General features: G+C 34.8%; 6 protein-coding genes, 1 long non-coding RNA gene and 1 pseudogene across 8 annotated transcripts; 6 read left to right on the top strand and 2 right to left on the bottom strand.

Moving 5' to 3' along the window:
• Positions 1-2067: 2067 nt before the first annotated feature.
• On the top strand, positions 2068-5571 carry LOC133853937 (putative receptor-like protein kinase At3g47110). Its single transcript, XM_062289959.1, has 3 exons — positions 2068-2484; positions 2551-4729; positions 5150-5571. Exons 1-3 carry the CDS (start codon positions 2068-2070, stop codon positions 5569-5571), a joined length of 3018 nt encoding a protein of 1005 aa, XP_062145943.1.
• A 16021-nt stretch (positions 5572-21592) lies between these two features.
• LOC133853936 (F-box protein At3g07870-like) lies at positions 21593-22987 on the top strand. Its single transcript, XM_062289958.1, has one exon. The coding sequence runs from the start codon at positions 21593-21595 to the stop codon at positions 22985-22987; it is 1395 nt and encodes a 464-aa protein (XP_062145942.1).
• A 5810-nt stretch (positions 22988-28797) lies between these two features.
• Positions 28798-29646, top strand: LOC133853935 (uncharacterized). The gene has a single exon (XM_062289957.1). The coding sequence runs from the start codon at positions 28798-28800 to the stop codon at positions 29644-29646; it is 849 nt and encodes a 282-aa protein (XP_062145941.1).
• Positions 29647-33514: 3868 nt separating this feature from the next.
• LOC133856438 (small nucleolar RNA Z247) lies at positions 33515-33613 on the top strand (annotated as a pseudogene).
• A 2235-nt stretch (positions 33614-35848) lies between these two features.
• Positions 35849-37128, top strand: LOC133853721 (F-box protein At3g07870-like). The gene is made up of 2 exons (XM_062289742.1): positions 35849-36410; positions 36800-37128. The coding sequence occupies exons 1-2, from the start codon at positions 35860-35862 to the stop codon at positions 36891-36893; spliced, it is 645 nt and encodes a 214-aa protein (XP_062145726.1). The 5' UTR covers positions 35849-35859; the 3' UTR covers positions 36894-37128.
• Positions 37129-38471: 1343 nt separating this feature from the next.
• Positions 38472-43301, bottom strand: LOC133854737 (uncharacterized). The gene is made up of 2 exons (XM_062291002.1): positions 43096-43301; positions 38472-39237 (listed from the first exon to the last, which is right to left on the bottom strand). The coding sequence occupies exons 1-2, from the start codon at positions 43230-43232 to the stop codon at positions 38619-38621; spliced, it is 756 nt and encodes a 251-aa protein (XP_062146986.1). The 5' UTR covers positions 43233-43301; the 3' UTR covers positions 38472-38618.
• Positions 43302-52719: 9418 nt separating this feature from the next.
• On the bottom strand, positions 52720-57140 carry LOC133855072 (uncharacterized). 2 transcript variants are annotated; one of them, XM_062291374.1, is made up of 5 exons: positions 56718-57140; positions 54432-54527; positions 54298-54346; positions 53443-53573; positions 52720-52904 (listed from the first exon to the last, which is right to left on the bottom strand). In XM_062291374.1, the coding sequence occupies exons 1-4, from the start codon at positions 57042-57044 to the stop codon at positions 53485-53487; spliced, it is 561 nt and encodes a 186-aa protein (XP_062147358.1). In that variant the 5' UTR covers positions 57045-57140; the 3' UTR covers positions 52720-52904; positions 53443-53484. The 2 variants fall into 2 exon arrangements, with proteins under 2 accessions (XP_062147358.1, XP_062147357.1); XM_062291373.1 differs by having other exon boundaries at positions 52720-52892.
• A 9668-nt stretch (positions 57141-66808) lies between these two features.
• On the top strand, positions 66809-70243 carry LOC133854442 (uncharacterized). The gene is made up of 3 exons (XR_009896814.1): positions 66809-67222; positions 68928-69029; positions 69960-70243. It is a non-coding gene; the product is annotated as an uncharacterized LOC133854442 (long non-coding RNA).
• The last annotated feature ends 1846 nt before the right edge of the window (positions 70244-72089 follow it).

Below are 72089 nucleotides of genomic sequence, written 5' to 3'. Positions count from 1 at the left end.
TCATTAACATCTAACAACTTTATAGATGCCCCTTTAATAGCCCCAGGAATATAACAAACCAATACTTAAATGGGGTAAACAGCATTTTCCAAAGTGCAAGCAGATGAGCTCCCAAGAAAGTGAGGGGGGTCACACCGGACACACTTAAATCCCAAGACTTTCCTTGCCAGAACTTTCCCTGACATTGCATTCTTAGATATTACTGTAAACACACCAGTATATATGGTATTGTTAATTATTCTTAGGTCTAGGCATCAATCAATTTATATTTAAACAATATAAATTCAACAATTAAAAATATATTCCTCAATTCATGTATTAAATAAACAATAATTTTAATACACAGTACTGTAAATAATAAAGGGAATAAAACCTTAATGTGAAAGCATAAAACCAGGCTTAGCTCAATGGTTTGAAGCTTGTCACTTTATGGACATGAAGGTCCCAAGTTCGAACCCCATATAAGCCAAATCTTTTATTTTATTTAAATGCTACTGTAATGGGCTACTATATTGGGTTGGGTTTCTGGGTCACAAGACTCCAAATGGGCTACTGTATTTGGGCAATTGGGTCAACCCACTTAATCGGGTCGGGCCTCTGGGTCTATGTATAGTGCTGGCCCAAACTAGGTCAGCCCACTTAAATGGCCCAAAACTGCATGGGTTTTAAAAAACCCTACCCGAAAAATATATCCAACCCAAAAACTTTAATGGGTCGAAACCCTACCCAGTCACCAACCAACCCGACCCTTAATGTTCCAGATGGGTTGAAAACCCTCAAAATGGAACCCTAGCCGCCACCCCTTTATGAAAATACCCATATCAAGATTACAACAACTCAAAATTAGGCAATATATCACAATACACCGAATAGTGATAAAACAAAAAATAGTTATATCAAATTTATGGGTTTTCATAAACAGTACGTGAACAACAAATATTCACAAAATAATCGCTAATGCGTTTCTATCATGTCACAAAAGACGAAATATTGCTCAAACAATATTGACAAACAGAAGTGAACAATACCAAATAGAATATACTTGATTCAATATTGATAACCAATAAAAAATACTTGATTCAATATTGATAACGCATAGTAAAATTATACGCTAAGCAAAATAGCACAGAGGATGGCTCTGATACCACATGTTAGAAATAATTAAATAACAATTATTTCTTTAACCTAACATGCGCAGAGGAAAATTAAATAGAACAGTTTTAGGCATACCTCCGGCTATTGTTGCTCAAGCACTCCTCCAGAACTTCTAAGAACAAAATTATGAGGTGTCTTCTAACCTATGCCTATTGCTTTATGGCTATACTGATGGTGTACACAGGCACTCTATTTATAGGCTAGATTAGGGACCCTCAAATGGTAAACACCGTATTGTTTCCTTCCATCAAGGAAACAATATTGTTAATTGATTTTTAAAATCAATTAACCGATTCCATATTTACGGTAATCTAAATTAATAGAAATAACCATAATACCGATTCCATATTTACGGTAATCTAAATTAATAGAAATAATCATAATACCGTATATGTTTATTAAAAAAATAATAAACATAACAAATACCGTAAAATATGATATAAAGGCCACATAAGAGAATAATATGTTACAGGGCTAGCCATAATTTCAACGATCTGGCGTAGAATTTTTATACTTCTTCTTAAGAAAGCTTCTGAATTATTAGCTATTGAAATTATTAGCTATTGAAACTCGAGCTAGCATAATTTCATTACGTCATAATAGCTATTGAAATTATGGCTAGCTATAATAGGTAGCCGCCAACTACTTTAAGAATGAAATTGAAAAGCTGGAACAGAATGACACGCCACGTCGCCATCTATATTTTATATCCCAATCAGTCGACCCACAACATTTTTTTTTGATTTTATAACTCCCATTGGAATTTTATAATATTCTCATATGAAGCAGACTCCGGTATCAGACTTGGTCCCTATTTGAAAATAATCATATATTTCCAACCAGATGAAGCACTCTTGTCTGCAATCCGAGTGGATTTTGTTAATATTCTTTCATGGAATTCTTCTTTTGTTTATGAGCCCAAGTTTGAAATCTGCAAGAATTCCCGCTTTTGAAGATGAGACGACGTCGTCTGATCGTTTGGCGTTACTTGACTTCAAGAGTCGGATTAGTGAAGACCCACTTCAAATCATGAGCTCATGGAATGACTCCACCCATTTCTGCAACTGGTTTGGTGTTACATGCAGCCTTTTCAGTGCCAGTAAAAGAGTCATGGTTTTGAACCTGGAAGCTCAAAGATTGGCTGGCTCTATAACACCTTCTATTGGAAATCTTACTTACCTTTCTGGAATCAACCTGAGAAACAACAGCATCGATGGTGTAATTCCTCAACAAGTGGGAAGACTAAAGCGCCTGCAGCATCTCAACTTGAGTCGGAATTACTTTGGTGGGAACCTTCCAACTAATTTAAGTCACTGTGCACAACTTAGAGTGCTTGATGTTAGTGCCAACAAACTCGTTGGGCAGATTCCAGAGCAGTTCAGTTCATTGTCAAAGTTGGTTCACCTGAAACTTGGCAACAACAACCTTACAGGAACTATCCCATCATGGATAGGAAACTTTTCTTCTCTGTCTATTCTTAACCTTCACCTGAACAATCTACAAGGTAGCATACCTAGTGAGCTTGGCCGTCTATCAGGCTTGGGATATTTTCAACTTTATGGGAATAATCTGTCTGGTACTATCCCTTCTCTCATTTACAATATATCTTCCATATACTATTTCTCTGTTACTCAAAACCAACTGCATGGAAGCCTGCCACCCGATGTTGGCCTTACTCTTCCTAACCTTGAAATATTTGCCGGCGGTGTTAATAGTTTCACAGGACCTATTCCCGTGTCATTGTCAAATGCTTCTGGACTTCAGTTGCTTGACTTCGCTGAAAATGGTCTCACTGGGATGGTGCCTCAAAATCTAGCAAGTTTGCGTGGCTTGGTTAGAATTAATTTCGATAACAATAATCTTGGAAATGGGAAAGTTGATGGCCTGAATTTTCTCAGTTTTTTGGCTAACTGTACTAGTTTGGAGGTCTTGGGTCTTGCTTATAATCGATTTGGTGGAGTATTGCCCAGCTCCATAGCCAATCTTTCCTCCCAGCTGAATATTCTTACTTTGGGTTCTAATATGATACATGGAGGCATCCCCACTGGGATTGGCAACCTTGTTAACTTGACCCGTCTGGGATTAGAACATAACTTTTTGGGTGGTCGTCTCCCTGATGCTCTTGGGAAGCTGAAGCAGTTACAGGGATTATATTTGGACCATAACAAATTTTCAGGGCCGATCCCTTCCTCCTTAGGAAACTTAACTACATTGACAGTGCTCTCTATGGAGGAGAACAAATTGGAGGGAAGTATACCCCCAAGCCTAGGAAACTGCCAAAATTTACTTCAACTAAACCTTTCTAGTAACAATCTCAATGGTACCATACCAAAAGAGGTTATTGGTCTTTCTTCATTATCGATTTCTTTGGTCATGTCTCATAATTCTTTGACAGGCAAACTGCCATTTGAAGTGGGTAACTTAAAAAATCTTGGGAAATTAGATCTTTCGGAGAATAAATTATCAGGTGAAATTCCTACTTTCCTTGGTAGTTGTACTAGTTTGGAACGTTTGCATTTGGAGGGTAATTCATTTGAAGGAGCAATCCCTCCATCTCTAGAGACACTAAGAGGTTTAGAAGAAATGGATCTTTCATGCAATAACTTGTCTGGGCAAATTCCTGAATTTCTCAGCAAATTTTTGTCACTTAAGCATCTCAATCTTTCTGATAATGATCTCGAAGGGAAAGTGCCAAGTGACGGGATTTTTTCAAATGTAAGCGCAATCTCAATCTTTGGAAATGACAAGCTATGTGGTGGTGTCCCAAAATTAGTTTTACCAAAATGCTACAAGAAGAGTCCACGTTTATCCGTGAAACGCCTTGCACTCAAAGTAGTAATTATTGTCGCTAGCATAGTTATATTTGTACTTGTTCTATTGTGTTTTTTCCTCAAATGTTCTATGGTTAAAAACTGGAGAAAGAGACCTTTGGCCACATCTTCCTTAAAGGATGGCCAATTACCCTGTATAACTTATGCAGAACTCCAAGCATCAACTAATGGTTTCTCTGTAGACAATTTGATCGGTTGTGGAAGTTTTGGTTTTGTATACAAAGGAGTTCTCTCTAGCAATGGAGTAATTGTTGCAGTTAAAGTGTTAAACCTTCAACAGCAAGGAGCTTCCAAGAGTTTCATTGATGAATGCAATGCTTTGAGAAGTTTACGCCATCGTAATCTCCTTAAGATTATTACTGTTTGCTCAAGCATTGATCATCAAGGGAACAACTTTAAGAGTCTAGTTTTTGAGTTCATGTCTAATGGAAGCCTAGACAAGTGGCTACATCCTATAGAGGATGAGCAACATCGATGCAGGAGTTTGAGCTTTATTCAGAGACTGAACATAGCCATGGATGTTGCCTATGCATTGGCATATCTACATCTCCAATGCCAAATGCCAATTGTTCACTGTGATGTAAAGCCAAGCAATATCCTCCTCAATGAAGATATGGTAGCCCATGTCGGTGACTTTGGATTAGCAAAGTTTGTAATTGAAGCATCACATAATCCTTCTAAAAATCAAAGTATGTCAGACTTGTCAGTTGCACTGAAGGGTTCCGTCGGATACATTCCTCCAGGTATGTTTTCAACGAGAGCTCAAGCCTAATTTTGATAAGTCCAAGTCTAATTTTTAGGTCCAATAAGTACAAGTCTAATTTTTGGGTCCATTGTGTGTGTGTACATTCCTCTAGGTATGTTTTCAACGAGAGCTCAAGCCTAATTTTGATAAGTCCATGTCTAATTTTTAGCTCTAGGTATGTTTTCAACGAGAGCTCAAGCCTAATTTTGATAAGTCCATGTCTAATTTTTAGCTCTATTGTGTGTGTGTGTGTGTGTGTGTGTGTGTGTGTGTGTGTGTGTGTGTGTGTGTGTGTGTGTGTGTGTGTGTGTGTGTGTGTGTGTGTGTGTGTGTGTGTGTGTGTGTGTGTGTGTGTGTGTGTGTGTGTGTGTGTGTGTGAAGAAGACTATCTTAATGATCATGTATTAATAAATTACAGAGTATGGGATGGGTGGCCAAGTTTCCGTGCTTGGAGATATTTACAGCTATGGGGTACTTTTGTTGGAGATGTTCACTGGGAAAAGACCTACTGATGACTTGTTCAAAGATGGCCTGAGCATTCACAAGTTCACTGCAATGGCTTTGCCGGAATGTGTCATGGATATAGTGGACTCATCAATGCCGTTTGAAGAAGATGTTGATGATGAGACAAATAACGATGACAATGAAGAAGTAAATCCTCATTTCAATGCCAGAAGCAGAGTGGAGGATTGTTTGGTCTCAGTATTGCAGATTGGACTATTGTGCTCTGCAACATCACCTCATGAGCGGATGCCCACAAATGAAGTCGTCAACAAACTAAGTGCAATTAGAGATGCATTTCTTAAATTTAAGAAGGGGAACAAAAGAATAATGAGCTAGCTAGGTACGCTAACTTATTTATTTGATCAGTTGCCATTCATATCATAATAAAAATAAAAATAAAAAAGCCACAAAAAAAGGAGCATCAAGACTATATGTTGCTTACATTACGTTTCTAGAATAAAATGGTATATAACCACTCTGGAGACTCCGTTTGGCCCTGCAATTTTGTTGATCAGTTAGTTTGTAATGTTTGAGATAGATTTTTTTTTTTTAAAAAAAAAAAAAGAAAAAAAAAAAAAGGTTTTTCTTCATATTCAAAGGGGAGATACAATTTTTATCATATTCAAAATAGTAATCTCACTTTTTTACACGGTAATTATATCTTAATTCTTGCCTCTTTTTTTTTTTTTTTTTTTTGACAATATAATTCTTGTCTTTTAATAATATTCATTATATGCCAAACTTGAATTGCCAATATAAACAGATATTATTATTTTTTTTTTTAGATTTTTTGTTATTTGTGATATTTTGTTGTTGGTTCAAAGTTATGAGAATCCTACCAAGAATATAACTGCAAACTGTTGGTAAATAGTTCACTGGTTCAGAGTAATAGGCTTAGATGTGTGGGCCATTGATATTGGACCTAGGTAGTTGATTATGAATGAGAAATGATTTTTGCATATTTCTTGTACATATTTTGTACATTACTTTTCTAAATCAATTATTAAATTTATAGGATAGGATGTGTTATTTCTATATCACATTACCCTACATCAACTTTACATCAAGACACATTGGGTGTGGGATCCATCTATATGAGACTCATATGTATGGGTCACACACCCTATGTGTCTTGGTGTAAAGTTGATGTAGGGTAATGTGATGTAGAAAATTTATTTCCGTTATAGGACCCACAAAGATCCACATGTTATGTGAAATTAACCTTTGACACTTGGTGAGAACCATTGGTTCTTGGAGTAAGTTGCTTTATTGAATCGATAGCCCACTTTTTTCAAGCTTGACTGCCCATTCATTTGGCCATTGCAATTTTTTCCCCATTCCCCCCTTTTTCTCACTTCCTATCAACCCTTCTCAAGCCTTCGCCAAACACCCAAGCTTCCAGGAACCCATGAACACCTACTACACTTCACTATCCCATAAAATACCACACTATTTGGCAAGGGAGAAGCTCATCGATTTCTCTTCTTGATCAAAAATCACACTATTGCAAGTAACCCATTTTTCTCTCTTTCAATGTTATCATTTTTTGTTTATGCTTCAACCTAATTATGATAGTTTTTGCTTAAATATTGAAAAACCAATTTTGTAACACCCCAAGTATTAATTAGGGTTAAGAGTGCCTTAATAAAACTTAAGAATGTTAGAGTCGATTCCAAGTGGAAGAAGTAAAATTTTGGACTTTTTATAATTTTCTGTGTGGGTCGAACGTTTGAAGTAGGAGAGAGAATGTTTGAGATTGGATCCTAAACGATCGCTGGTGAAAGTTTGAAGACAACTTGGGAGCAATTAATTTCACCACCTTAGCTTATTTTGTTTGTGCTTGGGCTATTTTAAATACACCTTGTATGCCCTTAGCTTCCATTTTTGTCATCTTTCAGTTGAAAGAACCCTAGTGAGAGTGAAAGGGTGGGTTTTGAAGGGAGAATGTGCTTTCTTGTGGTTTTGTCTTCAAAGAGAAGTAATCCTATTGGCCTAACCTCAATTCTATTACTACTGTTAGCTTGGAATATCATTTTTTAGCTACTGTTGAGCTTTATTTTCATAGGTTTAGCCTCTTAGTTGTAGGTTTGAGTACCTAGGATTAATGTGCTAGTTTAGGTGATGGATATTGAGTGGGAGATTTTATGCTTTAGATCATGATATCTTGTTGGTTTTGCATGGACAACTTTCTGTTTAAGAGCTTTAAAGTAAACCCATGAGCTATGATAAGGATTGATCCTAGTCTCCTAGATCTAGTTATGTATTGGTTGTTTAAAGTCAATAGTGAGCTATGATATGCTTGAAGACGTTACTCGTGTGTAGAACAATGTCTAGAATGTTAGTAGGACCTTAGACGTGTTGGTTTGAGGATTAGTTAGGACCTTAGGTTTTAAAATTAGGGTTTCTTCTGAGCACCGAACGTTTGATACTTCCTACCGAATGATCGAGGCCAAGCAGTAAGTCCATTTTGAAATAGTTTAGGGTTTAGAATCTATATATTTAGCATAAGACCAGAGATTGATTGTGAATCCTTTCACAGATTTAGAGGTTTGAGACTTTTAAGGAAGATACCTAGAGCAAGATTATGAGCCAAATGAGTGAAACTCACAAATATTTGTTATTATGGTTTTTTCATGACATGATTTTTTTATGCATCAAACATGCATAAGCACAACTCGCATGAAATAGCTTTTGAATAATATGAACTATTCTTTTGTGAAAATGAGTGATGAATAATGGAATGATAAAATATATGAGTTTTGTAAATGCATGTATGTAAAAAACAATGGTTAATTACATCGTATGACATAGTACTTCATGCATGGATGATGAACATGTGCTACTATTATACAAGTTAATCCTATGGTCGAGAGGTTTATGTTTATGTTTGTCCTTGGATCCAATAGTTTTATAAGTGACTAGCGCACAGTGTATAGATAGGGTCACAATGACAATATTTTTAGTAATGTGGATCACCCGAGGCTTAAATCCGATTGGGCCGCTAACAATGACGGTATGTGTGCTTCACCGGGGCACCATTATTGTATTATAGGTCCCTCAGGAATACACTAAATCTACCAAGAAGGGACTAAGAGCTTTGATAGACCATATGAAATTGAATTATGACATGTTCACTTTAAATATCATATACTATATATGTAGTGCATTATTATGATATAACTGTTATTTAACAGAGATCTTTACATTATGCCATTATATTGGTTGTGATTTATAAACCTTTTGTTATAACGATTGAATTCACCATATAATAACATGTTACCTCGTGTAATATTACTCATTAAGTTGTGGGCTTACACTTATATTTTCACCTGTAAATATGGGTTGTTTTATATTTAGTGGCGAGTTCGAGGATGACTCGGTATGGGAACCGACACAAGTGACTTTCTATTGACGACTTAGCTAGAATCTTCTTCGTGGATAACCCTGAGATGGTAGAGTACATGTGGACTCACAAGCTTCTTCATGGATAACCCTGAGATGGTAGAGTACATGCGGACTCACAAGCTAGAGGAACTGTTCACTTTCATCGGGTTTGTGTACGTGTGGTATTGTACCTTCTATTGAGTTGTCTATGAGGCTTATTATGGATTTAGTTATCTTGTACTTGTTTTGATGACTTGAGATGATGATCTTAGACTTGGTTTGTAATATTTTCCTATCCTTGATGATGATCCGTCTTAGACCAACACATTTGATGATTATGTTTAAGTTATGTTAAATTATGTTATAATGTCTTAGAATTGTTTTGGTATTTATTTATTGTGTGTATAGTTTATGGCTATCTTATTATGAAAAGTGACTCTTAAAATATAAAGTTATGCAAGCACAAATAAAAGCCTGGGTACTAAACTTATGACAGAATGCTAAAGTATTTGGAGGGTTTTTTTTTTTTAAATATGAAACGAATTGTAGGAAAAATTATAAAACTCCAAAAAGGGTCGATAATGAAATTCTTGATAAGAAATGAAATGAGCATACACTACAAGCACAACTTAGTCAACCCGACCACTTTTCTCCCGACCACTTTTAATTTCTTTGTCTTTTAATTTACATAAATGCGCGCACACACAAAAGGACTAAATTTATGTATTTATTTATTTGCGTAAGTTCGGCCTCCCAAGCAAAAAATTTTGATTTTGCCCTAATATGAAAATAATAAGTTAATTGAATAGCTCGTAAACAACCTCGAGTACGTTTGAAAAATAAATAAAATGAGTTTGAACAAATTATTTAAATAGATGATAAGTTAAAATTCGATTCATGTTTGAAAAAAATTAAGGGTTAAACACATTTTTGTTACATGTGATTTAAAATTTTTATTTTTTGCCCCTTATGCTTTAATTCGTATCACAAATAGTACCTGAGATACGGGAAAAGACAGAGATAGTATCACCGTCCATTTCTCCATCAAAAAACTAACAATTTGCCACGTCAGCACCAGTTATCACCCTTATAAGCGCGACACATGTCCTAGAGCTACGTCATAAGACACATAAGTGACATGTCACTGCCAAACTATAATTTTACCAAACACTTAATTGCGTTTTTAAAAATTATTTTTTTAAATTGTATATTTTAAAAACACTATTTTTAAATTTCATTTGTTTTAAAAAAAAAAAAAAAAAAAAAAAATCTTACCCTGTCGTTTTCCATCTCTCTCTTTCATGGTGACTTCTGAGACAGGTTTTCACAATTTCAAACCTCAAGTAGATTTTTTCTTTCTTTCTTTCTTTTTTCCAATCATGCATGGTTGAATGAGAGAGGCAATGAAAATGTCTGACGTTATTGTTTTAAATGTGCTTGAAATTAGTTTCCTCTTTGGCAGAACAAAAAGGAAAAAGGAAAAAGAGGGGAAAGTACGTAAATATGTCATTTTTTCGTTGTTTTCTAGAAGGGAAACTTCACTTTGACTTATTGAACCATTTTTTCAAAGTTTAAAAAATTGCAATTTAATGTAATTAACTTTAAAAAATTTATAATCTCATCCCTCCGTTAGGGTTACGGAAAATCATAACGGAAGGGTAAGAAAAATTCAAAATGCTCCCATTTTTTTTTTTTTTAAAAAAAAAAAAAGAACAAGAAAAATTAATTGTAATTTAATGATAATTTTATAAAATTTACAGTGGTATAAATGTTATTTTACCATTTGACTAAATTACAAAAAATTCAATATTAGATACAATAAATTGAAAATTTTAAAATTTTGGTGAAGAACAAGGTTGCACAAAAATCTTTTCCCATTCTGCCATATACCTTTAGCACTTGAAAGGGAACAAAATACGTTGTAAAGATATTGTCGTTACGATTGGGCTTTATAGTCTAAATTTCAGATATATTTTTTGCCTTCGTAAGTTTTTCTATATTCTTTATTTATTTTCAACATGAGATGAGGATCATATCGATGAGACCAGTCTTTTGATACTGCGTTTGAATCCTCTCTAGTTGACTAGAGAGGATCCAGTTAGAGTTATTTGAATGATAAATTTGTCTATAAAAATGTGAAAAGATAATTTTACCTTCTCAAATAAAACTAAATAGATCCTCTACAATTTATTTGAACTAGAGAGGATCATGGTCCTTTGATACTAGGATAAATATACACTATAAATTCTTAAGTTTAAAAGAAGACTATCTTAATGATCATGTATTAATAAATTACAGAGTATGGGATGGGTGGCCAAGTTTCTGTGCTTGGAGATATTTACAGCTATGGGGTACTTTTGTTGGAGATGTTCACTGGGAAAAGACCTATTGATGACTTGTTCAAAGATGGCCTGAGCATTCACAAGTTCACTGCAATGGCTTTGCCGGAATGTGTCATGGATATAGTGGACTCGTCAATGCCCTTTGAAGAAGATGTTGATGATGAGACAAGTAACGATGGCAATGAAGAAGTAAATCCTCATTTCAATGCCAGAAGCAGAGTGGAGGATTGTTTGGTCTCAGTGTTGCAGATTGGACTATTGTGCTCTGCAACATCACCTCATGAGCGGATGCCCACAAATGACGTCGTCAACAAACTAAGTGCAATTAGAGACGCATTTCTTAAATTTAAGAAGGGGAACAGAAGAATAATGAGCTAGCTAGGTACGCTAACTTATTTATTTGATCAGTTGCCATTCATATCATAATAAAAATAAAAATAAAAAAGCCAAAAAAAAAAAAGGAACATCAAGACTATATGTTGCTTACATTACGTTTCTAGAATAAAATGGTATATAACCACTCTGGAGACTCCGTTTGGCCCTACAATTTTGTTGATCAGTTAGTTTGTCATGTTTGAGATAGCTTTTTTTTTTTTTTTTAAAAAAAAAAAAAGTTTTTCTTCATATTCAAAGGGGAGATACAATTTTTATCATACTCAAAATAGTAATCTCACTTTATTACACGGTAATTATATCTTAATTCTTGCCACTTTTTTTTTTTTTTTGACAATATAATTCTTGTCTTTTAATAAGATTCATTATGTGCCAAACTTGAATTGCCATTATAAAGAATTTTATTTTTATTTTTTTTTAGATTTTTTGTGATTTGTGATATTTTGTTGTTGGTTCATAGTTATGAGAATCCTACCAACCGTTGGAAAATAGTTCACTGGTTCGGAGTAATGGGCTTAGATGTGTGGGCCATTGATATTGGGCCTAGGTAGTTTATTATGAATGAGAAATGATTTTTGCATATCTCTTGTACATCTTTTGTACATCACTTTTCTAAATCAATTATTAAATTTATAGGACGAGATGTGTTATTTCTACATCACATTACCCTATATCAACTTTACATCAAGACACATTAGGTGTAGAATCCATCTATATGGGACCCACATGTATGGGTCACACACCCTATGTGTCTTGGTGTAAAGTTGATGTAGGGTAATGTAATGTGGAAAATTTATTTCCCTTATAGGACCCACAATGATCCACATGTTATGTGAAATTAACCTTTGACACTTGGTGAGAACCATTGGTTCTTGGAGTAAGTCGCTTTATTGAATCGATAGCCCTCTTTTTTCAAGCTTGGCTGCCCATTCATTTGGCCATTGCAATTTTTCCCCCATTCCCCCCCTTTTCTCATTTCCTATCAACCCTTCTCAAGCCTTCGCCAAACACCTAAGCTTCCTGGAACCCATGAACACCTACTACACTTCACTATCCCATAAAATACCACACTATTTGGCAAGGGAGAAGCTCATCGATTTCTCTTCTTGATCGAAAATCAAACTATTGTAAGTAACCCATTTTTCTCTCTTTCAAAGTTATCATTTTATGTTTATGCTTCAACCTGATTGTGATAGTTTTTGCTTAAACATTGAAAAACCAATTTTGTAACACTCCACGTATTAATTAGGGTTAAGAGTGCCTAAATAAAAATCAAGAATGTTAGAGTCGATTCCAAGTGGAAGAAGTAAAATTTTGGACTTTTTATAATTTTTTGTGTGGGTCGAACGTTCGAAGTAGGAGAGAGAATGTTTGAGATTGGATCCTAAACGATCACTGGTGAAAGTTTGAAGACAGCTTGGGAGTAATTAATTTCACCACCTCAGCTTATCTTGTTTGTGCCTGGGCTATTTTAAATACACCTTGTATGCCCTTAGCTTCCATTTTCGTCACCTTTCAGTTGAAGGAACCCTAGTGAGAATGAAAGGTTGGGTTTTGAAGGGAGAATGTGCTTTCTTGTGGTTTTGTCTTCAAAGAGAAGTAATCCTATTGGCCTAACCTCAATTCTATTACTACTGTTAGCTTGGTATATCATTTTTTTAGCTACTGTTTAGCTTTATTTTCGTAGGTTTAGCCTCTTAGTTGTAGGTTTGAGTACCTAGGATTAATGTGCTAGTTTAGGTGATGGATATTGAGTGGGAGATTTTATGCTTTAGATCATGATATCTTGTTGGTTTTGCATGGACAACTTTCTGTTTAAGAACTTTAAAGTAAACCCATGAGTTATGATAAGGATTGATCCTAGATCTAGTTATGTGTTGGTTGTTTAAAGTCAATAGTGAGCTATGATATGCTTGAAGACGTTACTCGTGTGTAGAACAATGTCTAGAATGTTAGTAGGACCTTAGATGTGTCAGTTTGAGGATTAGTTAGGACCTTAGGTTTTAAAATTAGGGTTTCTTCTGAGCACCAAACGTTTGATACTTCCTACCGAATGATCGAGGCCAAGCAGTAAGTCTATTTTGAAATAGTTTAGGGTTTAGAATCTATATATTTAGCATAAGACCAAAGACTAATTGTGAATCCTTTCACAGATTTAGAGGTTTGAGACTTTTAAGGAAGATACCTAGAGCAAGATTATGAGCCAAATGAGTGAAACTCACAAATACTTGTTATTATGGTTTTTTCATGACATGATTATTTTATGCATCAAACATGCATAATCACAACTCGCATGAAATAGCTTTTGAATAATATGAACTCTACTTTTGTGAAAATGAGTGATGAATAATGGAATGATAAAATATATGAGTTTTGTAAATGCATGCATGTGAAAAACAATGGTTAATTACATCGTATGACATAGTGCTTCATGCATGGATGATGACCATGTGCTACTATTATACAAGTTAATCCTATGGTCGAGAGATTTATGTTTATGTGTGTCCTTGAATCCAATAGTTTTATAAGTGACTGACGCACAGTGTATAGATAGGGTCACAATGACAATATTTTTAGTAATGTGGATCACCCCGAGGCTTAAACCCGATTGGGCTGCTAACAATGACAATATGTGTGCTTCATCGGGGCACCATTATTGTATTATAGGTCCCTTAGGACTACACTAAATCTACTAAGAAGGGGCTAAGAGCTTTGATAGACCATATGAAATTAAATTATGACATGTTCACTTTAAATATCATATACTATATATGTAGTGCATTATCGTGATATAACTGTCATTTAACAGAGAACTTTGCATTATGCCATTATATTGGTTGTGATTTATAAACCTTTTGTTATAACAATTGAGTTCACCATATGATAACATGTTACTTCGTGTATTATTACTCACTAAGTTGTGGACTTACACTTATATTTTCACTTGTAAATATGGGTTGTTTTATATTTAGTGGCGAGTTCGAGGATGATTTGGTATGGGAACCGACACAAGAGACTTTCTATTGACGACTTAGCTAGAATCTTCTTCGTGGATAACCCTGAGATGGTAGAGTACATGCGGACTCACAAGCTAGAGGAACTATTCACTTTCATCGGGTTTGTGTACATGTGGTATTGTACCTTCTATTGAGTTGGCTATGAGGCTTAATATGGATTTAGTTATCTTGTACTTGTTTTGATGATCTTAGACTTGGTTTGTAATATTTTCCTATTCTTGATGATGATCCGTCTTAGACCAACACATTTGATGATTATGTTTAAGCTATGTTAAATTATGGTATAATGTCTTAGAATTATTATGGTATTTATTTATTGTGTGTATAGTTAATGGCTATCTTATTATGAAAATTGACTAGTCTTGAAATATAAAGTTATGCAAGCACAAATAAAAGCCTGAATACTAAACTTATGAAAGAATGCTAAAGTATTTGGAGGGTTTTTTTTTTTTTTTTTTAAATATGAAATGAATTGTAGGAAAAATTATAAAACTCCAAAAAGGGTCGATGATAAAATTCTTGAGAAGCAAATGAAATGAGCATACACTACAAGCACAACTTAGTCAACCCGGCCACTTTTCTCCCTTCAACAACATGACCACTTTTAATTTCTTTGTCTTTTATTTTACATAAATGTGCGCACACAAAAGGAATAAATCTATGTATTTATTTATTTGCGTAAGTTCGGCCTCTCAAGCAAAAAATGTTGGTTTTGCCCTAATATGAAAATAATAAGTTAATTGAATAGCTCGTGAACAACCTTGAGTACGTTTGAAAAATAAATAAAATGAGTTTGAACAAATTATTTAAAAGGATGATAAGTTAAAATTTGATTCGTGTTTGAAAAAAATTAAGGGTTAAACACATTTTTGGTACATGTGGTTTAAAGTTTTTATTTTTTTGCCCCTTATGCTTTAATCCGTATCACAGATAGTACCTGAGATACGGGAAAAGATGGAGATAGTATCACCGTCCATTTCTCCGTAAAAAAACTAACGGTTTGCCACATCAGCGCCACTTATCACCCTTATAAGCGCGAGACATATCCTAGAGCCACGTCCTACTTCGGTAGATGAGTTTCATAAAAAATCACATTTGTTGTGCAAATTACTAACAATCTAATAAGACACATAAGTGCCATGTGACTATGTCACTGCCGAACTGCAATTTTACCAAATACTTAATTGTGTTTTTAAAAGCGATTTGTTTAAATCGTATATTTTTAAATCACTATTTTTAAATTATATATATATATTTTTTTTTTTAAATCGTCCACCTGTACTCAATTTAGTTAAGCTGGGTTTAAGATAGGTGATGTGTCTCATAGCCCAATATGAAATGATTATTTAATTGCCTATTGGCGCTAAGTTTCTCGCGCCCAACTTTGGTGCTTATCTCTGGCCATCGCTACCCCAATAGTAACCCCGTCGTTTTCCATCTCTCTCTTTCATGGTGACTTCTGAGACAGGTATTCACAATTTCAAACCTCAAGTTTTTTCTTTCTTTCTTTTTTCTTTTTTTCAATCATGCATGGTTGAATGAGAGAGGCAATGAAAATGTCTAACGTTATTGTTTTCTAAATGTCCTTGAAATTAATTTCCTCTTCGTCAGAACAAACAGGAAAAAGAGTGGAAAGTACGTAAATATGTCATTTTTTTTTCGTTGTTTTCTAAAAGGAAAACTTCACTTTAACTTATTGAACCATTTTTTCAAAGTTAAAAAAATTATCAATTTAATGTAACGAACTTCAAAAAATTTACAATCTCATTCCTCCGTTAGGATTACTGAAAATCCTAACGGAAGGGTAAAAAGATTTCAAAATACTCTTTTTTTTAAAAAAAAAAAAAAAAAGAAAATGAAAAAGAAAAATTAATTGTAATTTAATGATAATTTTATAAAATTTACAGTGCTATAAATGTTATTTTACCATATGACTAAATTGCAAAAAATTGAATATTAGATACAATAAATTGAAAATTTTAAAATTTTGGAAGGAGACTGCAAAAATGATAGAAGTTAAGGGGTTAAGTGAAATTCTAGTTTTTTTTTTTTTTTTTTAAAAAAAAAAAAAAAAAAATTCTTCTATGTTCTGTTTGGTTTATGAGAAAATGTATCAGTGAAAAAGAGAACTTGGAACTTGGTTACTGGGGTTCTGAGTTTCTCTTTTCTTTATCTTTTTTTATTGTATTTTTTAATTTGTTTTTTGACAACCAAACTGATTATTATGTGGGCTTTAAGATATATTGAATTGTTTAAAGTCGATTTTGGTTTCTGCTGCTCTCTGTTCGAGTTTCTCGCCGTTACTTCATGATTCAAGAGATGGGAAATCCATGCAAAGTACAAATCAAGTTTTTTTGATTCGTTGGATTGATTTACTAGTGGACCTAGTTCAGTTATTAATTCAGTGTATATGAGTTTGAGCTGAATTTTTGCCGAGTTGATCTCAGGATTGATTTGATTTTTTTATTTTTTTTCTCGTTTGTTTTAACTTCAAATATTTTATGAAAAATATTTCACTAATATTGAGTGTCTGCCTACCGTAAAATATTGGTCAACCGAATATGTTTTTGGTTGATTAAGAAAAATAACCTTCGTTATGCATAAAATGTTCTACGCTTCTACGTAAATTATTTTCCGCCACTCTCTCACACCTCCAGACGGGCTATTGTAAGAGTACCTCTTATGGGACCTAATTGTCTGCGCAGGTGAACTTCACAATTGTCTGCCCAAATTATATGCAATATGGGCAGACAACTACACTAGATTTTAATCTCACCCCTCTCTTCCTCTGCAGCTCATGTTCGTCATCTCTCTTTGTCTCGCAGACATAAAAAATTTTATGTCGAAACAAATGAGGTTGAGGAAATTTAGTTTCTTAGTTAAGGTCGTTGATTAACGCATTAGTCTATATTTGGGTGGATAATCGATTAAAGTTGTCAATATAAAAAACTCTTGTAATGTAAAAAATTTAAAGCTAGTTAAGAGATCGATCACCTTGCTATATGTGTAAAGTAATCAAAAATTGTGTCTTGGAGTGACAAAATACCATATTTCGAACAAACTATTTAAATGGGCGACAAGTTAAAATTTGATTCGTGCTCGAAAAAAAATTAAACAAACTAAACTTGAACATTGGATTACAACTCTGAACACAATTGCACTACTTGTAGATGCACCGATCACAAGGTCACTTGTAAAAAAAAAAAAAAAAAATACAAGTTAAATTATCATATGATCTGGCAATGGAGGGGACTTGTTGACAGTGTGTTATATCCAACTCCCCTCGAAGAGAGAGAATATGTGTTGATATGTGTGTATTTTTTTTTTTTTTTTTTAAGCAGTAGCAGTAACAATAATTTCCTTAAAACTCATCTCATTCTATGTAAAGAAAAATCCTAAAAAAAAACTTTTGAAACAAATTCTTTTATTATTTCTTAAATTAAAGAAACACAAAAGGAAAGTAAAAGTTATACCTTAAATTTAGACAAATAAAAGTGGTTCCTTAATATTATTTTAATATAAAAAAAAAAAAAAAAAAAAAAAAAAAAAAGCTTTCTCTTTCTTCTATCATTTATTTGAAATTGTATTTAAATGATTTTTCTTCATCTCTCTTTCCCCTAACATTTAATTTTAAAAAATTTTAAATTCTATAGGGAAAGGATAAGAGAAAATATTATAGAGTTTATTTGAATAGGGAAGTAAAAAGTAATTTGGTTCTTAAAATTTAGGGATAAATACCCCATTGGTACCTGAGTTTTACGTGTTTTTAAATTTATTACCTCAGTTTTGTTTGGTATTATAGGTGGTACCTGAATTAAGGGTAAAAACCCATTTGGTACATCTGTTAGATTTTCCGTCCAAATTTTAACGGCTCGCCACGTGTCAACCGCTGAGGTTGACACGTGGCACTACATAAAAAAAAAATTAAAAATTAAAAATTAAAATCTTTAGAAAATGATTAAAAATAATAAAATTTTAAAAAAAAATTAAAAAAAGAAAAAATGAGGGGGGTGGCTCTTGGCCACCATGGGGGTGGCTGGCCACCCCCATTTTGGCCAAGGAGGTGGCCCAGCCACCCCCTTGGCCGGTCTGGGGTGGCCGAACCACCCCATAGGGGGTGGTTCGGCCACCCCACAGTTGAAAAAAAAAAAAATTTGAAGGGTTTTGGCCCTAGGGGGTGGCCGAACCACCCCCGTGGCCCTAGGGGGTGGATCGGCCACCCCCAAGGGCCAACCCAAAAATTTTTTTTGAAGGGTTTTGGCCCTAGGGGGTGGCCGAACCACCCCCTAGGCCCACGGGGGTGGTTCGGCCACCCCCAGACCGGCCGGACTGGGGGTGGCCGAACCACGTGGCCCTAGGGGGTGGTTCGGCCACCCCCAAGGGCCAACCCAAAAAAAATTTTTTGAAGGGTTTTGGCCCTAGGGGGTGGCCGAACCACCCCCTAGGGCCAAAACCCTTCAAAAAAAAATTTTTTTTTTTTTTTTCAACTGTGGGGTGGCCGAACCACCCCCTATGGGGTGGTTCGGCCACCCCAGACCGGTCAGACCGGTCAAGGGGGTGGCTCAGCCACCCCTCTTCTTTTTTCTTTTTTTTTAATTTTTTTTTAAAAATTTTATTATTTTTAATTATTTTCTAAAGATTTTAATTTTTAATTTTTAATTTTTTTTATGTAGTGCCACGTGTCAACCTCAGCGGTTGACACGTGGCGAGGCGTTAAAATTTGGACGGAAAATCTAACAGAGGTACCAAATGGGTTTTTACCCTTAATTCAGGTACCACCTATGATACTAAACAAAACTGAGGTACTAAATTTAAAAACACGTAAAACTCAGGTACCAATGGGGTATTTATCCCTAAAATTTAAATAAAATCTAATGGAAGCTGCTACTAATGCTTTTAGCCGTTTGTACTCAATTTAGTTAAGATGGGTTTAAGATAGGTGATGTGTCTGATAGCCTGATATGAAATGATTATTTTACTTATTTAATTGATATTTTAACATTATTTGAATAAGTAAGTGTTAATATATGATATATTTAATTAAGATGAGAAGTGAAATGATAGAGACAACGTTTGAATTCAAAACTTTTATTCTGATATTATGTTAAATCATGATTTATTCTAAAAGCTTAAACTAATAAGAATGAGTGGATTAAATCATTTATGTAATATTTTAACACTCATCCGTTAATAAGTAAGGTCTAATATGTAAACTATTGTAATTAAAATGATGAGGATAATGTGATATTATTCTGGATGCATTTTCACTTATTTCTCTCATCTTCCTATTTTCTCATATGTTGTGGTAAAGATTCAATCCCATTTTCTTGTTGAAAAGGGTAGTGTCCTTTCGTGCTTTGTAGTTTGTTTGAATAATTCTACATATACATTAAGTGTTCATCAAATGTCTATTAAAAAATGAAGTAATTTTTAAAATTACCATTGAACATGTAATTAATTAAATGATAATTTTGATCAAATTATAATTTTAAAAATTATTTAATTTTTTTATGAACACTTGATGGACTCTTAAAAAAAATATTTAAGATTACTTAAGATTACTAGTTTGTTTCTTTATTTCAACGTACTGAAAAAAAATATATATATATAAAAACCACAAAAATATAAAAGGCTATTGCCTATTGGCGCGTTTTTTTGTGTTGGCGCTTAGTTTCCCGCACCCAACTTTGGTGCTTATCTCTTGCCATGGGTACCCCAAAAGTAACCCCATCGTTTTCACTTTTCCATCTCTCTCTTTCATGGTGACAGATTTCTGAGGCAGGTATTTTCTCTCATTTATGTTATATCTCAACCTATTTGTCATTGCATCTCGATCTATCTATATTCACAATTTCAAACCTCAACTGGATTTTTTTTTTCTTTCTTTTTTTCAATCATGCATGGTTGAATGAGAGAAGGCAATGAAAATGTCTAACGTTATTGTTTTCTAAATGCGCTTGGAAATTAATTTCTTTTTTTTATGGCAGAACAAAAGGAAAAAGAGGGGAAAGTAGTTTTTTTTCGTTGTTTTCTAAAGGGGAAACTTCACTTTCACTTATTCGACTGTCGTCACTTTTGCAAATTTCTTCCAAGGTTTAAAAATTATCAATTTAAAGTGTTGAACTTTAAAAAATTTGTAATCTCACCCTTATGTTAGAATTTTCCATTAAATCCTAACCGAAGGGTAAGAATATTTCAAAATACCTTTTTTTTTAATTTTTTTCTAAAAAAATAATTTTAATTTAAGGGTAATTTTATAAAGAGGTATAAAGGTTATTTTTTCATTTTATCCTATGATTTAACCTCAAACCCTAACAGGAGGGATGAGATTGCAAAAAATTGAAAAATTACACACACTAAATTGAGAAATTTTAAATTTTGGAAGGCAACTTCAAAATTGGTAGAAGTTAGTGGATTAAGTGAAGTTTTTTTTTTTTTTTTTTTTAAGAAAAAAATTACTTGTATGTTCTGTTTGGTTTATGAGAAAATGTATCAATGAAAAAGAGAACTTGGAACTTGGTTACTGGGGTTCTGAGTTTCTCTTTCTTTTTTTATTGTATTTTTTAATTTGTTTTTTTCGACAATCAAACTGATTATTAGGTGGGCTTTAAGATATATTGAGTTGTTTAAAGTCAATTTTGGTTTCTGCTGCTCTGTATTCGAGTTTCTTGCTGTTACTTCACGATTCAAGAAATGGGAAATCCATGCAAAGTACAAATCAAGGTTTTTTGATTCGTTGGATTGATTTACTAGTGGACCTAGTTAAGTTATTTCAGTGTATATGAGTTTGAGCTGAATTTTTGTCGAGCTGATCTCAGGGTTAATTTGATTCAGTGTATATATCATTTTTTGTCGCTTTCCCACACCTTCAAGTGGGCTAGTGTAAGAGTGCCTCTTATATAACTGTCTGAACGGGTGGATCCCACAAGGGCCTTTTCTCAATTGTAAGCTATATGAGCAGACAATTGCACTAGATTTCAATCTCACCCCCCTCTCTTCCGCTGCGGCTCATGTTCGTCATCTCTCTTTGTCTTGCGGACATTAAACATTTTACACTGAAACAAATGGGGTTGAGAAAATTTAGTTTCTCAGTTAAGGTCGTTGATTAATGCATTAGTCTACATTTGGGTAGATAATCGATTAAAGTTGTCAATATAAAAAACTCTTTTAGTGTAATTTGTTATCTACTTACCCTCCAACCTATGTTCGTATGTAATAGCCATGAAAAGAAAAAGGAGTTCAACAGCCTCTGATGCCCAAAATGGCGACAAGGAAGCAGTGGATGTTGCCAATGAAGGAATTCGAAGCATAACAGATCTCCCAGAACCCGTCTTTCTCACAATTCTGCTTCAACTTCCCCTGAAGACAATTCTCATTTGCAGGTGGGTATGCAAACCTTGGCGCAATCGTATATCCAGTTCTGAATTTGCTAAGTTGTACTCTAGAAAAGCACGTGCTTGTCTCCTGATTCGAACCAATGATCCTAAACGCGTTTCAAGAACCATCCACCTTCTTGAGCTTGAACATGAAAATTTCGATCTGGGGTGTTCATTTTGTGATGCCGGTTGCCCTCAGTGTGACCTTCATGTAAACATGGAACTTGACACCAAATTTAAGCTTCCATTACGTGATGCCAAGATGGCACTCAACAGCACAGATGATGCCAGTGCCAGTGTGAAGCTTAATCCTAAAGGTGGAGTAAGCAAGAAGAAGTGTTTCATTGCCTCAAAAAACCCCAAAGACCACAAGTTTGGCATAGTGAACCCGTGTGAAGGGTTGCTTTGCTTGTCTGAACCCAAACAAAACAACCCTGTTGTTGTATGCAATCCAATGACTGGAGAATTTATCAAACTTCCAGAAGCAAGCAAGGTTGAGAAACCTAGAGAGAAGATTGATTCTTGTCTGGGCTTCAGTCCAAGAACTAAACAATATAAGGTGATAAGAATTTTCACTCAACAGATTTGTGATCCCATTAGTGGGAGGAAAGAGTATGGCGATAAGGTGGCTGAGATACACACACTTGGGACTAGATCGTGGAGAAGTGTGGCATTTGCTCCCTTCATGCTATATGGAATAAAATTTCCCACCTACCTGAATGGAGCAGTTCATTGGTTTCGACCTGAATTCACTAAGGCAGATTTCAAAATTGTTTCTTTTGACGTTTATAATGAGCAATTCCAATTAATTCCAGCTCCCCCACTTAAGTATAACTTCTTTGGTGGAAAGGATATAAAGCTCATAAGCATGGGTGTTTTAAATGGTCATCTCTGCATATGCGATGCTGCTGAGTTTGGCCGTGTTTGCATATGGGCGATGAAGAAGCATGGGGTCCGAGAATCTTGGAGTAAAGTGTTTTCTATTGATACTGAGACTGAACAACGATGGCCTCAAGGTTTATATCATCCATTGAAGAAGTTTAAGAATGGAGCAATACTGATGTACCATGCTCGCAACTGCCTGCTTTATTATGACCCTTCAAGAGAAGAACACAAGTATTTTAAGATTCGTGGAAGTGAATCAAAATTTGAGGCAGTTGTTTGTATTCCAAGCCTCAGGTCGCTCAAGGATGCTGTGATGGGAGACAATGTAGAGGTGCTGAATGTCAAATCAAGGTAAAATTTTGCTGTTTTGCATTGCGTTGCATATCTGCTTTAACCTTGGATTAATCAAGATCGATAATGACATGATATATTAAACTTTAAGCTTCATTTTTTTTTTCTGATTTTGTATGCAATAAAACCAACTTTACTCTCTGTTGATTAATGACTGGGAGGGTTTAGGAACATTGTTGTATTGGTTGAGGTTTGCTATGGAGAGACATAGGAAAGATATCCAATCTGCAATTTTAATAAATGTTGCATGTGAGTTTTAGATTTTGGAGTGGAGACTAGTTTGTGTTGCTTCCATGCTCTTAAGCTTATCTGTTAAACAATAATTTGTTTGTTTTAGTTTATTTAACAGAGGATCATTCAGGCCCTCTATTTTCTTCTAACACAACTTATAGGTGTGCGAAATTCGAGCTGCGAGAAGAAGTCAAACCTCTCAGTTTGGTGGAAGAAATTAGCGATCTGGCGTCGGATTTTTATACTTCATCTGAGGAAAGTTGCTGAATTTGTTCGATGTCATGGCGTTTAAAAAACTTGGATACTTGGATGTTTTGGAAGCTTAGAATAACCAGCTTTTGGTCTGAAGTTGTTATTTTGGGCACCTTTCATTAATGTTTTGGGTGGTTTACCTCCTGATGGTTTTTGTATACTGCATCCAGGGTTTGGTCAGTTGGCTCTAAACAAAAGGTTCTCTTTTGTTAATCAATGACTTCTTTTAAAAGTTGCATGTTTTTCAATTTTTTTTTTTTTTTTGAAGGGAGATGGTATGTTGACCGAATGATATAGTTAAAGGAAGTATAGGAAGTATACGTAACTTTTTAAACTATCGTCCAATTATTAATGCGTTTCCAAATTATCAATTGTTTTAATGTATTTCTAAACTATCAAACAATGCCAATGTTTTCAATGATAAAACTATCTTTCATAAAATTATATAAAAACAAAAATATAAATTTTTGAAAGAAAATTTTAAATTTAAAAAATTTAAAAATTTAAAAATTTAAAAATTTCAAACTTACAAATTTAAAAATTAAAAATAAAACTAAGGTTTTTCATTTTTTTTAGATTTTGTTTTATATAATTTTAAGTTTAGACCACCCTCTTGGATTTTCATTTTTATCTTTCTTTTTTTAAAAAAAAATTGTTTGAAAAAAAATTGTTTTTATTTTTTTCAATCTTAAAAAAAATATATTATAAGGATATATTTGTATTATTTAAACTTTTTTAAAATTATTTTTTTTTTGTTGGCTTTAGGCAGAGACATTGACATTTTTTTAATAGTTTAGGAGAGACAATGAACACAATTATTAATTTGAAGAACACATTGATAATAAAATGGTAGTTTGAGATATATTTTTCCCTATAGTAAAGCTTAGTTTTAAAATCCAGTTAAAAAGTATAGACAAAATGCTTTTGTGATTTTGTGACATTGCATTGTCTTAACTTTAAATGTTTTTGTAATTTTGTTTAATGGATTTTGCTGGTTATGCTGTAAGACATAAGTGCTATAAGACATGTATGTACTCTGACAATAATCAAATGTAGTTGCTTCTTTTGTACTATGTATCTTGAAATGTGTATATAGACATTTGAAGCTTATATAGGGCGTGTTTGTGTTTGTGTTTGTGTTTGGAAACAGGGATGGAACCAGGATATTTTGTAAGATGTCTGAACTTTTTATTCTTTTTTTTTTCTTTTGAAACAATATTGCTGATATCATTCAGAATCATGAAACAACTAAAGCATTAAAGTTCTAAATAACCAGAGGTGAAAGCTCTGATAATACAATCTCTCTAATACTCTCTGGGATACAATCAATCCAAATTCAAGCTGTATCATGATGGATCCCCGCTTTGGCAAGCATATGCGCCGCTAAGTTCGTCAGACCAGGTTTGTTGATAGTATTAATCACTTGTAATGAGTCTTCTTCCAAGATGATTGCTTCCAGACCCCTGTTCCGGCTAAACTCGGCCGCTTTCTTTTTCCGTGGTTGCTCTATATTCAGCTATGGAGGTAGATGCTGAAAGGATCAATGCATTGGGGTGAATGAAATCCCCACCATGAAACCATAGTGTTTCTTTTAAACCAAATTCTACAGGCAACCTCAGCATGAAACTCAACTTCTTCGTTTGTGCATATCTCAACCATGCTCTAATCTCTATCACTTCTGCAAAAGTATTTCCTTCAACAATACTCTTATGTATTTTCTGGTATGGAATTCTCTTGAGCTTAGAAAAAGTGTTTAGGTCGAAATTGTGAAAATTTGTTAGCTCTCTAAGAGTTGTCCGATGTGTAACTTGATCATGTGAAGTTTAGCTTAGGGAAGAGCCCTAAACTAAAGGATTCCATTAAAGACCCCTTCAAGTAGGAGACTTGGTTGGGCAGCGTTTGTATACAGGTACAAGTCAGAGTTTAAGGTACGACCACTGCATCAGGAGTATGTGAGTACTATTACTTTGTAAGTAGCTTTGTCTTCTGAATAATGGAAATCTTGAGTTTGGCTGCCCCAGAGTAGTTTTTCTATTAATTGAGTTTTCACTTCGTCAACAAAATATTTGTCTCCTTTAAATTCTACATTTAATATTTTGTTGCACACTTGATCACACACACGGTAAATTAGAAGTTATCTATTTATCAATAATAATAATACAAATTAAATTATCATATGATCTGGCAATGGAGGGGACTTCTCCGACTGTGTGTTATATTTGGCTCCCCTCAAAGAGAGAGACAAAGTGTGTTGATATGCGTGTAATTTCCTTTTTTTACTTTATTTATTTATTTTAAGCTGGAGCAGTAGGTTTTAGGGGTGTACAAGCGGTTACAACATGTGGTTATAGGCTAAAATTGCTAACTGCAATCGCCTATGTGGTTAGCGGCTATTTTTATAACCGCTTGTTAGCAGTTATTAGGTATATAACTAGAAGTTGGAAAACTGCTTTTCAATTTGGGTTTTGGACAATTTTTTGTGTAGGTTTTAATTTTTTTTAAAAAGAATTTAATAATTTTTGAACCTTTTGTCTTTTGGTACAAAATTTACATAACATAACAAATCCAAATAAATATCCAAGACATAACAAATCCAAATAATCAAATACAAACAAATCCAAAACCAATACATTACAAATCCATGTATTCAAGCTTCAAACAACGTCGTTTTGGTATTTAAAATACCAAAACGATGCCAACTACAACCAACGTAAACATGGTGTTTATGTATATATATTGATAGGTGGTTAGCGGTTATTAACCGCTTTCCGTAAACCCTGTAACAACATTTGAAAGGTTATATGGTTAACGGTTATAAGCGGTAAGTGGTTGCAAAGCGGTTATAACCGCTTCGTTTGTACACCCCTAGTAGTTTCTTTAAAATTTATCTCATTTCTTAAATATAAAGAAAAATCCTAAAAATACCTTGAAACAGATTTATACCCTAAATCTAGAGATCAAGAACTTTTCAAATTATTTGTCCAAATTTGAGAGAATTCAGATAGATGATTGTGAAAGACAACTTATGGGACCTACCTAACTAGATAAGTGGTTGGACAACCTAATTTTTCTTTGGCGATGTGGGTCTTATAAGTGGGATCTAAAAACCATCTGTTCGAATTCTCTCAAATTCAAGCAAATAATTTGTGATGGATCTTTTTGATATTTTAATTCACTGGTATTTTTAAGTCATCTATAAGTGTGAAAAAATAAGTGTAAATTGTAAAGAATGATTTAAAGTTAGTACATTTAATTGTGTACAGTGGCAGAGCCACAAGCTCAAGGATTTCTCAAAAAAAAAAAAAAAAAATCCGCCCCTTGTTATGTATATAATTTCATACTATTTAAATTTTTTAAAAGGCATCAATATTAATTTTATATTAAATATTAAATACATCAATTTTAAATCATAATCATAAAATAAATAGTTGGTGAGAATTTCTTTTTTAGGAAAAAGTGAAAAGCTTGTGTAACATGAGTAATTTTATATGTGATATAAATATTCATCAAATATTCATCAAATAATAAGGTAGTTTTTAAAATTATCATTTAATGTATAATTGATCAAATTATAAATTTAATCAAATAATAATTTTAAAAATAATCTCATTATCTAATAGATATTTGATGAGCGTTTATATCACATGTAAAATTACACGTGTAACAGACGTTACCCTCCGGCCAAAACCACAAAAATATAAAAGGCTATTTGCCAACTGAAACGTTCTTCTCTGTTGGCGCTTAGTTTCCCGCGCCCAACTTTCCGTGCTCAGTTCTTGCCATCGCTACCCCAAAAGTAACCCCCATCGTTTTTCCATCTCTCTCTCTTTCATGGTGACAGAGATTTCTGAGACAGGTATTTTCTCTCATTTATGTTATCTCAACATATTTCTCATTGGATCTTTATCTATATTCACAATTTCAAACCTCAAGCACATTTTCTTTTCTTTTCTTTTCTTTCTTTTTTTTTTTTTTTTTTTTTTTTTCAATCGTGCATGGTTGAATGAGAGAGGGCAATGAAAATGTCTTAACGTTATTGTTTGCTAAATGCGCTTGAAATTAATTTCCTTTTCGGCAGAACAAAGAGGAAAAAGAGGGGAAAGTAGTAAATATGTCGTTTTTTCGTTGTTTTCGAAAGGGGAACTTTACTTTAACTTATTGAACTGTCGTCACTTTTGTAAATTTCTCTCAAAGTTTAAATTACATTTTTTTAAAAAAAATAATAATAATAATTGTAATTTAAGGGTAATTTTATAAAATTTATAGGAGTAAGATAAGGGTTATTTTACACTTTTACCATTTGATTTAACCTTAAAACCCTAACAAAACGGAAGAAATTGAAAAAAAGAATAAAAATTAAATACATTAAATTGAGAGCTTTTAAATTTTGGAAGAAAGATTGCAAAAAGATATAAGTTAAGGGGTTTAAGTAAGTGTTCTTTTTTCTTTATAAAATAAAATACTAGTTTGTTCTGTTTGGTTTATGTGAAAATGTATCATGAAAAAGAGAACTTGGAACTTGGTTACTGGGGTTCTGAGTTTCTCTTTTCTTTCTTCTTCTTTTTTTTAATTGTATTTTCTAATTTGTTTTTTGACGACCAAACTGATTATTAGGTGAGCTTTGTGATGTATTTAATTGTTTAAAGTCGATTTTGGTTTCTGCTGCTGTGTTCGAGTTTTCTTGCTGTTACTTCCATGATTCAAGAAATGGGAAATCCATGCAAAGTATTTTTCAAGTTTTTTTGATTCATGGGATTGATTTACTAGTGGACCTAGTTAAGTTATTCCGGTGTAAATGAGTTTGAGCTGAATTTTTGTCGAGTTGATCTTAGGGTTAATGTGATAATGTTTGAGTGTCAGCTTAGTGTAAAATATTGGTCAACTTGATAATGTTTTTAGTTGGTTAAGAAAAATAACCTTCATTGTACGTAAAATGTTCTATGCTTCTACGTAAATCATTTTTCACTGCTATCCAACACCTCTATACGGGCTATTGTAAGAGTGCCTCTTATGGGACTTAACTGTCTTAGCAAGTGAACCTCACAAGTCAGAATTGTAAGCAATATAAACAAATGATTGCACTTGATTTTTAATCTCACCCCTCTCTTTCTTTGCCACTCATCTTCATCATCTATCCCTGTCTCACGGACAAAAAGCATTTTACGCTTAAACAAACAGGGTTGAGGAAATTTAGTTTCTCAGTTAAGGTGGTTGATTAATGCATTACTGTATATTTGGGTAGATAATCAATTAAAGTTGTCAATATAAAAAACTCTTTTAGTGTAATTTGTTATCTACTTACCCTCCAACCTATGTTCGTATGTAATAGCCATGAAAAGAAAAAGAAGTTCAACAGCCTCTGATGCCCAAAATGGCGACAAGGAAGCAGAGGATGTTGCCAATGAAGGAATTCGAAGCATAACAGATCTCCCAGAACCCATCTTTCTCACAATTCTGCTTCAACTTCCCATGAAGACAATTCTCACTTGCAGGTGCGTATGCAAACCTTGGCGCAATCGTATATCCAGTTCTGAATTTGCTAAGTTGTACTCTAGAAAAGCACGTGCTTGTCTCCTGATTCGAACCAATGACCCTAAACGTATTTCAAGAACCATCCACCTTGTTGAGCTTGAACATGAAAATTTCGATCTGGGGTGTTCATTTTGTGATGCCGGTTGCCCTCAGTGTGACCTTCATGTAAACATGGAACTTGACACCAAACTTAAGCTTCCATTACGTGATGCCAAGATGGTACTCAACAGCAGAGATGATGCCACTTCCAGTGTGAAGCTTAATCCTAAAGGTGGAGTAAGCAAGAAGAAGTGTTTTATTACCTCAAAAAACCCCAAAGACCACAAGTTTGGCATAGTGAACCCGTGTGAAGGGTTGCTTTGTTTGTCTGAACCCAAACAAAACAACCCTGTTGTTGTATGCAATCCAATGACTGGAGAATTTATCAAACTTCCAGAAGCAAGCAAGGTTAAGAAACCTAGAGAGAAGATTGATTCTTGTCTGGGCTTCAGTCCAAGAACTAAACAATATAAGGTGATAAGAATTTTCACTCCACAGATTTGTTATCCCATTAGTGGGACGAAAGAGTATCTGTATGACGATAAGGTGGCTGAGATACACACACTTGGGACTAGATCGTGGAGAAGTGTGGCATATAGAATTACATGATGTTTGGAATAATCTGCATACCTTAATGTACTGCAGTGTGTTTGTTTATATAGAGAACCGAATCATCTAGATAAACTCTAGATGTGATTTACATGTATTTGACTAAAACACAAACTCTCTAAGTTATCTTATATCTCTAGAGACCTAGTTTATAACAACTCAACTAGTCTAGTATAACTCTAGAGACCTAGTTGAACACAACTCAACTAGTCTAGAGTTTATCAACAGAGAAAGAACCCTATTCTAACTCGAATACTTCGGTGTTATCACTAGCCGATAAGTCTTCTATGTTATCTAATCCAATACGCCCCCTCAAACTCGACGTGGGAAGTTGCACGTTGAGGTTGGATCGAAGCATGTGGAATCTGGCAGCAGCAAGGGACTTTGTAAGGATGTCGGCTAGCTGATCTTTCCCAGAGATGAAGCAAACTTGTAGAGTCTTCTTGGCAACCATATCCCGGACGAAATGATAGTCAATTTCTATATGCTTTGTGCGAGCATGATAGATAGGATTTGAGACTAGGTAGGTGGCACCAATGTTATCACAATACAATACTGGTTGCGTAGGAGATGTAACACCAAGTTCATGAAGTAGAGTTTGAATCCATGTTAATTCAGCAGCTGCATTGGCAATAGCTTTGTACTCAGATTCAGTACTGGAGCGTGAAACTGTTGGTTGCTTCTTGGAGCTCCATGAAAGAATATTTTTCCCAAGGAGAACACAATAGCCGGAGGTGGAACGCCTGTCATCTGGACAGCTGGCCCAATCTGAATCTGAGTAGGCAGTGAGTTGCTTGGAGGAGTTCTTGTGAATGCAAAATGTATGAGAGATTGTGGATTTCAGGTAGCGCAGGATGCGCTTTACTGCAGACCAGTGAGAGTCCCTAGGATCTTGCATAAACTGTGAGACTTTGTTGACGGCGAAAGCAATGTCAGGTCGAGTGAGAGATAGATATTGAAGAGACCCTACTGTGCTCCGATATGAGGTTGGGTCTGTGATAGTTGATCCTTCAAACCGACTGAGAGTGGTTGAGGCCGATAAGGGAGTAGATATCGGTTTGGCAAGGAGCATATTTGTCTTTGTGAGAAGATCATGGATGTATCTTTGTTGTGAAAGATGAAGACCATCCGGGTGCCATGTAGCTTCAACACCAAGAAAGAAATTGAGACGACCGAGATCCTTGAGTGCAAAGGAGTCGTGAAGATCTGTGATGAGCTGAGATATGGTGTCTGGATGGGAGCCGGTAATGATGATGTCGTCAACGTATATGAGCACAAAGATAGTGATTCCTTTAGCATTGTAGATAAACAACGATGAGTCTGACTTGGAGCTTGTAAATTTCAGATCAATCAACCGAGCACTTAGACGCGAAAACCACGCACGTGGTGCTTGTTTTAAGCCATAGATGGCTTTATGTAGCTTGCAAACAGCAGCTGGATATTGAGGATGCTGAAATCCAGGGGGTTGAGCCATATATACAGTCTCTTGAAGAAGGCCATGGAGAAAGGCATTGCTGACATCTACTTGTCGAATCTCCCAACCTGCAGAAACAGCTATAGACAACACAGTACGAATAGTGATAGGTTTAACCACTGGACTATAAGTTTCTACAAAGTCAATCCCAGGTTGTTGATGAAACCCTTTGGCTACTAAACGAGCCTTGTAGCGTTCAATATCCCCATTAGCTTTCCTTTTAATCCTGAAAACCCATTTTGAACCAACGACATTCATTTGTGGGGAGAATGGAACAAGGGACCATGTTCCATTTTTGAGAAGAGCATCAAATTCGTTGTTCATTGCTGCACGCCACTCAGGATTTTTACTTGCTTGAGAATAGCAAGTGGGTTCATCTTCATGTGCTGCTATAGTGGCTGTAAGAGCTCGAGGAGGTGGATACTTCACTCTGCCATCAGTGAATGTGTAGGGTTTGTGAATCAAATTCTGAGACCGAGTGGTCATGCCATGGACTCGAGCTGGAAGGATAGACAGGGGTTCAGGTGAAGGAGTTGACTCGGAACTAGAGGGAGATTCAGAAGTGACTGTAGGTTGAAGAGGGGGAGAGGTAGTGAGAGGTTCTATGGGAGATGATGCAGAAGTTGATGAAGGAGGAATACTGGGTGAATTCTGAGAGGAACTAGAGGTTGGAGGAATTGATGAGGGGACATAAGGAACCAATAGAGATGAAGATATCTGAGGAGAGGAGGAGGAGGTGTTTAACTTGGAAGTTAAGAATGGAAAACTATTTTCATTGAAGACAACGTGTCTTGCAATGTAAACTTTACCGGAAGGAATATGAAGGCATTTATAGCCAAGATGGTTTTTGCTATATCCAATAAACACGCAAGAGGAGGAACGAAAGGAAAGTTTGGAGGAGTTATATGGTCGAAGAAATGGCCAGCATTCACAACCAAAAATTTTCAAGTATTTGTAATCGGGAATGCTATGAAATAGACACTCATAAGGAGACTTTTTCTTGGTGATTTTAGAGGGAAGTCGATTGATGAGGTAGGTTGCTGTTTCAAAGGCTGTATCCCAAAAGGTGAATGGAACACTAGCCGTAGCAAGAAGAGATAATCCAGTTTCAACTATGTGGCGATGTTTTCTTTCGACGGTTCCCATTTGATGATGGGTGTAAGGACAGCTTAGCCTATAAGAAACTCCCATGGAATTGAGGGATTTTTGAAGTGGGAGGAATTCACCACCATTATCACTTTGAACCGATTTGATTTTAGTGTTAAAGAATGTTTCAACAAGTTGTTTGAAACGAAGAAAGGTTGCACAAACTTCAGATTTAGATGCAAGTGGGAAAAGCCATGTATATTTGCTGAAATCATCAACCACACTTAAATAAAAACGGTTGTTGTTTACAGAAGTTACAGAGGCAGGGCCTCAAACGTCAAGAAACAACAATTGGAGAGGACTATTTGAAATTGAAGGGGAATAACTAAAATGGAAACGGTGACTTTTCCCTTGTTGACATGGAGAGCATATGGAGGAAGACTTATCGGCTAGTGATAACACCGAAGTATTCGAGTTAGAATAGGGTTCTTTCTCTGTTGATAAACTCTAGACTAGTTGAGTTGTGTTCAACTAGGTCTCTAGAGTTATACTAGACTAGTTGAGTTGTTATAAACTAGGTCTCTAGAGATATAAGATAACTTAGAGAGTTTGTGTTTTAGTCAAATACATGTAAATCACATCTAGAGTTTATCTAGATGATTCGGTTCTCTATATAAACAAACACACTGCAGTACATTAAGGTATGCAGATTATTCCAAACATCATGTAATTCTATATGGTATCAGAGCCATTGAAAGACAAACGTCTATGGCTATCCCAACTTCTGAAACCGAATCCACCCAAACCTCAAACCCACCTCCTCTCTCCATCACGGTTACCCCTTCTGCACCATTACCACATATCCAAAATGTTCATCATCATATCTCCGAAAAACTCACCCAAGAAAACTATATCCTATGGCAATTTCTTATGGTTCCTTTTCTAGAAGGCCAAAACTTGTTCGGTTATGTTGATGGCACAATTCCGCAACCTCCCAAGCTTATTCCTGATAGTACCTCTGGTCTTCTCATTCCCAATCCTGCTCACTTATCCTGGTTTCATCAAGATCGAATGATCTTTAGTGCAATTATTTCCACCCTGTCCGTTGACACCCTACCCCATGTAATCGGCCTCACTACATCTCGTGATGTCTGGACTACATTGGAAACATTATTTGCTGCTCAGTCTCAATCTCGTATTCTCCAACTTAAGCAGCAGCTCTCAAATCTGAAGAAAGGTGCTCAATCTGTCTCTGCCTATTTCCAGAAAGCTCAAGGCTTTGCCAATCTTCTGGCCGCTATTGGCAAGCCCATTGACAATTCTGAACTCATCTCCCACATCCTTGCTGGCCTGGGTGTCGATTATGACCCACTTGTTACCTCTGTCACTACAAGGCAAGACTCGATCCCTCTCACTGATCTCTATGGCTACATGTTGTCCTATGAGCAGCGTCTTGAAGCCCACAAATCAGCACTTGAAGTCAACATCTCTACTGCCAACATGGCTCAAAGGCAGAACCCATCCTATTCACGGAACAATCGGGGCTCTCTTCTGCATCATCTCCCATAGAACCTCTCACTACCTCTCCCCCTCTTCAACCTACAGTCACTTCTGAATCTCCCTCTAGTTCCGAGTCAACTCCTTCACCTGAACCCCTGCCTATCCTTCCAGCTCGAGTCCATGGCATGACCACTCGGTCTCAGAATTTGATTCACAAACCCTACACATTCACTGATGGCAGAGTGAAGTATCCACCTCCTCGAGCTCTTACAGCCACTATAGCAGCACATGAAGATGAACCCACTTGCTATTCTCAAGCAAGTAAAAATCCTGAGTGGCGTGCAGCAATGAACAACGAATTTGATGCTCTTCTCAAAAATGGAACATGGTCCCTTGTTCCATTCTCCCCACAAATGAATGTCGTTGGTTCAAAATGGGTTTTCAGGATTAAAAGGAAAGCTAATGGGGATATTGAACGCTACAAGGCTCGTCTAGTAGCCAAAGGGTTTCATCAACAACCCGGGATTGACTTTGCAGAAACTTATAGTCCAGTGGTTAAACCTATCACTATTCGTACTGTGTTGTCTATAGCTGTTTCTGCAGGTTGGGAGATTCGACAAGTAGATGTCAGCAATGCCTTTCTCCATGGCCTTCTTCAAGAGACTGTATATATGGCTCAACCCCCTGGATTTCAGCATCCTCAATATCCAGCTGCTGTTTGCAAGCTACATAAAGCCATCTATGGCTTAAAACAAGCACCACGTGCGTGGTTTTCGCGTCTAAGTGCTCGGTTGATTGATCTGAAATTTACAAGCTCCAAGTCAGACTCATCGTTGTTTATCTACAATGCTAAAGGAATCACTATCTTTGTGCTCATATACGTTGACGACATCATCATTACCGGCTCCCATCCAGACACCATATCTTAGCTCATCACAGATCTTCACGACTCCTTTGCACTCAAGGATCTCGGTCGTCTCAATTTCTTTCTTGGTGTTGAAGCTACATGGCACCCGGATGGTCTTCATCTTTCACAACAAAGATACATCCATGATCTTCTCACAAAGACAAATATGCTCCTTGCCAAACCGATATCTACTCCCTTATCGGCCTCAACCACTCTCAGTCGGTTTGAAGGATCAACTATCACAGACCCAACCTCATATCGGAGCACAGTAGGGTCTCTTCAATATCTATCTCTCACTCGACCTGACATTGCTTTCGCCGTCAACAAAGTCTCACAGTTTATGCAAGATCCTAGGGACTCTCACTGGTCTGCAGTAAATAGGATTGGTCTGCAGTAAATAGTATATCACCTTTCTTCAGATTTGAGAGCTGCTGCTTAAGTTGGAGAATACGAGATTGAGACTGAGCAGCAAATAATGTTTCCAATGTAGTCCAGACATCACGAGATGTAGTGAGGCCGATTACATGGGGTAGGGTGTCAACGGACAGGGTGGAAATAATTGCACTAAAGATCATTCGATCTTGATGAAACCAGGATAAGTGAGCAGGATTGGGAATGAGAAGACCAGAGGTACTATCAGGAATAAGCTTGGGAGGTTGCGGAATTGTGCCATCAACATAACCGAACAAGTTTTGGCCTTCTAGAAAAGGAACCATAAGAAATTGCCATAGGATATAGTTTTCTTGGGTGAGTTTTTCGGAGATATGATGATGAACATTTTGGATATGTGGTAATGGTGCAGAAGGGGTAACCGTGATGGAGAGAGGAGGTGGGTTTGAGGTTTGGGTGGATTCGGTTTCAGAAGTTGGGATAGCCATAGACGTTTGTCTTTCAATGGCTCTGATACCATATAGAATTACATGATGTTTGGAATAATCTGCATACCTTAATGTACTGCAGTGTGTTTGTTTATATAGAGAACCGAATCATCTAGATAAACTCTAGATGTGATTTACATGTATTTGACTAAAACACAAACTCTCTAAGTTATCTTATATCTCTAGAGACCTAGTTTATAACAACTCAACTAGTCTAGTATAACTCTAGAGACCTAGTTGAACACAACTCAACTAGTCTAGAGTTTATCAACAGAGAAAGAACCCTATTCTAACTCGAATACTTCGGTGTTATCACTAGCCGATAAGTCTTCTACGTTATCTAATCCAATATGGCATATACTCCCTTCATGCTACATGGAATAAAATTTCCCACCTACCTGAATGGAGCAGTTCATTGGTTTCGTCCTCAATTCAGGAAGGCGGATTCCAAAATTGTTTCTTTTGATCTTTATAACGAGCAATTCCAATTAATTCCAGCTCCCCCAGATAAGTATAACAGCTCTGGTGGACAGAATATAAATCTCATAAGCATGGGTGTTTTAAATGGTCATCTCTGCATATGTGATGCTGCTGAGTTTGGCTGTGTTTGCATATGGACGATGAAGAAGCATGGGGTCCAAGAATCTTGGAGTAAAGTGTTTCATATTAATACTGAGACTGAACATCGATGGCCTCATGGCTTATATCATCCATTGAAGCAGTTTAAGAATGGAGCAATACTGATGTACCATGCTCGCAACTACCTGCTTTATTATGACCCTTCAAGAGAAGAACACAAGTATTTTAAGATTCGTGGAAGTGAATCAAGCTTTGAGGCAGTTGTTTGTATTCCTAGCCTCAGTTCGCTCAAGGATGCTGTGATGGGAGACAATGTAGAGGTGCTGAATGTCAAATCAAGGTAAAATTTTGCTGTTTTGCATTGAATATCTGCTTTAACCTCGGATTAATCAAGATCAATAATGACATGATATGTTAAACTTTAAGCTGCATTTTTTTTTTTTTCTGATTTTGTATGCAATAAAAAAACAACTTTACTCTCTGTTGATTAATGACTGAGAGGGTTTAGGAACATTGTTGCATTGGTGGAGGTTTGCTATGGAGACATGGGATAGTTGCATGTGATATGTTTTAGGTTTGTAATGTTTACAAGATTTTAGTTTTTGGAGTGGAGACTAGTTGGTGTTGCGTCCATGCTCTTAAGCTTATCTGTTAAAGAATAATTTGTTTGTTTTAGTTTATTTTACAGAGGATCAGGCCCTCTAATGTTCTTCTAACAAAACTTTACAGGTGTGCAAAATTCGAGCTGCGAGAAGAAGTCAAACCTCTCATTTTGGTGGAAAAAATTAGCAATCTGGCGTCGGGCTTTTATACTTCGCCATAGGAAAGCCACTGAATTTGTTCAATGTCATGGGAGTTTAAAAAACTTGGATACTTGGATGCTTTGAAAGCTTAGAATAACCAGCTTTTGGTCCAAGGTTGTTATTTTGGGCACCTTTCATTGTTTTGGGTAGTTTAACTTCTGATGGTTTTTGTATACTGCATCCAAGGTTCTGGTCAGTTGACTCAGTTGGCTCTAACAAAGGTTCTCTTTTGTTAATCAATGACTTCTTTTAAAAGTTGCATGTTTGCCCTTGGAAAGAGTTTATTCCTTAATCTGTTTATCTGATCATGTTAATCTATTTGTTATGGCAGCAGAATTCTGTTTGATTGAATCCACTTAAAATTTTATGTTTATTTATTTATTATGACAGAAGTAGAGTAACATGAGAGCAGAAGGAAAAGAATGATAAATAGAAAGAATCCTTTTCTTTTGCACTTAACATGCAAAATTTAACATCACCTTAATCCTTCATGTAAAAAGTTGTGCTTTTATTATTATTATTTTTGAAAATGCATATGATCAAAATGGGGTTTCTTCTTTCTTTTATTTATAATGTAATCAACTCTTTAATTATATGGTTATTTATTATTGGTTTGCGTTTTCAAAACAAAAAACATTAACAACTAATTCAAACACAAAATACTCTTAAAAACACGAATAGTTTTCACCTTTATATTGCATAAGAACACGTTTTTAAACCAAAATTAAAAAATCAGCCCCCAAAACATATTAACAGGGGAGGCATTGTTTTGGTTCAAAAAATTAATTGTCTATCCAATAATCAATTCTTAACCAAAAAGATGTCCAATACAAGAATTAGTTTGTAGAAAATTTGTGTCCGTATATAAAATCTCGTAATTGACCCATTATGAGATTAATTGGTATCATTAATTTCAACAATTCACACACTACACTTAAAAATAATTGGGGCTAAACAATTGAATTTTTCTTGTATAACTTGTCAAAATGAGTTATGTTACGCATCATTTTCCGTCTCATCTCTCATCTATCTCTCTACAAATTCACCATTTGGATTCACCCATTGTCTATACAAAGATGGGTAAAAGATGATATAGAAAATTATTTTTATCATTTCTCTTGCAAAATTAGTCTGAGTTACATGAAGAGAGACACGTAAAAAAACCGAGGTTTAATTTATGAGCACTGTCAATAGCAGAATGTTTAGATCTCTTTTTGAGGGAGATTTTTATACCCGAGTATCTTGTTTGTTTTAATTTCAGGCACCAACTTTTACAAATTGGGTTGTAAGACTTCTTCCCGCCCATCATTTAAAAAGTAATGTGTCTTTTAAGAATGTGAACATATTGCAAGCCTTAAATGCCGAGTGTCAGTTCGGGGCTAAACATATTGACTTGTATAGTCTTGTGTTATATCTATCCTAACTCAACTCATTTAATTAAACAGATCAGACTCTTCAATCATAATCCGCTAATTTTGTGTTGGGTTCGTGTTAAGTTTGTAGGTCATGTAAAAAATTGTCAATTCTATATTATTTCTCTGAGTTAATTAAAACGCAAAGAATTTAAAATTATTATACTAGCACATTAAGAGGGAAGCTGAATGTAAAAGAAAGACGTTGCACTTAAAGAGAAAATACTATTTGAGAATGTCATCCAAGAAGTAATCCTAGTATAGCACAAAAGTCATACTACAAAGCACAAAGAGATTCATGATGTTGCTTACTAGTTGCTCCATATACAGTCCTCAAAGGTTTTCTTCATCTTCCTGTGTGTCATCTGCATTTAGAAGGTGACCGAGTGCAACTCGAGCCTTTTTTGGTTCGGATGAGGCTTCCTTCTCATCATCATCTTGATCACCCTTCCTCTTCACCCTTTCACCATCTGCTCCATCAGGTACAACCAAAGAGGCTTCATCACCAGTATTTTCTTCTTTTTCCTCCACAACAGACGGCTTTGGATCAGATTCTTCAGCCTTCTCTCCACCATTCAGATCTCTTTTCATAGACGGCGACCTTTCGCATTCCTCCAGAACGGAGCGAATTTCTTCATTGCTAGAAAGATCAAGGGGAGTCTTCCCCGCTTTTGTCTTGGCACTAAGGCTCGCACCTTTCTTTACCAAGTACTTAACTAGTTCCAGGTGGGATCCTTGGACAGCATAGTGCAGCGGAGTCAGGCCCTTGCGGTTCGAAGCTTTAATGGAGACCCCGGATGAAACCAGAGTCCGTACGACTTCTAAATGTCCCTTTTGGGCAGCAAAGTGAATTGCACCCATGTCATCCATGGCTGCGGCACCCACATCAGCCTTGTTCTTGCAGAGATAACTCACCACCTCTGCTTGCCCAGACCAAGCAGCTAAATGTAGTCTATGGTCAAAGTTTCTTGTGTCAAAGAAACAAAATCTGAATGCTAGGATGCTAAACAACAGATACGAGTCTCACTGACAAATTGAGAAGAGAATAATAGAACCAACTACTATCATCATAAACAAAAGCTCACAACAAGAAGAAAACAACGAAAATAATTAAAAAGGAAAAAAGAATAACAAGGCCACACCCATTAGGAATACTTAATAAACACAGATGCCATGAATAGTTATCTTCTAAGGTGCCTGGCCAGCATCAAATCCATCTTGAAATGCTTTAGCTTTGTACAGACTACATTCTTCTCTTTTTGTTTGGTTTTGATAACAGAATTAAGAAGAGACAAAAATGAGAACATTCAAAAGAGAGTTTTTGGGCCTTAAAAGTCTGGATTTCAGAAGGAATGTTAGGGATACTAAATTTTTTATTAGAGATTGGTATTAAGACGATGTAGAGCTTATTCATCGGAGATGATCAAAATAATTAATAAAAAGAAATGCTATAAGTACCAATGAATAAGCTCCACATTATCTTAGTAATCATCTCTTAGTAAAAGATTTAGTACCTCTCATGATTGTTTCCTTGTAGTCTTTAAATGTCTCTTAAGGGGGCATTTGGAAGTCCTATAGACATCAAAATATTACCAAGTAACTAGAAATATAATTTTAACTGTTCTTCAACAAACAAGTTGGTATGAGACATGATGACATCAATAAGTCACCAAATAACAACAAATGTCACTTCAAAAACACAAGAGACACTAATAAACTTAGCAAGTCCAGAAGGTCTGTCACCTTTGCATACTAATTTAATTTCCTGGAGATCAATCCCAGGAAAATGTGACTTAAAATCTAACCTTTTCATCAGAGTGACCTTTTAAGAATATACAGTTGCACAGCTAGGCCCCAAAGCTATAGCCATGTCTCGGTAGATTCTCCAATAAAGCATGACCTAACCCTTCCAAATCCCAAAGACAATGCAAATAGGCCTTTCATTGGCCTTCCATCATAGTTAATTAATACTTTGAATGCGACATATTCCATTCTGCTTGATACATGGAGAGATTAACAGGAAGAAGTGACAAATTCAATAAGAAATTATTTATTTCTACATCCATTGTTGCTGTAACATAAAAGACTTGGAAGAGGCTGCAGTCAAGATCCTCTTAAGCTGTGAAAATGAGGCCGTTTCTAGTATCATCTTTTCTTTTCTTTTTTGGACGGGGGGTGGGGGGGTGGATAAGTTACTATCATCTTTCAACTGGAAGAGGATTGGTTGTAATAACTTGAAAAACTATCAAATCCAACAACCTTGGAAATCAAGAATAAAGGAATGCAAGACATTGAAGGCCACCCATACACTGTGTAACAGATTACCATTGACAAAATAAAACTTAATTATAACTAAAAACCTAGACTCAATAGTAACTAAACTGGCCCACAAAGGACGCTAATTGGGCCCCAATCAGAATTAGACAACAATCGTAGAAAAGTTGGTATTTGATCTTGTATTTCTACGAAGGCGCCGATTGAGCTCCACAGCGAAACTAGACTACAATTCTGGAAGCCTTATTTGATCTAAATTTTTTCTTCAGCTCTTTGTGTATGCATCAAGATAGAAATTAAAAGAAAGAGAAAGGATAAAAATAGAAAAACTAGGCATACACCTAGGGTTCATTGGCATCACACCTAAGAGATAGTCATCAAATGTCCAAAGCAGCACAAGGAGCAAAGCCATTTTTCTTCATTGATCATCCTTCCAAGATATGTTGTTACAGATTTACATAGACCACCTCTGCTTGGAAAACTAGCAAACTTAGAGCAATTTGACAAACTAAACTTGCCAAGCAAGATGTGTGGGGCTATCAGGAAGGAGAAGTGGCACCAACCAATCCAGAGCCTAGGATGGCAATCTTGACAAGGTTATACCCTGCTGACCCATAAAATAGTAGCGAGATTTGAACCTGATAAATTTCCAATTGTGTCAAAGGTTTAAACTGATGAGAAATTGAGAATTTAATCACTTGACTATTATTCCCATACTCCCCCTTAAGTGTGGATCTAGGCTCCCCTTCAATAAATGGGCTCAAATCTGAGATTTTTTAAAAATTTAAATGGAAGGTAGAGTGGAGTTAGGGTTCGAATTTAGGGTAACCTGGCCCCGAAAGGCCGAAACCATGAGAAAATATCATTTATCCCAAAATCTTAGATAATTATAAATTTAATCACTTAACTACTATTCTAATAAAACCCAAATGTTGAGAGATGAGTGTCTAGAGTCATGATTTGAACTCAAGACAATTGATTCTAATACCATGATAAATTATTGGCTGTATCAAAAATTTAAACTGATAAAAAAGAGTAAATTTACGCACATTATCATTATTTAGCATAACCTATATATATAAGTAATTCATTTCATTGAAAGCGCAACCCTAGTACACAAGATGTATACAAAGAGAGTCCCAACTAAAGGTTAAAAGAGAAAAAATCCACAAATTCAGAAAAATTAAAAAAAGAAGAAATATTATATGCCCGTCCAATTAAAGAGCAATTTGACCAAAATGTTTTTGAGCTTTTCCTTTTCTTTCTTTTTTTTGGTATTATCTGTCATGTTAGGTAACTTTTGTGTTCACTTTGGGTCCATGTTTGCTGATTTGGACAAACTTAATCCCCAAATTTGATTGGTATTGATCTATATGTCATGAATTGGTCTTCTCTGGGAAATGTAAAGGCAAAAAAAAAATGAAGAAATAAAATTAAGTGAGTCGTTTAAAATGGGACAGCCAAAGAAAAATATCCAATAGTTGGTTAAGAAAATCAGTAATTCAGGGTCAAATGAGAAAGAAAAGGAGAGAACAAACTAAAAGTTTCTCGCAACCCTGTCATTCTCTAGCCTAGTGTAGTTTTGGATTCTGTGATGGTCCTTGGCTATGGATTACAAGATATGGATGGATGTAGATAAATTAATTGAGGTTGTACAACAGCACCAACAAGTTAGCTCCAAAAATAGCCTTACAGACAATATTGCCAGTCATTTGTCACTCCAAACTAATCCTAAGACGTGTATGTTGCCACCTTATACTCATATCAAACAGTTATTCAGTTTCTTCATTTTTCAAAATAATTACCTTTTTACCCTGAATCTTTACCAAAAGGGTCAAAAATCAAAAGGACTCTAGTAGAGCCCAATGCAAGAAGAATAAGCCTCGCAAAGTCGAAGATCCCCCAACTGCAAGTGTTTACACTTAGAATGATCATATATGTGCTCAATATCTCGTCAATTTGAAATGCCGTCGGGCATGTTGTTTCATAAATTGCAGATTTGTCACATTTAAGTGAACAGAGCCAATGTTTTGCTCAAAAAGCCAAACGTGCTGAAGAAGAATACATGATAAGACCACACAACAGCCAAAACCCATGAATAGCATTTCGCAAATGATAATACTCATTCAAAAATACATATTATGATTATGGTGAAGAAGCTTTCAAACAGTAGATATATGCCGATTGCATCTGAAAATTATTCATAAACCAATAACGAACAAATAGATGCGAAAAGGTAGAAAGACTAGGAGAGCCACCCACAAATTTCAATCTCACTACGAATAAAAACCTGTAAGCTACTATATTATCCAACAAAACGAAAGTTACGAACTGGGTCATTCTCTCTCACCCAACTCATGGTCACTCACAAAAGAAAAGACAATAGTAACGAAGCAGATAAACTTCAGAACTATATTCGTCTAAAGAAATTTCAGAATTTAAAGTTGTATATTCTTTTTGTCAAATTTTCTCGGGAACCAAACAAGGCACAAAAAAGAATCCTATTAAAGCAATGAAAAGGTAGAGAAGAGGATACGCTGTTCTAGAGTGCTTATCTCTAGAATTGATGGCCAAAGGGTTTGAGCTCAAGATAGACTGCACCGCATTCAGGTCACCGGACCGAGCCGCCGTGTGAAGGTCTTCCCCAGCGCTCGATTTCTGAGGCTTACCCATTTTCGCCTTCGCTCGCTCCGATCACTAGAAAGAAGAAAGGTATTTTATAGCGCGTTTAAATGCACCAATCCCCCTCGTTCGGAACAGGATGCTCTCCATTTCTGTCCATTTTTTTATAAAGGAAGGGCATAATTGTCTTTTCACATTTTCATAAAATATAAAAAGACAATTATGTCCTACTTTATAACTAAACGAGAGAATCCAAATTCCATTCATACGGGTTTTTTTACAAGCAGGTGATGGGCTTTCTCCCACACAATTACACAAATTGTATTTATGTGTGCAGACGGTGGTCGTCGACTCGTCAACAATTGGAGTTCGATTTGATTTTAGTTTTTACCTTATTTATTAGGGAAAATTGCACGTCCACGTGATTGTCATAATTTACAAATTGTTTTTTTTAGAAATAAACTTCGTTAAAAAATTTAATAGATTTAGTTAGGTGTTACGTTAGCGCCAATAAGATGGCGACACCACTTTTACTTTTTTATTTTTATTTTTTTAAGTTTTAGATATTTATATTTTTTTATTAAGAGTGATACGTGTCACCATCTAATTAGTGCTGACGTGACACCTAATATAATCTGTCAAATTTTTTAACGGAATTTTATTTCAAAGAGTAATTTGTAAATTGGGCCAATCACATTGATCAATGGTACAATTTTTCTTATTTATTAAACCAATCTGTTTCTTCATATAATTTTTTTTATAATATTATTTTTAATTTTAGAAATGGGAAAAAAGAATGTTATTTCTAATGCGATGGATATACTTTTCTTTTTTTAAGAACAGCACGTGCTATCATAAATTATTGTAAAAGCCTGAATGCGTACATCATAAGAATAAAGGTACAAGACTCACCTACACTTTAAGCCAGAAAGATCTGACTTAAAAGACAGCTGCCTAGGCAGAATACAAACCTTACAAGAACAACAGTTGAGTCTCTATTTATAATAACGCACACTCTAAAAAGAAAAGAGGGTCTATCTGGCTTTAAACCAATAGATATTCCAGTAAAATTTAAGCAATACAAAAACAGACTGTGACAGAAGAAACAAATGAATAACACAAAACAAAAACCACAAAAGCCACTAGTGTCATGAAAACGTTGTCACTGGAGCCGGCGCGTGTCCTCCCAACAGCAAACGACGTCCACAACCACCGATCTCCACCGGCCATAACCGAAAAAAGACGACTGTGGCCCTCACGTGCGGATCCAGGAAGAAAACTCCCTGGAGCGTGCTAGCCACGCCCCGAGCAGGATAGCCCATCACAGTTGCAGTTTGATGCTGCCAGACCGGAGGAAGCCGGTGACCACCACTAGAGGGCGCGTGTTGAGAGAGACGTAGCTGAAGACCACAGATCTAACTCCAAAGATAACACCAAAAAAGCACGACCAAAGCACCTTCGTCGGAGACTCCCTTAGGACGGTCATTCCCCACAACCGACTCCTTGTGTAGCTTTTACTAGAAAAAACCAAAAAAGAAAGCAATAGAAAGAGAAGAAAAAACTTCATAACTCAAAAGGCCAGGAAAACACCAGCCACCATTGATACATGCCGGGGGGAAGAAAAAACTTCACAGCTCTAGTGGCTATGAGAAATCTAGCCTCCACTGATTCTCACCATGGAGGATCAAAAAACCACCATAGCCTTGTAAAGATATAGATATAGATATATCGCACGTATGTGTATATATGTGTGTATATAAATATATATATATATTAGGGTTAAATATCTTTTTGATACATGAGTTTTAAAAACTTTATTTTTTGATACCTCAGTTTCAATTTATATAGTAAATGGTATCTAGATTTTATGAAAGATGAATTTGGTACATCCATTTAATTTTCCGTCTAAATTTTGACGGCTTGCCACATCAGCGCTAGTTTACACCCCTAAGATCGCGACATGCGAATGTCACTGCCACATACGAAAAAAAGCTTAAAAAATGAAAAAAGAAAAAAACTTCATCAATGACAGTGGGTTCCAGATCAACAAAGACGGCACGAGGAACGTCCTTTCCCAGCACCAGTTTCACTGAAAAAGGTGTTGAATGCATTGTCTCCTCCGCAGACCATCTTGTCACTCGGCATCTGGCCAAGCTGAAATATGAAAAACACAAAACTGTTTCAGCAAATGAAATTTTACACACAGCTTAACTTGAATGGACAAAATAGAGCCATAAATAAGATCTAAAAGAATTCCCAAGTAAATCTGAAAAAGGTCAAACAATTTTAGAACATAACATTTCTCTAATTAATTCAGATACTACTAGATAAATCTCAGGCAAACCTTATGAACCCTAGATGTAGCCGGATTTCAAAAAATTTGTGAAAAAATGGAACACGACCAAACCGGATCTAACGAATTTCATAACGAAAAGAAATCACAATGCGTCATTAATCTTATGAGCTAATAATTTAAAGTCTTCATTGAAAATTAACCATATATAAATCGAAAAAAAAAAATCATAAGGAAATGAACGGTAAGCAAAGGAAGCAAATGAGTGAAGATCTCACCTTGATGCCATGCTCGAGGCAGTAGAGTTCCCAGCAAGCATTGCCGACCTGAATACCGACCTGAACACCGGCCTGACCGGTCCTCTGAGATGGACTCAGAGACACCGGCAGCATCTTGGCCGGCGTCCTCTTAGAACGCCGGCCATAGACGGCAGCGGGGTCTTTTTGTCTTTTTTTTTTAAGCCTTTTTTTAAAAAAAATAAATAAATAAATTATGTGGCAGTGACATGGACAAAATAGAGCCATAAATAAGATCTAAAAGAATTCCCAAGTAAATCTGAAAAAGGTCAAACAATTTTAGAACATAACATTTCTCTAATTAATTCAGATACTACTAGATAAATCTCAGGCAAACCTTATGAACCCTAGATGTAGCCGGATTTCAAAAAATTTGTGAAAAAATGGAACACGACCAAACCGGATCTAACGAATTTCATAACGAAAAGAAATCACAATGCGTCATTAATCTTATGAGCTAATAATTTAAAGTCTTCATTGAAAATTAACCATATATAAATCGAAAAAAAAAATCATAAGGAAATGAACGGTAAGCAAAGGAAGCAAATGAGTGAAAATCTCACCTTGATGCCATGCTCGAGGCAGTAGAGTTCCCAGCAAGCATTGCCGACCTGAATACCGACCTGAACACCGGCCTGACCGGTCCTCTGAGATGGACTCAGAGACACCGGCAGCATCTTGGCCGGCGTCCTCTTAGAACGCCGGCCATAGACGGCAGCGGGGTCTTTTTGTCTTTTTTTTTTAAGCCTTTTTTAAAAAAAAATAAATAAATAAATTATGTGGCAGTGACATGGACAAAATAGAGCCATAAATAAGATCTAAAAGAATTCCCAAGTAAATCTGAAAAAGGTCAAACAATTTTAGAACATAACATTTCTCTAATTAATTCAGATACTACTAGATAAATCTCAGGCAAACCTTATGAACCCTAGATGTAGCCGGATTTCAAAAAATTTGTGAAAAAATGGAACACGACCAAACCGGATCTAACGAATTTCATAACGAAAAGAAATCACAATGCGTCATTAATCTTATGAGCTAATAATTTAAAGTCTTCATTGAAAATTAACCATATATAAATCGAAAAAAAAAATCATAAGGAAATGAACGGTAAGCAAAGGAAGCAAATGAGTGAAGATCTCACCTTGATGCCATGCTCGAGGCAGTAGAGTTCCCAGCAAGCATTGCCGACCTGAATACCGACCTGAACACCGGCCTGACCGGTCCTCTGAGATGGACTCAGAGACACCGGCAGCATCTTGGCCGGCGTCCTCTTAGAACGCCGGCCATAGACGGCAGCGGGGTCTTTTTGTCTTTTTTTTTTAAGCCTTTTTTTAAAAAAAATAAATAAATAAATTATGTGGCAGTGACATGGACAAAATAGAGCCATAAATAAGATCTAAAAGAATTCCCAAGTAAATCTGAAGAAGGTCAAACAATTTTAGAACATAACATTTCTCTAATTAATTCAGATACTACTAGATAAATCTCAGGCAAACCTTATGAACCCTAGATGTAGCCGGATTTCAAAAAATTTGTGAAAAAATGGAACACGACCAAACCGGATCTAACGAATTTCATAACGAAAAGAAATCACAATGCGTCATTAATCTTATGAGCTAATAATTTAAAGTCTTCATTGAAAATTAACCATATATAAATCGAAAAAAAAAAATCATAAGGAAATGAACGGTAAGCAAAGGAAGCAAATGAGTGAAGATCTCACCTTGATGCCATGCTCGAGGCAGTAGAGTTCCCAGCAAGCATTGCCGACCTGAATACCGACCTGAACACCGGCCTGACCGGTCCTCTGAGATGGACTCAGAGACACCGGCAGCATCTTGGCCGGCGTCCTCTTAGAACGCCGGCCATAGACGGCAGCGGGGTCTTTTTGTCTTTTTTTTTTAAGCCTTTTTTTAAAAAAAATAAATAAATAAATTATGTGGCAGTGACATGGACAAAATAGAGCCATAAATAAGATCTAAAAGAATTCCCAAGTAAATCTGAAAAAGGTCAAACAATTTTAGAACATAACATTTCTCTAATTAATTCAGATACTACTAGATAAATCTCAGGCAAACCTTATGAACCCTAGATGTAGCCGGATTTCAAAAAATTTGTGAAAAAATGGAACACGACCAAACCGGATCTAACGAATTTCATAACGAAAAGAAATCACAATGCGTCATTAATCTTATGAGCTAATAATTTAAAGTCTTCATTGAAAATTAACCATATATAAATCGAAAAAAAAAAATCATAAGGAAATGAACGGTAAGCAAAGGAAGCAAATGAGTGAAGATCTCACCTTGATGCCATGCTCGAGGCAGTAGAGTTCCCAGCAAGCATTGCCGACCTGAATACCGACCTGAACACCGGCCTGACCGGTCCTCTGAGATGGACTCAGAGACACCGGCAGCATCTTGGCCGGCGTCCTCTTAGAACGCCGGCCATAGACGGCAGCGGGGTCTTTTTGTCTTTTTTTTTTAAGCCTTTTTTTAAAAAAAATAAATAAATAAATTATGTGGCAGTGACATGGACAAAATAGAGCCATAAATAAGATCTAAAAGAATTCCCAAGTAAATCTGAAGAAGGTCAAACAATTTTAGAACATAACATTTCTCTAATTAATTCAGATACTACTAGATAAATCTCAGGCAAACCTTATGAGCCCTAGATGTAGCCGGATTTCAAAAAATTTGTGAAAAAATGGAACACGACCAAACCGGATCTAACGAATTTCATAACGAAAAGAAATCACAATGCGTCATTAATCTTATGAGCTAATAATTTAAAGTCTTCATTGAAAATTAACCATATATAAATCGAAAAAAAAAAATCATAAGGAAATGAACGGTAAGCAAAGGAAGCAAATGAGTGAAGATCTCACCTTGATGCCATGCTCGAGGCAGTAGAGTTCCCAGCAAGCATTGCCGACCTGAATACCGACCTGAACACCGGCCTGACCGGTCCTCTGAGATGGACTCAGAGACACCGGCAGCATCTTGGCCGGCGTCCTCTTAGAACGCCGGCCATAGACGGCAGCGGGGTCTTTTTGTCTTTTTTTTTTAAGCCTTTTTTTTAAAAAAATAAATAAATAAATTATGTGGCAGTGACATGGCGAAAGGGGACAGGCGAAAGGGGACAGGTGTCACAATAAGAGTGTTAAGTGGCGCTGATATGGCAGGCTGTTAAAATTTTAACGGAAGTGCCAAATTCGTCTATTTCCTAAATTAAAATACCGTTTACGATTTGGATTGAAATTAAGATACTAAAAAATTAAGTTTTAAAACTTAGTGAAAAAAAAAAAAAAACAAAAATTAACCCTTTATATTAAACTATACTTTTATAACCATGACATTTGATTGTTTAAATTTTAAATATGGTTATCAAAATTTTAATATAAATATTTCATTTTATGCTAAAATATTTTCGATATTATTTATTGCAAATAAAAAGTTGGTAGAGATAATTTTTTAAGCATTTACTAATAATTTTATGAGTTTACAGATAAAATTTATTTTTATCATTTAAGTTAATAAAACTAAGTTTTTATTAATTTGAATGATATGATTTTAATTATTTTTAGGGTTAAATACATTTTTGCCTCGTGTGTAGGGATGTAAACAAAGCAAAGCTACCCGTGAGCTCGTTCGGGCTCGGCTCGTGTGCGACTCGGTTATTAAATGAACTACTCGTAGACACGAAACTATACTCAATTATTAAACGATACATACATGTATAAAATCATGCTCGCTCGTTTGAAGTTCGCGAATATATTCATAAAAAGGTTCGACTCGCTTATTAGCTCGACTCTTACATATTTATTAATGAATATATGCATATATATTGATAAAAATAACTTATTTAGTATATCACTTATTAATTAACAATAAATAATTATTGTTATACAATATATAATTATTAGTTATATCTATTTAAGTATCTATAAAATATATAATTTAATTATAAAAGATAATTAATATGATTATATCTTATATGATCTAAGAGACTAAGACTCTAAATCTAATAATTAAATATCTAATGAATGTTGAATTAACAATAAATTGTTAATCATATGATTTAATGAAAATCTTGATACTTAAAAGTATTATTCAAATAATCATATCATATAGAATGACAATGTAATTGGTATAATCCCAAATCAATTAACTAGAATTAAAATCAACAATGTGTTTCTTATAATCACAAATTAAGTATAATTATTAGAATTCATATCATTAGATTTTATATATATATATATATATATATATATATATATATATATATATACTTTTGAGAAATCGTAGATCTTTTATAAAATCATCCAGAAAAGGCTTGCTCCACAAGTACATATGATCATATATATTATCACTAGAATTTATATGAAATACGATCTAACAATTTATATGATATTAAATCTTATATGATATAATACATTATATCTTTATTATATAATGTAATAATGATATCAACAATACTTATTTTGTGTCATTGTATAATTAAGTGTGATCCAAGTTCTAACAATGTACTATGATCTAACAACAATAACTATGTGATATGATCTAACAATTTATTTGATTTAATTTAAGTATGATCTAATAATTTATATGATATTAAATCCCATGCCATATGACACAATGTATATTTATTATAGAATCTAATAATCCTATAGTCATATTTCCTATGTATCTTAATTATAATGATAATGCTTATCTAGTTATATTTTATATCATATAAATGATATTATTAGATACTAAGGAAGTTAGGATAAGTCATTAAGTGTGTGTGTAATTATATATGTATATAAGCTTATAAGGCCAAAACTATAAATTATAGTTGCATAGTGTCACATAATTCATAAATTATAACTCATAACTCATAATTATACAACTCATAGTAACATAAACTATAAAGATTAGGTTATAATCTATGAGTTATAAGTTACAACTAATACAACAATTTATATGATATTAAATCATAAAAGTAAAGTGATATACTAACATAGTGGTGGCATCGTAGCCCAATGTATCTTCATTATATAATTTAAATTATGCAATAGTCACATGATTCATAAATCACACTTATTTATAATCTAAATTTGTTATTATATAATCTAAATGATACAGTAGTCATACAACACTTATTTTGTATGACTATTGACTAAGTATGATCTAATCACGTAAATTATATAATTTTTTATGCATTTACTGATAATTTTATGAGTTTAAAGATAAAATTTATTTTTATCATTCAAGTTGATAAAACTAAGTTTTTATTAATTTGAATGATATGATTTTAATTATTTTTAGGATTAAATACATTTTTACCTCATGTGATTTAGCGATTTTATTTTTTGCTCATGTACTTCATTTCGTATCAAAGATAGTATTTCGCTTATGGTTAAAGACGGAGATGATATTTTGTCCATCTTCTGTCCAAAAATTTGACGAAAGTCCATGTCACTAATCTTAAAAAACTAACACGTGTCCCTATACTTCATTAAAAATTAAAAAACTTAAAAAAAAAAAAAATTAAAAAAGTAGGGTGGCTCGAGCCGCCTTCAAAGAACAAAATAGGAGTGGCCAAAACCATTCTCAAGGGCCTTGGAGTGGCTCGGCCACCCCCTACGGCTGGTCTAGGGTTGGCCCCACAAGGACGAAAAAGCATCATCTTAGGGTTTAGCCTTTGAGGATGGTTCGACCACCTACAGACTTACTGTAGGAGGTGGCCAAAACCACCGCCTATGGGCCATGAGGATAATTTGACCACTCTTATATTGGCTATGGCGGTGGCTCGAGCCATCCCTATATATTTTTTTTTATATTTTTTTTAGTTTTTTGTAATGTTTTTAATATTTTTAGTTTTTAAATTTTATTTTTAATGGGACATGAGACACGTGTTAGTTTCTTAAGAGTGTTGATTGAACTTTCGTAAATTTTTGGGCAGAAATTGGAAGGAAGTATTATCTCCGTTTTTAGCCATAAATGAGGTACCATCTTTATTATTACGAAATGAAGCACAAGGAGCAAAATATAAAGTCATTAAACCACATGGTTCAAATATTTAACCCATATTTTTAATTAACTAATAATATCCATAGATTTATGAAAATATATGAACAATAGTTATTTTATTTGACAAAAGAATAAGTTGATCAAACAACTTGTTAAAAAGTTTGAATTCCTTCAAAAAAAAAAAAAAAAAATTGAACTTAACTTGAACTTTTAACAACTGATTTGATTATAGCCCCGGGTACATTGTAAGTTAAATTTATTTTATTATATTTCATGGTTGAATATCATCATGTAATTAATATACAAACTCTACAACCCAATGAAGTTGAATTTTTTTCTTAAGCATTAACAATTAGATATGTTATTTTATAGATTATAACAGAGATTTCTATTGAATTACTCACTTAGTAAGTATCCTCAATATTATATCACAATATTATTTTTCAAACTAAGTCACTGATTTATTTTTTATTTATTTGTGCATGTTTTGACAATAATGCCTAATGTATCTAAATGAGATGGATATTAGCAAAAGAAACACAATTTGGTTAAAAAAGAAGGGAAAATGCTCAAAAAGTCCATAATGTATGTCTTTTTATCAAATCCCTTTATAATGTTTAAATTTTATCGATTAATTCCTTAAGGTTTCAATTGCATTTTATAAAATAGCATTAGCATATAAATCAACAATAATTTTCAGCATTATGTCATTTAATTTTAGACCGAGATCCCATAAAGGTCTATGAGAAAAAGGCTCTCCTGTCTGAGTAGAGGTTCACTCGGGCACTGCTCCTCTACAATTTTTGTTACTCCTCTTTGGACGGACAATGGATTGTAGAGGATTCAGATCCGGCCGGTAATTGCTGTATTGTACGTGTCTACCATAAATTGTGAATATACGTAGGATTAACATATAAAAGGAGAACTGTCGCTGCCTCTAAAGCTACAATATTATTCTGCCTCTAAAGCTACACATTGTCATAATGAAGTGAAAATCTGAAGTTCTCAACAGTAGTCGTTTCCATATCAACTTCATCTGCTAATTGTAGTAGACCCTCTGGAATCTTGACTGAATTTTTATTTTATTTTTCTCGTCGATCAATTCCTAGAAGACACACTTAAACAGAAAATTATCAAAATTTGATTCCACCAAAAGGTATGAAAAGTGTTTTCCCAACGTTTCATTAAATTATAACATCCAATCAAAAATCCAACTCACAAAAAGAGCACGAGGAATGTCCAGCATAAAGTAATTCAACAAAGTAAAATTGTTGCAATACAAACTCTAGGGATATGAGTCATTGGCATAATCATTACTGGAAGCAATGTAGCTAGTACTTGACTAAGAGGGATATCAGAGAAATGACAAACAAAAACTAAACTATATATATATATATATACTTCCTGCTTATCTTCAAAATCTTTTCCAGTTTATATAACATCATCTTATTTTTATGATGAATTGTCACCTAATTTTACTTTTTATTTTAACTGAATACAGGCTTACTTTGGTTGATAGATTTTTAAAGAGAAACCCTAAAGAGGAGAGCTGATAAAGTAAAGTGCTAAGTTCTAGGATAAATGCATTGCAAGACCGGTACCAAAGACACACCAAATTCACCAATAATGAAAGACGTCAAGCATCAAAGACTCACCTAAAAAATTCTGTTACTGAGTGGGGCATGGACAAGTGACAGCTAAGTTGATGGAATCCCAAATCGGCTTCGGAGAACATCAATTGCTTTCTCACAGGATTGTGAAAGCTCAGTGATGGATGTTTTGCACGCTGAAAAATTTGAATGAAAACAAAAGATTTATCGGAAGGAATGAGATGGTTGTTTATAAACTACTGAAATAGAATCAATCGGTGCCTCCTTAATTTGACTATTTACATATCATCATGCTTCATATATTTATCACTTCAACATACAAAATTCCATATTAGATCATTTTGACAGTAATGCTGTTTCAGTAGTAATCGTCTCATTACAATCAGTGTGAATTTGAAGAATAATGCATGTCCTTAATCTCATCAGTAAGTACATGGTAATGCAACAGGATCATGAATCCTATTCAGAGACTAGAAAAACAGTTTTGTCATGCATGAGTATATGCCCTTGTGCAAATGTCCGCACTCTCATAATAGGGATACTATAGATCCAACCTCCAGATATTTTTTGATAAGTAATAATTTCATTGAACAGCGTAAAGGGATGCAACCCTAGTATACAGGAAGTATACAAAAAGCTCCTACTAAGAGGAGATAAACAAACATGAAAGTAAAAAATCAACAAACGACAAACGACCCGGGCTATGTGGATCCATCCTCCAGATACGGGATAAACTAATCATAAATAAGATGTAAACAGGGCATAAACTATTTTGCGATTTCTCTGTTTCTATTGTTTTGTTAGTTGATATGACAATGCAGCAAAATAATCAGGTTTGGTTATCTTGTCAAGGTCACATTTCCTATAAATCGTCATGTAAGCAAAGACAATGTAACATACCACGAGATGCGCTGCCCTGTGCATCTGCAATGAACTCTCCATATGAAGCCTGAAAAAGAATCATCCGGACTACTTTGAGAAATTACTAAAAGACATCAGAAAAACTCGGCTAGTGTTTGTCACCGAGGAAACACCTTCATTGCTTCCCGACTTTCACTGATCCTTTCTGACATCTTCTTGTATTCCTTCTCTGATTCATCCATCAATTGTTGGCATGATTGGGTCTGAATCTACGGAATTAGAAAATGAAAAACAGAGCCAATAATTAGCTGAGAAAACCCAGAAGTTGGTCAACAACCATGTGAAGGATTCTGGCATTTGTTTCTCCTGGTCTGGTCAACCAGGTTGCACTTAACAAATAAATTACAGATATCGAAAGTAACCAAGGGGTCTAATTCAGCCATAAAGAATGAAGAGCATCATGCATTCTACACGATCACAACCAAAGAAAAGTGAAAGGTTTGGGCCCTCGAAGGAAGATAGATCTAGTCTTTTTACAGACTTTTTGAGTTGGACCTTTGAATAGACTTTTTCACATGCAAGTGGAAGTAGTTCAAGTGAAACTTGTGGAAGCTTGAAATGGTAAAAGTGTAAGTGTAAACCATATCACTGCTCCCGCCATCACAGCATCTTCTGCTGCATCGCCTGTTGATGCAGCAGCACACAGCCATTCTCCCTAAGACAACTAAGGATGCATATCAGTCCAGTGACGAGCCACATCCTGGAGATATTGCAGACATCAATACGGCAATATCAAATATTCGGAAGATACCCAAATCAACTGCTACCTATTGAAGTCACTTGAGCCTTACTCATTCCCAAAAGGCACCTCAAGGGAAGAGGTTTGCTCAAGGCTTATAAAGCTCACAACCCAGGCATACATTGGTAATGTGGGACTCTTAACACACCCCCTCACGTGTGGCATCTTTTGGCCAAACACGTGTTCAACATCGGGAGGAAAGGCCCAACATTGTCCAATGGCTTGTGGCTCTGATACCATATTGAAGTCACTTGAGCCTTACTCATTCTCAAAAGACACCTCAAGAGAAGAGGTTTGCTCAAAACTTATAAAGCCCACAACCCAGGCATACCTTGGCAATGTGGGACTCTTAACACTACCGAGAATACAGCCACCAATCACGATATAATCCAAGCCACCAAAGGAAAGACAGGAAACCATGACTTGCGCAATCTACAATGGAAACAAACAACTCACTATGGCAACCCTTAGACTTGAGGAACTCAAGACAACCTATCATGGAAACAAATGACACATTGCATGCCTATGGAAAGTAGCCGTTGCACTCAACAAGGAAAGGAAGACAACCAACGATACTGTTTATGTAATTAGAATAATTCTCAGTTATTACTTTCTTCCTTTAGTTCTGTATAGACTTATATATAAGGATGTAATCAACCACAATATGATTCAAGTAATAGAATACATTTTCCCTCACTTCCTTTCAATAAGATCACATTGGAAAATCCAAAGTTCAAGAATTCAAGCTTAGTTCAATCATAATTACACTTGAATATAACAACCACAACTATGGACAAAATATGCATTAATCAAGATAAAAGATGTAAATTGGACATAATTAAATCATATGATTTGGAAAGTCCAAAGCATTGTACTATTTGAACACTAAAAATAGATTCTGTGTTGAGTTTGATAAAGCACAAAATCCTTTGTTTTTACATCAATCGACATGCTTTTGAGCAATTGGTTAACGACAATTCAACTATTTAAATCCAGATGTAGATCCAGTGGTTGCACGGTGACGGATTAACAAATAAAATTTTAATATAGAAATCATGAAAATAATTGATAATAAATAGTGAAAATTATTAAGCAAGTTTTATTGATTAGATCCAGAAATTGCGATTGAACTAAATTTTGCATTGTCTTGTTGAAAATAAGTTTTTCGATTAATGGAATATTAGCCACTTTAACACAGCAAAACGATTTCATTAAGTGACGCGTGGAACTCAAAGAAATTAGAAGGTTAATTAACATAGCCTATTGAAGAAATCTAGAATGGAGTTTCGGGAAAACAAAGCCAAATATACGATATTATTTTGGAGGAGTTAGCAATCATCGACAAAAACTAAATGAATGGTGTAAAATCAGAAATCAACAAATTTCTAAATATCATTCTTAGATATATCGCTTTTTACACTGATCCGTTTGGCAGCTCAGAAAATGAAAGAAACGTAGAGAAAAAAAATTTAGATCTCAAAAAAATCTTTGACATTGGGCGCTCAAGAGCACCGTTCAACAGAGAAATTTATAATAATTTCCTGTATTCTTGGACTATTTTCTCAGCAACCAAACGAGTCGCACTCAACAAAACTCAAATTGCCAATAAACGAAAACGCAATATTTGTCTAGAGAGAGAGAGAGAGAGAGAGAGAGAGACCTTGAAGCGCTTGTGGAGGCGAGACTGGGAAGAGTCGAGCTCCTTAAGGATCTCGGAGTGAGAGCGATCGATGTGACGCTTGAGATCGTCGAGGCGTGAAGAGGCGAGGTCCTTAAGATCGGAGACGCTGCTTAGGGAGTTGAGAGCAGTTGGCAGCGGCTTGTCCTTCTTGATCTTCGATGCAGAGAGCGTGTTCTTGCTGCTGATGAAAATACCAGATTTCGGAGACTCGTTTGTAGGAGAAGGAGGAGGAGGAGAAGCCGCCTTTGGCAATGGCGTTTCCAGAAGCTCCGCTACTGAGGACCTGCGATTCCCTTTCTTCTTCATCTCTCTCAATGCGTTCAAAATTTCTGGAGCAGAGTACGGATTTTGGAATTGTGAGGAGGGAGGGGCCAATTTTGTCGTCTGGATATTTATAGTGGCGGGTATTCTTCGTTTCAAATTTTGGAAATGTCTCGTTATTTTTTCTTTGGACCTCTGAAATTTTATTGCTTTCGCTTCCTAAAGTTTAAAAGCTTTTAATTTAGTATACAAAATTTTAAAAAGTTTACAATATCACCCTTTCGTTAGGGTTTGGGATTAAAATAGACCAAATACAAATGCAATATCTCTTATACTCCTATATTTAAAAATTTGTCTAATTTTTAAATAACTAAAAATTACAAAAAAAAAAAAAAATGAAACCCAGTCAGCTCGACAGCAAATTGTTTCTTTTATAAAAAAATTAAAAATTAAAAAATTAAAAATTAAAATTAAAACATGAGTATTTTGGGTATTTTGACGTCTTATATTAGGATTTAACATAAAATCCTAACGGATTGGCCATATTGCAAATTTTTTAAAGTTAAATACACTATATTGCAAATTTTATATGCCATGAGTTACCTACATTTTTTTTTTTTTTTTTTTACATGTCCACATAAGAAGGGGGAGGTGTGATTCGAACTAGTGACCTCTGCTTCATAAGACGTGGTCCCCAGCCGATTGAGCTACCTCTTGGGGACAGTTACCTACATATTTTACTCGTGATTACGATGTAAGAAATTTCATATATGTCCCTATGGCAAACCAGTAATTATGATAATATGAATTATTTCATTCAGATTGATCATAGGAATCCATTTCCTGATATCATGCTGATTTTACTCATTGATGGGAGGAGAAAAATCAACCATCACTTAATCAGTTTTGATTGAAGGGAATATCTGAGTCACAAAATATTTATATTTGTTTAAGTGTATTATATAGACTATTTGGTTTGCGAACCAAAATGTTGTAGTTTACCTTATCAGCTAAGAAACCTTTTATGAAAACTATCAATTCACAAGTAGCTATTATTGTAAATATATAGTAGAAACGTAATGATTGGCTCGTTGTGAAAACTAGTGTGTAATTTACTACTGAGTTGGTGAACTTATACTTTTACTTATGCAGACGTGGCTTACATCATGACCGTGTAAATACTGATGCTTTGGATGCAGGTACCGCTGATGTTGATGACAACCCAGTGGCTATGTATTTGGAATACTACGATTGAAGCTCCTCGCTCGAGTTGTAGTTGTGTCGGATTTAGATGGTCCATTTTGTAGTTGTTCTGTATATGGCTTGCGTAGCTTGTGACACGTGTATTTGTTAGCCATTTTTTTGTTGTCTAAATAACTTTATAATTAAGCCTTAAAAAGATAAACATTTGTATGGCTCTTTTGTTGTAAACAATAGTTGATGATTTTATAGAATTATGATGTCCGCTGCACAGGTTTATATTCCGCTGCTTAAATGTTATACTCTGATATAACAGGTACAAGTTATGGGATTAGTACTACATGTTGGCTTAGTGACATATCGTCATGCCACTGTGATGATCCATTATATATATATATAAAGAGTCGTCACAGCTAAAGGAATTCAATGCTTAATTCCTTTATAAATTTTAACATACTGTTGTAGTAAAATTGGATTCTTTAATTGATTTTTGCATATATATATAGTTGTGTCTTATTAATTAATATCATCCATAGGGAATTAATTTGTACTTGTTGACCTGTAGCGAGACTCACAATTTAAAAAAGGAAACAATAAAACAACAAATTTCCACAATATTCGAATTCCCAACATTTTCCTCACAACTATATGAAATCGACTTTGATACTTAATTCAAAACCGTACTTGTCATGTCCCGAATATTAATTGCTATTTTAGGAATAAAACTTAATGGGATAAACAACTAAAATTAATTAGACGACTGGAAAATACAATGGGACGTGCAGAGAGTATTTTATGGATCAAAGAAATAAATTATACAAGAGAAAAATGTGAGAGAATGAATGAGAAATGGAATAAATGTGAAAAATGAATTAAATAAGTGAAATTAATGTGGCGCGTCTGGACGGCTCACAAGGCTCGTTCGGACGGTGCTTTATCAACACGAGGTGGACGCCTCATTTCACGCGCGTCTGGACGCCTGACTTAGTTCGTCCGGACGGCTTGCAATGAGTGGCGCACACCTACTTAAACGGCGCGCGTCTGGACGATGGTTAGTGCCCGTCTGAACGGCCAGCTTAAATGGCGCACGTCCGGACGGTTTGTGATGCCTGTCCTAATGGGGTCCGAATTAAAGAGTGCAGAATGCCCTTTTTTTCTCGGCAGCTCCGTTTTCCTCTCAAATTTTCTCGGTTTTTCCACCTAAAAACCGTGATATCTTTAAATCCAACCGTCCAATCTTAGATTCGACTTAGGTAACGTAATCCTCGAAGCCCGATCTACGTTTTGACTGAACGTTTTGAGGTATTTTCATTAAATTCATGTTTTGGAGATTTTGATTAAATCTTGCAAATGTGAGTTTAATTTAGTGCTTTCTTTAGGTAATGGGTTACTTGGAACTTGCTGGAGGCTACCCAAACCACGGGTTTTGGTTTGGTGAATTTTTGGTGGGTTTCCTCAAACCCTAACTTTTAAGTATTTAGTTTTAATTGAGTTTTTATGTGATTAACCCTTAGCAAATGTTATTGGGTTAATGGTATTGTGTTTTGGGTAGTGTTTAAAAGTAGATCGTTAAATCGTGTTAATAAGTTAGTAATTATTGTAAAAAGATTAGTGAACATAATTTTAGGGTTGATGTTATTTTGAATACGGTAGTAAATTATGTGACCAGATTAATGAAAATAATTTATGGGTTAGTAGAAATAATTGGGAATTAGTAATATTTGAGTTTAAGTTAGTATCAAAGATTTATGGGTAGACGTTTGGAAATCCTTAAAAATATTATGGGTTTTCTAACGATTAACATTGAGCGATTCAAGTGCTAATTTGAGTGTCAAATTATTTAGAGTCCTAAATGATGAAATGTGTTATTCCACAGTGACGTATTGCATGGTGATATCTAGGAAACCTAATGCATAATATCCGTGCAGCCATGTGAGTATTCTACTCACTAAGAAAAATATATTTTTATGTATTATGGATTTGTAAAATGTATATTGTTTTATAAAACCGAACCGACCATATGATGAATTATATGCTTTGAAACAATTTGATTAGTTTCGATTATGTTCAAACTATATCAATGGTGTTTAAGAAATGATGCAAGAGAGAAATGTGTTGAATTGATTTAAAGTGTTTGAGTTGAATTGATTTAAAGTATTTGAGTATGTACTGCGGTTGAGATTTAAATTATGCAAAATTGTTTAAAAACATGTCATGTTGAAACTGTTTAGATTTTATGAAGAAACTATGTTTTGAATAATTTCAAAGTATTTGATAAAATGTTGGACTTGTTTAGTTGTAAGGGAACTTGATTTAGTAACAGCATGATTTTATAGCATGATACAGTAATGAAATATATAGTGGTCAAGCATGGAATATAGAGCATACATACCCCAGTAGTATCAGTATCAGCAGTATCAGTAGCCCCAGTTCATGCATATCATGTATAACATTGTTTTACGATGGATGTTTTTATGTTATGAGTAGCTTTTATCAAACATGTTGGTATGCATAAGTGTTTTAAATGAAAACGCTTATGTATATTTCTATCAGATGGTTGCACGATTTAAATGCTATAACTTGAAAGTACATGGATTCATGACTGCTCAGGTGCGAGTAATGACATGTCTATGAGTAAGAAGGTCAATTGTTATTGTTCTTCAGGAAAGACGTGTTAGCATAATTGAGTTCAACTCTAATGCTCACATGATCTACTGACGTTCAAGGCATGAAACTGAAATAGGATTAGAGATGGTGTTGCGAGTGTTTTGTTGAAGGATGTTATCCTAGTATAGAAGAGTAAAATGCCATGTTTTATTGCTTAAGACCTATGTGTAGGCGTGATATCTGTAATGGAGTGATCGTGTGCACATATGTCTGAGCGACCGATGAAAAGTATTATTATAGAGGGGTCTATATGTAGAAACTTTCAAGCGGTAGATTGAATCTTCTACATATGTTCACAATTATATAGTATGTTTTAAATGTTTCTGAATAGTCGGTGTTTGCTGCATTAGTGTGACGACCCTTTTTTTTTTTTTTTTTTTTTTATACAAACATAAAACGAGTCATCGCAGTGGCACGACTACGTGTCGCTCAGCCAACATAGGCACATACCCATAACATGCACCTGATATACAGAGTTACATCTACAGCGGAAGACTTTATGATAACATCAATAAAGCAAGAAAGCATAACTATAAACACACTAGTTGTCTAACATATGCAAGCCATAATACAATCTATCTGTTTAAAGTTTAATACATGTAACTACAAAAGTATGGCTGATACAAAATATGGTGTGACCCACACATCAAGCCATACACAAAAATACCTAAAAATAAGGACATCATAGTCCTACCTCACCACGATCGTCGCTACGTGCATCAATCGTAGTAACCCAGGTAGTGTGCTACCGGATCGTCGTCTGCCTCAGGAGTGCCTACAATCACAGGAACATCATCTACACGGTTGTGGTGGTTTCCACATCCGCATAGGTGAAATGATGAGTTCACCGCCTTAGTATACCTCATACTAAGACCTCAGTGGTATAAGACTAACTGAGTTTTCACAAAGAACCAACCTTTATTTTATTTTTATTCGTGCGAGCACTATTTTAGCCACAATTTACCAATAGCTAATGCAGCAAACACCAACTATCCAGAAAACATTTAAAACATACTATATAGTTGTGAACATATGTAGAAGTTCCAGACATCCCTCCTTGGAAGTTCCTACATATAGACCCGTCTATAATAATACTTTTCAACGGTCGCTCAGACATATGTGCACACGATCACTCAATCACAGATATCACGTATACACATAGGTCTTAAGCAAAGAACATGGCATCTTACTCTTCCGTACTAGGATAACATCCATCAACAAAACACTCGCAACACCATCTCTAATCGTATTTTAGCTTCGTGCCTTGACGCCAGTAGATCATGAGAGCACTAGAGTTAAACTCAATCATGCTAACACGTCTTTCCTGAAGAACAAGAGCAGTCAACCTTCTTACTCATAGACATGCCATTACTCGCGCCTGGGCAATCATGTATCCATGTACTTTCAAGTTCAATGTATGTTATTAACACATGTAACCATTCGATAGAAATATACATAAGCGCTTTCCATTTAAGACACTTATGCATATCAACACGTCTAGTAAAAGCTACTCATAACATAAAAATATCTCTCACAAAACAATGCTATACATGACATGCATGACCATGGCTCATTATAACTCATTGTGCTGCTGATCCTGTTACCCTTCTGATACTGTTACTGTTGCTGATACTGTCACTGGTGGGGTATGTATGCTCTATACTACATGCTCAATGTTCCGTGCTTGACCAGTATATATTTCACTACTGTGTCACGCTGAAATCAAGCAGTTGTTAAATCATGTCCTTTTAAAACTAAACAAATCCAACACTTTATCTAATACTTTGAAGACATTCAAAACAGAGTGTAAACAGTTTCAACATAACATATTCTCAATAATTTGCATAATTTAAATCTCTACCGCAGAATATATCACTTTAAAACAATTCAATACTTTTCACTCTATTACTATTTCATAAACATCATTGATATAATTTAAACATACTCGAAACTAATCAAATCATCTTAAAGCATATACATTTCATCATATGGTTGGTTCGGTTTCATAAACAATATATATATATATATATATTTTTATCAATCCAATACATATAAAAATATATATTTTATCAGTGAGTGGAATACCCACCTTGGATCGCTTGCACTCCCAACTATCCAGACAACTCTAAGCTCAACCACAATGTGCTGCTAGAACACAATACATTGCATTAATTAATATTACAACTAGCAATTACACCTAGTGGCGTTTGAATCGCTCAAAAGCCATTTCTTTACTAATTTGCCCATAGAGCTCTAACGTCCCCAAGTATTTCATTAATCCCCACATTGTTAACCCATAAGCTTAACTTAGGGTTATCCACAATAATATCTCACTTTAATAAAATACCTAAAACTATTGTCTATGAGAAACTTACCACAAACTCACCAAGCAGTGACCAATGCTCGGGGTGCTCTAGGCAACTCCAAACCACACCAAACCTAAAGAAAATACCAAGTTAAACTCATTTCTATAAAATTTAACAAAAACCTCTAAACGATACGAGTTTAACTATTTACCACAAAACGTTTAGTCAGAACGTAGATCGGGCTTCAAGGATTACGTTATCGAAGTCGAATCTGAAATTGAACGGTTGGATTTCAAGATATCATAGTTTTTGAGTGAAAAACCGTGAAGAAATAGTGAAGGAAACCATTGATAATGAAGGAAACAGGTGTACTGCCCCTTTTAAATCGGTTCTCGTCCGGACGGCCATCTCCAGTCGTCCGGACGCGCGCCATTTCAGACAGATCGTCCGGACAGGCATGAGTCATCGTCCGGACGCGCATCATTTAAGAAGACGTGCGCCGCTCGTTGCGGACCGTCCGGACCCTATAAAGTAGACGTCCGGACGCGCGTCATTTAAGAGAAACGTGTACCGCTCGTTGCGGACCGTCCGGACCCTATAAAGTAGATGATGGACGCGCGTGGAATGAGCGTCCGCCACGTGGTGATAAGGTACCGTCCGGACGAGCCTGTTGAGTAGTCCGGACACCACATTAATTTTATTTATTTAATCCCCTTTTGCATTTATTCAATTTCTCCTACATTCTCACATTTTTTTCTCCTTTTATAATCTAATCTTTGGTCCATAAAACATTATCTGCGCGTCCCACTGTATTTCCTAGTCGTCTAGTTAAGTGTAACTGTCTATCCCTATAAATTTTATTCCCAATTTTTGCCCGATAATAATCGGGACATCACAATTAGCTCTTGGTAAATTGTGGCTAATATAGTGCTCGCGTGACTAAAAATAAAAGAAAGGTTGGTTCTTTGTGAAAACTCAGTTAGTTTTATATCACTAAGGTCTTAGTATGTTTTATACTAAGGCGGTGAACTCATTCTTTCACCTATGCGGATCTGGATACCACCACAACCGTGTAGATGAGGTTTCTTGGTTGCAGGTACCGTGGATGTAGATGATGACCAGTTTGCTTAGCGTATGGGAAGCTATGATTGGAGCATATCGCGGCAGTCATATGTCAGACTCATGGGTAGTCCGCATTTTTGGGTATTTTGTTATGGCTCGTGTCCTATGGGGCATGTATTTGCATAGCCTGTATTTTGGGTATGTAATTATAGTAATATGTTTTATAAGCTTTAACTAGTTAGACATGTAGTTGGCTCTTGTTGTAATTAACTGTTATGTATTAGATGTATTTCCACTTATGATATGTGTTCTGCTGCACATTGATTATTATATTCCGCTGTTAGATGTAACTTTGATAATTTGGTGCATGTTATGGAACATGTGCCATATGTTGGCTGAGCGACACGTAGTCGGGACACTGCTATGACTCGTTTTACGTTTTGTATAAAAAAAACGGGTTGTCACAGTGCCGGTCATCTGGTTAATAACTGGCAGTTGGTAAAAATCGCAACCGGTTGTACGCCCCTACCTAAAACGGAATAAGATCCTCTCCATTTTCAAATGAAATCTATGATATCCATTTTATGGTCAAGATTTAAAGTTAACATATCTAATGATGTATATGATTTCACATTATTTTAAATTTTAAAAGATGTGCCAACATTGACTTCATATACACTATTAGATGCACTAACTTCAAATCCTAACTTTTCATTTAAAATGAATAGTATCCATTTTCATTAAATGAAATGAAGAGGATCCTATTCCACCTAAAACTACAAAAGGATAAAATATTCCATGAATAGAAATAAAACAAAAGAAACAAAATATGGAAATACTTGGTGGCTACATAAGCCGAAATATGAAAAGATCCTAAAGCTACTAAAGAGTAAAATCTTCTAACATAGGAAATAAACAACGAAGGAAAAATATAATAACTAAGATAATTCTTGATGACTACATCAATCTAAATATGAGAATCTTATAGAATGGAAATCAGGAAATTTTTAAAAAGTTATTATGCAGAATATCTTCAAAATCACAATTTGTCAATAGTCTCTTCTTTCCTTGAACGACATCTGGTAACTGACCATTTCCTGTGTTGCTTAAATATTCTTGATATGGTATATTAATATGATATCTGTTATGGATGTAAAAGAATCAATCTTATCACCACATCATAGACCAATTAATTAATTCTCGGGGGTACTAAAAGTCCCGCCAGTAATTTCCCACTTATGCTCGTCAGTCGTTTCCCACTCTTCATAGACCCGACCGGTAGCCTTTTCCTTTTGTACTTCCACAACCAGATATTAGTTGTCCTCATGTCCACTTTGTGCCGATGATACAAAATGTCCCACTTATGTAGTTTACTCACCGAAACCTATTGTTTGGTTCCTACAGTAAAACCTTTTTCGTCCTGGTTTGCTAATAACTCTTCTGTATAGCTCTTTGTCCAACGGTAAGATTGTTCATGAATAAGCCCATTTGTTAACAATCCTGATGTCAAGACGAGCCCCCTTAGTAATAAGAGCATCTCGGGAACAAGATGGAGTTCTTGTCCTACATCATAAAGCGATCAAAATATCTAAGCTATTTGGATCTACGGAATAATAAATTAGAAGGCGTTATTCCCTATTGTCTTGGGATGATTGAAAACCTTCAACAACTTTATCTATCGAATAATCAATCACAAGGGGTTTGATCATTTTCTACTTTTGGCAATGCTTCAAGTCTCTAATGCCTTGATCTTTTGAGTAATCGCTTTCATGGTAATCTGCCTCAATCAATATTCTCCAAACAAAGTAAGATTATGAATTTTGATGTTTTAGGCTGTAAAGACCAAGAAAATAAATAAGGAATTTAGTAATTAATAAATTACATTTATTAAATAGATGACACACATAATTATATTCTAGGTAATAATATTTATGTTATTGAAAATAAAATAAGTCTTAGGTAAAATAATAGAATTACAATAATAATAATAGCGGGTTTTAATGGAATAAATAATTAATTAAATGAGTAGTGAGTAGTTAAATTAAATGTAGGGTTATATATCAAATATTAAATGATAGGATTAATAGATTTGGGGTCGTGATGTAATTAATCAAAATTAAGAGTTTTAAAAATAAAGAAATCTTCCCCTGCCATGAATCAGTATTTGGTAGGCTGAGAAAATGGGCTTGTTTGTCAAGCTCTTGTACATTACATGATAGTGCTGGTCACTATTCACATATTTTTTATTTTATTTTTACATTTTCTAATAACAATCAACATCAAAACATTCTTACTTTTTTCACTTTTTATATCACATCAATAATTTTTTATTATTATTCAAATAAAAATATTCACTACAATACAAAACTTTTTCACTTTTTTATACAAATTATTTTTATTTTATATCACATCATCACTTTTTACTAATTCCAAAATTAACAACCCACTACTCTGTTCTGTTTTGTTCGTTACCAAACAAGCCCAAGATACCCAAGATAGCATTTTCTTCTCCCAACCACTCCAACAATGACACGAGTCCCTCTCCCCCATTCTTTCTTTTCTTTTCTTCTTTTCTTTCTCTCCATCTCACGCAGCACCCTCTCTCTCTCTCTCCCTCTTCTTTCTTTTCTTTTCCTTCTCTTTTCTTCTTTCATTTTTCCCTCAACCCACGCACAGCCCCCAGCCTTTTTCTTCTCCTTCCCTCTCCTTTTTCTTCCTCTCTTCTCCTCCTCTCCCGCACGCTGCATCTCTTCTCCCCGTTTCTCCGTTCGTCCTTTCTTGTCCTACCCACAGCAGACCGTGAGAGACACAAAGAGTTCGTATGAGAGATCAAATCGCGAGGGGCTGAGATTGGGAAAGAAGCCGAGATGCAGAGAATCTTTTAGTGGATTCTTGGCCATTGGTGTGCGATTTTGGAAGCTATGGTGGCTGGGCCACCGTCGAGTCATGGGAGGCAACGGCTGGGCGGTGGATTCCGGCTTTGATTCGGTGAGACTCCTATTCCCTTCTCTTTGATTTTTACCTGGTTTCCCTTTGATTTCTCTATAGAACCGAATGAGTCTTCCCTTGGGTTTGATTTTGAGGGTATTTGAGTTTAGACAATTTATGTTGCTTGGGTGTTTGTTTTAGCCGAATGGGTTTTTTGGTGTTTTTGCTGGTTAATTGGTATCGATTTGTTTAGGGATTTGGTTGCAATTTCTGTTTAGGGTATTTAGTTGCAAAATTCGAATGGGTCTCATGGGGGGTTTTTGTTGAAAATGGTGTAGGTTTTCTGTTTTAGTTGTACGGATTGCATGTGTTTGGTTGGAAATTATTTGGAATTGGTTCTCGGTGGTGGATGCTTATGTTGGTTGAAATTCTGACTTGGAGAAGGATGGGGCGATTTGGAGTAATTTATGATGAAAAGGGTTGAAAATGTAAAGCTCGAAGTTGTTGGTGTTAGATTTGTGAGTGTTGGGTAAGTGTTGGTTTGTGGAGTTGTTTTGATAAGTTGAGACTCGTATGGGCTAAATGACTTTGTGTTGATGGATATTTTGGTGCGGGTTGATCCTTAGGCACGATTGTGGCTACTGTTAATTGTTTGTGAATAAGAAAGGGTTAGGTATGATGACCTTGAATTGAAAGCAAAGTATGGGGGTCATATAGCGAATGAGCATCAAGAATGAATGTAAGGTATAATATTGCAAAATGAATTGATAGTTTAGTTTGACTAAGTCATTAAAGATCGTATAGTCTAGAGGATGCGGACATTTAATTAAAATGATAAAGTAAGTAAATAACTAAATGAAAAAAAAATACAAGAATTTGTAACGAGTGAATCAAATAAACATAGATAAAGATCTAGATGTTGTAATAAGCGTAACTAATATTGGAATAGAATTCTTAAGAGTTATAAGCTAATAGCAAGTTGATTTTAAGTATAATGCTTGGCTTTGAGGTTTATGTATATGCCTCAAGCTTTAATAAATAAATACATTACAATATGTGATTATAACCTAATTTAATAAGAGTTATTAGAATAATAGGTTAAATAAGATTAAGGTCTTATAGTCTAAAGCTACTCGGATGATTAGAAACTAAGGATAAAGTGTTAAACATAATAGTAATTGCATTTAAAAAATGAAGAAACGAAATAGTGTTGCAAACCTAAAGTCTAATATTTATATCATAGGGGACAATGATTAAGATAAGGATGTCAAAGAGTTGTAAATTATCCATGTAACCCTAAGACAACAAAGATAAATTAGTTAGGATGTAGAAGTACATAAATGTAATTTGAATCCAATATGAGGTAATTTAGTAACCAACTCACCTATCCATGTACACAAAGTATTTAAGTGTATCATCGGTTAGGTTTATGTATATATATATATATATATATATATATATACGTATACATGCATATGAGTTAAATATATATTGCTAACTTATAAAATAAGTAATAAGCTATAAAAAGGGATTATCAATGATAATGTGATATAATAATAATAAATAAGCCAATAAAATAATAAATGTATATCTTAATTAATAAGTATGATATAATAAGAACATATAACCAATGATTAACCTAATAATAATTTAGGATACCTAGCTAGCTCTAAAAGCGAGTGATGCAGCGTGTGAGCACGCATGTAGTTTTTGTGTCATAGAGTATAGGTTCAATAATATAGTTTAATGTTACCAATGTTTGCAGAATCATGTCCGGATTGGAGACTTTAATTGGTTCTCCAATGTAGAGTTCAAGTAACTAGAACACGGGGGGAAATGTTGGAGTCATGAGTCCTATGCAGCCAAGGTGAGTATTATACTTACTGAGAAATATTATTTTCGTATATGATGAATTGCAAAATATATATTGTTTTACAAACCTGAACCAACTGTATGTTGGTTATGATCTGTTTTGGATGATTTGAATACTTTGAGTATATTGAAATTATAATGATGTTTTGAAGTATGAATATGATATGTGATTTTAGAGTGAGTATAAGTTGGAGATTTAAGTTATGCAAATTGTCTAAGAAATGATATGTTGGATTGTTTTTGTTTTATAAAGAAAGTATGTGTTAAAGACATGATTATGAAATTAAATGTATAGTATTTAAGCATGAGCATTGAGCATGAAACATGAATGCATAAACGAACTATTGGGGGACCTACGCCCCATATGAACATACGCATGAACTATTGGAGGATCTACGCCCTAGAGGGACTTACGCCCCATAGGAATACAACAAAAACTTACATGAGCATGTATAACATTGTTTTTATGAGTGTGATATTTTTATGTTATGAGTAGTTTTGCTAGACGTAATAATATGCATAAGAGTCTCAATGGGAAAGAACTTATGTATATTTCTATCGGATGGTTGCATGATTTAAATACCATTGTTTTCTAAGTCTTACTAAATCAAAAGTAATATAGTAGGTGATGATGTATGCAGTTGTTTCCAACAATGAAACTTCTACGTATAAGCTCAGCTGCGTAGTATGCTTTAAATGTTTTCTATTAGTTGGTGTTTGCTATATCAGTTATGGGGGCTTTCAAACAAAAGTTTATAAAATTGGTAGCTGTTATAGTGTATGCATGACTAAAAAGGAAAAGTTGGTTCTTTGCGAAAACGCAGTGAATAGTATACCTCTGAGGTCTTAGTGTATTTATTTATGCTAAGACAGTGAGTTCATAATTCCACCTATACGGATGTGGCAAACCCCAACAACCGTATAGATGATGTTCCTTTGGCTGCAGGTACTCTAGTATAGTTAATGGTTTGGTAGCAGTGTACATGAGATGTTATGACTGAAGTTCGTCGCGACGGTCGTAATTGCTGGACCATGGGTGTCCACTGTTTTATAAGTTTGGTATATTTCTTGTGACGCTTGTATCACATATTCTTTGTAAAATCATTCTTTAATGCAATTATTACATTGATAAGCCTTAAACAGATAGATATTATGGCTCTTTTTGTGTAATTACCAATTTATGTATATAGATGTGACTTTTGCTGTTCAGATTATGTTTCCTACTGTATAGATGTTATTAGATGTATTACTCTAATTATCAGGTACATATTATGATGTATGTACCATATGCTGGCTTTGCAACATATCGTTGTGCTATTGTGATGACTCGTTTTTATGTTTGTAAAAAAAAAAAGGAAAAAAAAGAAGGGTCGTCACACGGGCAATTAGATGGGGTTTTATCATCTTCTACTTTTGCCAATGCTTCAAGTCTCAAATTTCTCAATCTTCCGGGTAATCGCTTTAAAGGTAATCTACCTCCATCAATATTCTCTAACCAAAGCAAGATCAAATATTTTGATGTTTCGGGCAATCAATTAGAAGGGGTATGTATTGTCATTTTCTATTTTTGCAAATGCTTCAAATCTCAAGTACTTCGATCTTTTGAGAAACTACTATTTGGAAGTTGAGATTGAGTCTCCCTCGTGGATTCCAACCTTTTTGCTAATTTATCTTATCTCGGCGAATTGCACACTCAACAAGAAGAAATCACTGTACACTTAGCTAGTGCTCATTAGGGGGTCAAGCATCCTAAGTTTTAACGTTTAATTGATATCAAATTGTGTTATTGAGATATGTTTGTTTTTCATTGTTTTGAACCTTTAAAAGATAGGCAATAATTAAGTAAGCTCCAATAAAACTTGCTTTTAAAGATTATGAAATAAATAGAAATTATAAAATAAATAAAGAAAAATTAAGAAAAGATTTTGTCTCCTGAATATAAATATAAGAGAACATGGTTTTTTAATACGTTTTCACAAATAGAGCAAAATTGTATAAGAACTAGATGGTATAATCACATGAATGAAACAAGAACAGATATATATTTCTTCTCTTGGTTTGAACATAATTATGCCAAAATTAACATTAGAAAAGTTAATACTATCAGTAAAGTTAAAAATAGTCTGATAAAATTACAAACTAATGAAATTATTCATGAAGAATACCCTCCTAATACATCAATAAGCCTTACGCATAAAGAATCACAATTAGTTGCTTTTCCTCTTAAAAAAGTAGGTATTAGTAATAATATCATACAGCAGAATAATTTTACAAATATATGTTTTTTTGATAAGTAAACCAAAAAAATTAGAAAGAATTGAAAATCAAGAAAAAGAAACCAAAAGACCTTTATTATATGAAACTCCTCCAAATTCACAATTTTCTTTTAAAAATAATAATACAGAATTATTAGAAGGAATTTCTAAAAGAGTTGATACTTTTAAAACAAAAAATCATGCATCCACTTCAAATCATAATAAAGAAATTTTAACCATAAAAATATCACATGAAGAAACAGAAACAGAAGTAGATACTGAATCTTACATAGAAAAATTACAGTCGCAATTTAAAAATTTAAATCTAAATAAAATGACTTCAGAATATTATAATGGTCCAGAAAGAATGCCTAGGAATAATTACAAAGGAAAATATGTAGCAAATACTTCTATAATTCGTAATTGGTATCCTAAACCCACACCTCCAGATATATATATATATATATATATTTTTTTTTTTTTTTGCATGATATAACATTAAGAGTACTATTAACTTTAGGAAATTATGAACAAAACCCATCCATAATTCCACCCATTCAAGTAAAAAAAGAAAAAAAGAAAAAAGAAAATAGAATGTAACAATTTTGGAAATTATGAACAAAACCCATCCATAATTTATTGCTAGGCAGTGGGTCTATGATCTCCTCCATTTCCTTCTTCACACATCAGTACTTCTCCTGGATTCAAGGCATAAATCATGGGAATCATGAAAAGGGGTTAGACGAGTACTACATGTCAAAATAACGTGTCACTAATTAGTGACGTGTCAAAATGGCACG

The sequence above is a fragment of the Alnus glutinosa genome, chromosome 13 (assembly GCF_958979055.1).
Source record: "Alnus glutinosa chromosome 13, dhAlnGlut1.1, whole genome shotgun sequence".
In the NCBI taxonomy this organism is placed as follows: Eukaryota; Viridiplantae; Streptophyta; class Magnoliopsida; order Fagales; family Betulaceae; genus Alnus; species Alnus glutinosa.
Note: the sequence above shows the minus strand (reverse complement) of the source record. Positions and strands in the feature narration are given on the sequence as shown.

Excerpts from the sequence above, each read along its gene's own strand:
- LOC133853937 (XM_062289959.1), top strand. The coding sequence starts at position 2,068 with ATGAGCCCAAGTTTGAAATCTGCAAGAATTCCCGCTTTTGAAGATGAG. Across the intron at positions 2,485-2,550 it reads GTCACTGTGCACAACTTAGA|TTGGTTCACCTGAAACTTGG; the intron begins GTGCTTGATGTT and ends TCATTGTCAAAG. Across the intron at positions 4,730-5,149 it reads CGTCGGATACATTCCTCCAG|AGTATGGGATGGGTGGCCAA; the intron begins GTATGTTTTCAA and ends AATAAATTACAG.
- LOC133853936 (XM_062289958.1), top strand. The coding sequence starts at position 21,593 with ATGAAAAGAAAAAGGAGTTCAACAGCCTCTGATGCCCAAAATGGCGAC.
- LOC133853935 (XM_062289957.1), top strand. The coding sequence starts at position 28,798 with ATGAAAAGAAAAAGAAGTTCAACAGCCTCTGATGCCCAAAATGGCGAC.
- LOC133853721 (XM_062289742.1), top strand. The coding sequence starts at position 35,860 with ATGCTACATGGAATAAAATTTCCCACCTACCTGAATGGAGCAGTTCAT. Across the intron at positions 36,411-36,799 it reads GTGCTGAATGTCAAATCAAG|GTGTGCAAAATTCGAGCTGC; the intron begins GTAAAATTTTGC and ends AAAACTTTACAG.
- LOC133854737 (XM_062291002.1), bottom strand. The coding sequence starts at position 43,232 with ATGGGTAAGCCTCAGAAATCGAGCGCTGGGGAAGACCTTCACACGGCG. Across the intron at positions 39,238-43,095 it reads GATAAGCACTCTAGAACAGC|ACTACATTTAGCTGCTTGGT; the intron begins GTATCCTCTTCT and ends CTTTGACCATAG.
- LOC133855072 (XM_062291374.1), bottom strand. The coding sequence starts at position 57,044 with ATGAAGAAGAAAGGGAATCGCAGGTCCTCAGTAGCGGAGCTTCTGGAA. Across the intron at positions 54,347-54,431 it reads AAAGTCGGGAAGCAATGAAG|GCTTCATATGGAGAGTTCAT; the intron begins GTGTTTCCTCGG and ends ATTCTTTTTCAG. Across the intron at positions 53,574-54,297 it reads ACAGGGCAGCGCATCTCGTG|CGTGCAAAACATCCATCACT; the intron begins GTATGTTACATT and ends CAAATTTTTCAG.